We start from the raw sequence: 67,773 nt of genomic DNA on the forward strand, positions 1-67,773 counted from the left end.
TGCAATTCAGTGTGAAGGCTGAGACAATGACTGTGGGATTTGCTCCATAATAATTATACTATGCATACTCTTTTTATATAAAAATCATTAATTGTTTTGGTTAAACACAGTTGTGAGAGAAAAGAGTAAGGGAATTTGTTGCCCTAAATGACTTTGTTAATAAACTTGGAGTATTGCATTTTACTGATATATTAAAATGTTTTTAAAGTTACTTTCATTCTTTCATACTGCAGTAGAGGGCTTTGGGCTGGGGAGGATAGAGGGATGTGAATCCATGATTACATGGATCCACCGTGGATCATTTCGGGCAGGGCGTTACAGCAACAGCCGAGGGTAGTGAAGTCCATGAGCTGCAGCAATGACAGCAGAGTGGGTCCAATGCCTTTTCCGCAGATGAGGTTGGGGGAGGGATTTTAACCACCTCAACCCCCTACAAAAGTCACACATGAAATTCTATTTACTTGGGCTTTGCTCTGGGGAAATAGTTGCAGACTTATGATGAAATACTTGTGTGTGTGTGTCAAACAGGTGATACACAAAATGATATTTTAAGAAAAATACATTTGACTTTGTTTTAACCTGAACCTCCTGTACAGTACTCGGATGGAAGAAAGGAAAAACTGTTAAATTCACATTCTAATATTCTAATAATTGTTTTAGCGAATTCCTACGAAGTGGATAGCACAAATGAGCAATAATGATCTATGTACCACTTCACTTTAGACTAAACCATATTCATCACAATCTATTGCCAATGCCTACAGAGTGCGGACCAAACATAAATGGAGCATTTTCATACCTGTTGCTCTGGACGTGCAGAATACAAGCAGTTTGAAAAATGCGGACATTTGTTCTTTTTAGAGAGCATTTGATATAGTACAGTATATTAGAGGCAGCACATAATGTTTCACCAATCACATTCAGTCGCCTGAAGATTCAAAAATCTCTTTTAGATAAGTGAGCTCATGCAGGGGAATAGTTACTATATCATTCCATTGACCCTGCTGAGAGCAAAGGTAGCTAGAGCTCAACTTGGCATTCAAATTCTATGATGAGCATGTTCAATGGATGTGGTTAAATTACTACTGGTTTAAGAAAGCTTACCAGTTCTCCCAGTGTTCCCATGTTAAAGTACAGTGAATTCATCTCAGATCAGTAACATTCTTCAACACAGAAGAAACTTCTGAAATTAAGCCGCTGTAAAAGGGTGTGTGTGGATGGATAGATGGATGAATAAACTTGACTTTTTTTTAGTAATTCTTGTGAATTCCCCATTGGGTTTGCATGATCAGGGTGCTGGCTTGCATAGGCTGAGAAATCTTCTTACATTTAAGTAGAAAGTAATGTGTTTGTGTGTCATAGAATTGCACAGTGCTTTTTACATAACCATACTTTAAGATCCTTGCATGGAATGCCTATATAAGTGCAAAGAGATTTACAAACAATAACGAACAACTCCATGATGACTCAGGTAGGTACTATCATCTCAGTTTTACAGTTGAGGATACTGCAGCTCACAAAGGCAAAGGGCCTGAATCAAGTCTCAGTTATGCAAGTTTCAATCCAATGACTTCAATGGAATTACTCATAATTTTCACCAATGAAAAAGTCAGAGGAGAATCAGGCCCAGAATTAGTGGCCCACAGTCATATAGAGAGTTTTTGTCTGAGATGGAAATACAACTCAGGCCCCCTTCCTCCAGTCATGTCCTTTAAATGTATAATTATCCTTAAATAGCCTCCAATTACTATATGTATAATTTGATAACTCATTCTACTCTATTAAAAAGGCTGGCGGTGTGTAAGTGCTTTACCCTTAAACATGTCACTTCAATCTCTGTGTGGTGTTTTTTTAATGAAAAATAAAAATGGAAAGCATTTAATCCTAGCAGTTCAGTGTTTTACTAATAATTGAAAATTTAAAGCCTGTATAATCAGAGACTTGGCATCAAAGAATTTTCTTTGTAAACATAGCTTCTTTTATTCTTCTTCTCATGCACGGGCATTGATGTGACTTTGAGTAGCACTTCAACTACAGCTGTGCACACTTGTATCTATAAACTTTTATCTAAAAAAAGCAAAACTGACTTTCCTTTGGATAGCAATGAGAAGGAAAGAAAATGAACGACAATCAAATCATTTTTTAAAATAGCCAAAACACACACTCTCTCTCTGTAGGGATTGCAATCATGATGAATACCTACATTTACTGAGTAGGTCACATTTCTCATACAGTCATATTTCACACAGTGCAGGTGGGAATCCAACTTGCTGATATATCCTGTTCATTTTTTCTGTATTATACATTGTAAAATACTGTATGTGTAACACTGGTGCTTCATACAGCACCTGTATTTCATCACGTTTCAGGTGGCTTATCCCAAATGACTGCCAGAGTTCACTTGGACTTACCCATAGCATACACTTTGTTTGTTTTTTACATTGTGAATAATTTTCCTGCCTTAGTTTATATTACCTCCTTGTTTGCACCTGTGGGAAAGTGCCGCAATAATACTCACATCACTCTGAGACCTGTTACTGGGAGAATGGCTGGTAGCCTCAAAATGAGGCTTTTTTTTTTTTTTTTAAATTGAGCAGATTTTTGTTGCTCCCCATCTGGTACCTGGCATAGTTTATATGCTGCAGACATAGCCTGCCATATATGCTCAGGTAACCAGGGAGGGAGAACGGTCAGAAGATACTAAACAGCCACTGCAGAACTATACTAACAAGCAGTACAAAGAAGGGGTGGGGGAACCTGTTGGTTAAACAGTTTGTCACAAATTTGTGCTTGAATGAAATTTTGGGAGCTAGACTTAACAAGTAGTGCTGGATAAAGCACTGCAGACCAGGCTAGTGCCCAATAAACCCACTTTTGCCCCTCACCCACTGTCACCACACAGGTACAACAATGGTGGATGGGGAATGGGGGAAGAAAGAACATCTACCTGGATGATTTTATTTTTTTAATGAGCATCTTTTCACAGCTGCTAATATGATTGGACTATTAGAAGTAGCTTTGGGGTAGATAGATTAATTGGCAGAGTGCAAGAAGCAGTCAGTGAGGTGCATGATGCATTTATCAGATTGCTCTGCAATTCTGTCATTGAATATAATCACCACATATGTGGGACAGCTTAGGATGCAAGCAGTTTCTTGATCCTGAAGACAAACTCTCCTGTCTTAGTCAAATGGTTCGTGCTGACATTTGTTGAGCCAGTTCAGATGAGGAAAGGAAATGTTCTTTACAAAGAATAACACAAGCAATTGCCGTTATTAACAGGCCAAGAAGCTGGGGAATTTCACAATGTAACACATCCTGTGTTAATATACTAGCTTCCTCAATTGCTCACAGTCTTAATGACCCCACAGTAGCATTAACAAAGGGTATGGAAGAGTCAGCTTCCTCAACTGAGCTGGTATGACAGAATAAAAAAGAATCGGATGCCAGAAAGGAGAGATTATGAGATAGGAACCAAAATCTAATAAAAAGAACTATTGTCTGATGCTGGTCCTAAAGGCCTTTTTTTTTTTTTTTTTTTTTTTTTTGATCTTTTAAAGCAACTTGTTAGGTGAAAGTACTGAAATCTCTGCTCATATTAGAAATGTGCCTGTGTGTGTTTAAGAGAATAGCAAGTTCAACTATGACTCAGAGAAAGGAAAGAAAATAAAATTACCAGAGCTAAAGTCTGTAGGAGCTGTGCAGTAGATCTGTTACTATATTATTTTATTACATTGTGTGTGAGTCAGGCATCAGCCTTTCTCATTTAGCTTATAAATCACATGAATTCTCCTACTTTACAAAATGCAAGCATCTTGCAATCCACCTGGTTTTAAAGATGATTTTTAGATTAAAGGTGGAAGGCTGTGATTAAGCACTTACAGACAAGTTTTCAAATGAAGGTGCATGTGATGTGGCCATAAAAAGGCATGTGCACCTACAAAGTCTGAGTCTTGTAAATTTTCCTCCCTTCCTACTGCCTGCCCTTTGTTGTAATTTTATTGTAGTGCTTTGGATTTTTTCTCCAGACCTAAGGATGAAACTAACATACTAGAAGGAGAATAATCCAAAGGCTACTCCCTTCCTCTGGGAGATACACATTGAGAAACTGTTTTATTACCAGAAAATTATTGTCACGTTTTCAGAAAGGATGAGAAGAGAGATCAGTGTAATACAGGGAGTTGACAGTGGCAGGACCAGTAATATGGCTGAAGGATTCATCCTGCCAACAGTGTTATATAAAGTGTCCAGGCCAATCTGGACACTTTATATAACGCATCCGAGGAAGTGAGCTGTAGCTCACGAAAGCTTATGCTCAAATAAATTTGTTAGTCTCTAAGGTGCCACAAGTACTCCTTTTCTTTTTGCGGATACAGACTAACATGGCTGCTACTCTGAAACCAGGCCAATCTAGTTACCTAAAACTGAGCATGAGGGTCCTAATGCTGCAAAGATTTATGCACCTGTTTAACTTTGCTCATTTATTAATCCCAATTAAACCAATTAATTTCAATGGCACTATGCACTGTGTGTAAAGATAAATATATACGTAAGTCTTTACAGACCAGGGCCTAAAAGCACCCTCCTTATAGTGTCCATGAGTGCATATTACTTTTCCTTAAAAATCAAATTAAAACTACAAGCTGGTTTAATTGAATTTCTAATGTCTTTCTCTCTGGATAACTGAATTAGTACTCCAGGCCCTCAACTCCTCCAACATACAATGATGAGTCATGCACACAGTTTTCAAACTACTTGGCATTCTGGTATTATGGAGATGAGTGTTACAGCAGCAGCAAAGATGGATAGATAGAATTTTAAAAATCTGCCGTTGTAGTAGACACCGCTTATAGGTAGAAGTGAAGACAGTAGCACTTCAGAAATTTCCATATGGACGTGACACTCCTGCATTATCCTGCTTCTATGGTGCCCTGAGGGAAGGGTATAATATTAATGCTAAGTCTGCCTTTCACTCATTTTGCTCATGCAAATTAAAGGCTGGGTCCTGTGCTATGTGCCTCTTGGGAAGTGGAAAGCATCCTCAACAGCCATTGAAGTCAATGGGAGCTGAGGGTGCTCAGAACCTTGCAGGACCAGGCCTTTAATTTACATGTGTATTACATATGGGGAGGAGGGAAGCAATGTAAATATTCCCAAAGGAAGGTTTGCAGGAATCTGTGCAATTTCTTCAGCTGTCAGTCTTCACCACTCTCTGTTTTCACTGTGGTGCATAATGGATTACTACATTCTAAATGTGAAATCAAAGGATATGATATCTTAAATTTAACGTTAATAGCTACCCATAAAACTAATCAGAGCACATTTCCAGGTACAGCATGTGCTAGTTCTCCCATGACTTTCTCCATCACATAGCAGGAGTTGTGTGGCCACTCCTGGATGCACACTTAGAAACTGAACTTTAGGTACCCCCCCCCTTTTTTTTTAAAATAATCTTGGCCAATTTTTGCTGGGATTAGTCCCTTTCAAATTGGATTTGGCTTTCCCCTTTTCAGACATTGTATGCAAGTATTTTATCTTCTTAACTGTACAATGGAGTGTTCTAAGCAAAAATCTGAAGAAATGGGGAAATTACAGTTTAAAGTAAAGTGGGTCTTAAGTGCCCAATCCTGATCCCACTGAAGCAAGCAGTAGCTCTAAATCAATATGTAAGGTGTTCGAAAATTGAAAGCTGCAACTAGACTATTTTATATTGTTTCTAACAAATCTGAACTGAATTTGGGGTTTCTGCAGTTTGCAAGCATAATGGAAATACCTATGTAGGATATGCATTTTAAAAACTTTATCCTAACTTGCAAAAACAGAATTGCTGTTTCTACTGTACACCTTAGAATCATAAAATATTAGGGTTGGAAGAGACGTCAGGATCTCATCTCGTCCAATCCCCTGCTCAAAGCAGCACCAACACCAACTAAATCATCCCAGCCAGGGCTTTGTCAAGCCAGGCCTTAAAACCTCTAAGGATGGAGACTCCACCACCTCCTTAGGTAACCCAGTCCAGTGCTTCACCACCCTCCTAGTGAAATAGTGTTTCCTAATATCCAACCTAGACCTCCCCCACTGCAACTTGAGACCATTGCTTCTTGTTCTGTCATCTGCCACCACCGAGAACAGCCTAGCTCCATCTTCTTTGGAACCCCCCTTCAGGTAGTTGAAGGCTGCTATCACATCCCTCCTCACTCTTCTGAAGACTAAATAACCCCAGTTCCCTCAGCCTCTCCTCATAAATCATGTGCCCCAGCCCCCTAATCATTTTTGTTGCCCTCTGCTGGACTCCCTCCAATATGTCCACATCCCGTCTGTAGCGGGGGGACCAAAACTGGATGCAATACTCCAGGTGCGGCCTCACCAGTGCCGAATAGAGGGGAATAATCACTTCCCTCGATCTGCTGACAATGCTCCTACTAATACAACCCAATATGCCGTTGGCCTTCTGGGCAACAAGAGCACACTGCTGACGCATATCCAGCTTCGCGTCCACTGTAATCCCTAGGTCCTTTTCTGCAGAACTGCTGCTTAGCCAGTCGGTCCCCAGCCTGTAGCAGTGCATGGGATTCTTCCTTCCTAAGTGCAGTGTCCTTGTTGAACCTCATCAAATTTCTTTTGGTCCAATCCTCCAATTTGTCTAGGTAACTCTGGAACCTATCCCTACACTCCAGCATATCAACCTCTCCCCCTCAGCTTAGTGTCATCTGCGAACTTGCTGAGGGTGCAATTCATCCCATCATTCAGATCATTAATAAAGATATTAAACAAAACTGGCCCCAATACCGACCCCTGGGGCACTCCGCTTCATACCAGCTGCCAACTAGACATCAAGGCCTTTGATCACTACCCATTGATCCCAACAATCTAGCCAGCTTTCTATCCACCTTATATTCCATTCATTCAATCCATACTTCTTTAACTTGCTGGCAAGAATACTGTGGGAGACCGTATCAAAAGCTTTGCTAGAGTCAAGATATATCACATCCACCACTTTCCCCATATCCACAGAGCCAGTTATCTCATCATAGAAGGCAATCAGGTGGGTCAGGAATGACTTGCCCTTGGTGAATCCATGTTGACTGTTCCTGATCACCTTCCTTTCCTCCAAGTGCTTCAAAATAGATTCCTTGAGAACCTGCTCCATGATTTTGCCGGGGACTGAATTGAGGCTGACGGGTCTGTAGTTCCCCAGGGTCTCTTTCTTCCCATTTTTAAATATGGGCACTATATTTGCCTTTTTCCAGTCATCTGGGACCTCCCCCGATCACCATGAATTTTCAAAGATAATGGCCAATGGCTCTGCAATCACCTCAGCCAACTCCCTCAGCACCCTTGGATGCATTAGATCTGGACCCATGGACTTGTGCATATCCAGCTTTTTTAAATAATCCTTAATTTGTTCTTTCACCACTGGGGTCTGCTCACCTCCTCCCCATGCTGTGTTGCCCAGTGCAGCTGTCTGGGAGCTGACCTTGTCTGTGAAGACCAAGGCAAAAAAAGTATTCAGTACTTCTGACAACATTGCTATAAAGCAAAGTAAAATAATTCCATACATTTCTGGAAAGCATTGTTTCAATGTACCGTAAATCTGCAAAGATTGCTCAGCAGTTTAAAAAATTAAACTTTGAGCTATAGAATATCTGTAGAAAACCTGTATTGATTCAGTACCTTTGTTATTTAGTGAGGGCTGTACAATGAGTCAAAGACGTGAATTCTAGTCCAAAGATCTTGTAATCTTGATAATTTTTGGCAAAACTTAACCTTCAAGTGGCAAGTCTACCCACAGGATTGGGAACTGGTAGGTTTCAGTAACAGTGCTTCTTTTGGGGTAGAGGAATAGAATTTACCCCTCCACAGAAGTATGAATATCTTCATGGCTCCACTGAGATGAAAGATAAATCTGTTTTAACAATGTTGTGTTTGGAATGGCTACCTTATACCTATACAACCCCACTGCTCTTTATTGGACCTAAATGGGCTGCTATTTCGATTCTTAAATTTTAAAGGCTAGAAGGAACCATTACATCATCCAGTAGGACCTTTTGTATATCACAGGTCATTACATTTCACCCAGTTTACCCCTCTATAAAAGTCCAATAACTTGTTTGACTAAAGCACATCTTCTAGAAAGGCATCAGTGTTGAGGTGAAGACATCAAGAGATGGAAATTCCACCACTTGCCTTGGTGGCTTATTCCAAGGGTTAATCAACCTCATCATTTCTTGTCTTGTCTTCCTTGGACCATAAGTTGAAAACAGTGAGGTTGCACAGGTGTAATTGCGGACATCATTTGGCCTAAAGAGTTTGTATCATCAGCACTATCGTAAAAGAATCCAGCTTGACTTTCAGATCCCAAGTAGAGTTTACAAACTCAGCAGTTCAGGAAAAAACCCCAAAAACAAACAAACAAAAAAAATCAAACCACCCTCTTTACTTATAAACTTAGCACATTTCACCTATAACTTACTGATATGCCATGAACTTGGAACCCCATGATGCCATTTTGTGGGTGAAATTCTGCCATTCAATGCAGGTGAATGGGTGTGGATGGAGTGGTTAGGCAGAGCATAGAGGTATTGGTCATGCTTTGGTACAATAATCAGATGGTCGGGACAGGATTAGGTGGATCAGGTCAGTAAGCCATAACACAGACAAGCACATTTTTCTTCCCCTTTGAAAACCAGTAGGATGCCCTGCTGGTACATGTGTACTGATGATTACAGCATACCTTCTACATGATTACTGGACTGGACAGTTTGAGGAGGGACTGTCCAGTCTCCTAGTCATGTAGCAAATATGGGGTTTGCAACACATCAGTATGAAATAAGACATTATGAATAGGTTTGGCTGAATTCAATTTAGTTTTTAAAATTATGATGGATAATATTTTATTTTTTAATATTTTTCTCTATTTTTATCAATTTAAATTTTAAGTTGTGGGAAATTATAGGGAATCAGACAATAATTCAGTGACAGTAGATGTTGAGATTGAAAAATTTAAATCTTTTTAACCATTGAAACACAAATTGCCAACCTCATGTGTCAAAGTATATAAAGCTTGTATCCTTAAATCAAATTAAGTTCTCAACCAGCATTTTTCTTACATTGATGATACAAAATATTTTTGTTGGTTTGTCAGTGCATGGTGAAATAGTTTTCCCATAAAAATCTAATCAAGGGCCAAGTTCATCCCTGCTGTAGTTCCACTGAAACCAACGGAGTTATACAAGGGGAGAATTTGAGCCTATGTTGTTAAATATCCATTCAAAATCCAGTTACCTAATGGCAACAACTGTCAATTACATCTAAATTAAATGTACATTTGATGACCTTAATGTAACGTGCTTCTTAGTTTTAACTCATCTTGTTATGTATTTGTACAGCACCTAGCACAACAGACTCCTGATCCATGACTCTGGCTCCAAGGGGCCACAATAATGCACAAATAAAGCTCACAAAAGCTTATGCTCAAATAAATTGGTTAGTCTCCAAGGTGCCACAAGTACTCCTTTTCTTTTTGCGAATACAGACTAACACAGCTGCTACCCTGAAACCAATAAATATTCATTTTTTTATGACAGGATAAAATGAATGAAGAGGATAATATTACATGGGTTAACCTTGCAATGAAATAAAAAGTGTAATCAGTAAACATTGTAATGTAGTTCCCTGAATTTGAACAAATCCAAAATATTTAGGTTCTGTTAGAATAGCAATGTCTGGATTTGGAATTATTACAATTGGTCAATAAACTCACACAAATATTCATTAGAGCTGTAGGTTGTTGTTTCAATACAGGGTGGAAGATATATAAATACTAATGCAGACAGCTTGTGAAATTGCTTTTCTAAAAAATAAAGTGATTGTCAAAAATATATCACAAGTTGACCAAGAAATGTTACATTTCCTATCATATTTCATGACTAAATAATGGAAAGTCTAATAGTTTCCTACCTGCAAGTTATTGCTTTAATGGCACTGATGCTTTGTAAGTGGTAAAGGTATCTTGTAGAAGAAAGTTTTAACTATTAATTTACAAAGCAAGGTTTTTTTTTTAAATTGCAGATAAATTCCATCAATTCCAGCCCCAAGAGTCATGTGACCCACTATAGTCTGTCAAAGGTCCTCCAGAAGAGCACACATCACCAGGCAAGCTGAAGTCTCTCTCTTTCATTTTAAATAGAGATGGCTACTGTTTCAGCTGAGCTACAAATTCAATTCCCTGCAGTAATTTGAAATAAATTTGTTAGAGCTCCTCATATATATTTTGTTAGTGCTCCTGTTAGGTCAATTTATCTTTTAGTAACAGTTTGTAGAGACAAATGCCTGGGCACATTTAAGGAGGTTATCCCTTAAAGATTGTTATCCCATGTGGTTATCCCTCTAAAGATAGTTAAACATCAATATTTTTTGCTCCAGAGAAGAAAATGGGGGCGGGGACCCAAAGCATCCTGTTCCGTATGGAAAGCCATTTTCTACTCCTGGATCACTATGACTAACGAATCGAATGTCCATAATATAATAGGCTGTACATAACAGCTGTACATAAGAAATCCCTATGTCTTGCTGGAGATCAGCTAAACCAAATCCTTGCTTGCTTAAAGCTTCACTGTACGCATTGAAACAACACCAGCAAAACATGTTACTGTCTATTAGTGTTGTGCAGTAAAGATACAAATATGTACAGAGAAGATACTACAGGACAATTTTTGTTGCCCTTACAAGCTATTCCAGTGTATTATTAAAATTTTAAAAATGTAAATTGTGGTGATATTTGTTTCTTTTTATATTGATTCAGGGCTCCTGATAGATTTTTCTCTGAGTTTTCATACTAGATGAAATTTACCGCATGAATAGCAGCAGTGTAAGTTTTCTCACATTATTTGCCAATGTGCCTCAACCCTAACTTGGATAGAACTTCTCCTCTCAGAGGTGAAGTAATTCAAGCTCCATATCCCTACTTTCCTGGAGCGATCTATTGAGAACATAGGGGCCAACTAGTGCTAGGAGTGTTGGTGGTTTTTGTGACATGGACCCTGTCCTATGAGAAATGTACAGAAAGCACCTGTTCATTTAACACAGGTCACTAAAAAGCCATCAGAAGGTAATTGTTGGTAACTATTGAGTTGGGCTGGATTTGAACCAGATATACAGGTGAAAGCTGTTGGATGCCATCTGGAATCCTTGAGTTATCCTAATTTGTTTTCTTCAATATAACTCTTCCGACTCCCAAACAAAAAACCTCCTGTGATTAGAAAGGGAAAAGTGGATTGTGCCTGTGCTGTGTCTTTTGATCTTTACACAACAAACATAATATGAAGAGACTACATGCGCACAGTGGGGTCAGAAATTCTGCTATGGAATGGTTACCCATCAGAGAATGCAGATTCATCAAAACTGAAATATTTTACAGAGAGAGTTCAATGTCAATGAATGTCTGACAGAACCCAACCTGAGCTCCCACAGAACCCTGCCCATTCTTCAGTTTTCAGACACCTATCTGGAGGGCTGACTCTAGAAGTCCTGGGAACAGGCCAGCCCTCAAGTTCCTAGCTCAGCCTACTCTCAGGGAGACTAGGGGGGATTTGGGAGGCTGGAAATCCTGGCTGAGATAGGAACCCTGGATCTTGAGATCCTGGGCTTCCAGGCTCATGGCTTCCCAAAAGACCCCCAGGTGTAATTTTGTTTTTGGTGGGGGGGAAAATAAATCTGATTTTGTGAAACTTTTTTTAAATTCTATTTTGAAGAGAATTTCAAGTTTGTTTTTCTAAATTGGGAAAGGGGGAGAAAGAAAAGAAGGAAAAAGTGTGTGCGAGGGAGGAAACACTACCAAACTTAGGCATCATTCATTCTATTACAAGCAATGGCACAAAAGAAAAAAAAATGAGGAGGGGGGATTTTTTTAATCATTTAAAAATTCTGAAAATTTCAGTTTTTGAAATGAATTGAAACAAAATCTCCTTCAAATCAACTTGAAAATGTTGACCACAAAGAAATGAAAAATTTGCCTTTGTTTAGACATTTTAACATAAAAAATAAAAGAAATTTTTGATAGATTTTTCATGGGGAAACTGGCTATTGACCAGCTCTATGGACTAACAGTGTTGCAGTAACTACAATCCACACAGGAGCCTTGAGACCTAGAGACCAGTCTTTTTAAAATTAGTATTAACTTCTTGGTAATAGTGTTTTTGAAGATCTTGCTAATCAATATAGAGGCATTTTGCAAACATGGGCCTAGACAATCCTCTCTGGTTCCAGGATTAGAGAGGGCTCTAATCCAAAGTACTTCTCCTCATGGGCACAGTGAACTCTCTGTGCTGTCCTGTGCTTGAGACCAAATGGAACTTTGTTGTCTGCAGCATAACGGGATTGATGATCTGTGGCTTTTGTTGGTAGGGGCAGAATGGAAAAGAGCAGAGCAGAGATCTCTCTCTAGTGGCATATCTTAATGGGTCTTCAGATTTCTGGTCAGAACTCAGATTGCGAGTTAATGTCTGATTAGGACAATTAACCCTCCTGGGTTTCATAACCAGCCGCTATGAAAAGACTGCCAAGAAGGAGATGTGCAAGCAGAGCAATATGGAGGAAGCAATCCCTCCTGCAGAACTTTCTGTTTCTGTGTTCTTGGCTTTCCTTTCCCTGTGGAGCCACAAGGTTGGGAAATTGCACCACATATGTTCCCCAGATAATCTGTGAGGATATTTCCATCCCCCAACTCTGCAAAGACAATCTGATGGAGTTTTCTGTCCCCTCCAGCAGGTTTTCTCCATGGAAATGGGTGATCTGGACTATACTCTGCCTCAGAAAATCCCATTTCCTATCATCAAAGCGGGGAAACAGCATGTTACAATGGATAGAGCATTGGAGTAGGATTCAGGAGCACTGTGACCCTTGGTCAAGTCATCTATCCCCTCTGTGCCTGTTTTCCTAATGTAAACTGAGAACAATTACACTCACCCACCACTGTGAAACACTTTGGGTTCTGTGAATGGAAAATGCTAAGTATTATTAGTAGTATTTATTTATTGCATTAATGGCATTACAGGGAGCTGGAAGCCCATCCCCACAAAACAAAACTACTTTCTGCCACTGTGTTCCCTGTGCAGATATCTCCCCATTCTCCTAGACATCACAAGAGCACCACTGAAAGACTTTGATATTAATGTTATTGTGAGATTTTTTTTAATTCACTTTTAAACACAGTGGCACATTTTACCATCCGTCACGCTAGAAACAGTTTTGAAGTATCAAAAGGTCCTGCAGTCACAAAACAACAACTAAGTTTTCCCCTTGTGTCCCATCCTAACCCAACTGTATTTCTTCCTATGCAGTCTCTTTTCCTTCTTACTTTGAGACAGGTAGTTTATTACACTCCATTTATTAGAATTCCTATTAAAGTATATATAATGAAATGGAAAATGTTGACATTCCAGTAGAGCCCTACAGCTAATTGTTTTTTCTTTGGTGCACAGAGTACCTCAGCGACTGTCCCAGTCTGAAGACTAAAGGTTGTTTAGGGAGAAATTGTTAGTCTTCAGTTATGCCCTTCTGTGTCATATGAAAAGCTGCTACAGCTCAGCTTTTTAGCTATTTTTCTATCAGATAAAGAAACTAGTATCCAAAGTAGAGTAACATTAAATCTTCTCTATACTAGAGGACTGACTGGAAGGCTAAATACCACTACAGCAACTAATTTTCTAAGAAGAGATAAGAAAAGTGTACCAAAGTTAATTGAGAACAATAGTAGGACAAGGTACCCCCTCACCGTACCCACATATAGTGTATATTATGCTAAGAAACTAGCCTCACTCTCTACCTACTTAGGTTGGAAACAACTGTAACTTGCCATTATAAGCTTATCCCTAGATGTTTGACCTTTAGGGCATCCTGCAAAGATGAGCTATTTGCTAGGGCTTTGGGAAGAGGGGAAAGGATTTGGATGAGATTTTTGGGGGGTGGGGATTTGTATATTTTGTGGTTTTAATCACCTGCTCTTTAACTTAATTTACTTTTGTTCTATGTAGATTTTCTATAGTTTGGATTTAATCATGGTATAGATTTTTTAACTAATTTCTAGGTAGTATAAATCTTTTTCCTGTAATAAAGAATTATAGGCCAACATTTTCCAAATCAGGTGGTGTAAAGTCAGGCAGTCAAATCCATAATAAAGCACCTAAACAAGTGTGACACTCCCCAGTGGGACTCAGGGTTTTGAGGCACCAGATCACCACCTGGCCTTAGCATGAAGGAGTCTTGCCTCCTATAACTCAACTCCTTGAAACCAGCCGTCTCTGATAACAGACTAGCACAGGTTCTCCACAGACCTCACCCTCTCTATGCAGGCTAGTGACAGATACACATCAATCCCCAAGTCCCTCTGCCAGCTTCTCCCTCTGTAGTCTCCAGCCCATCATTGAACACCCACAGAAATACCCAGGTAAGCTGTCTCTGAAGAGACACTGTCATAAATATAAAGGGAAGGGTAAACCCCTTTGAAATCCCTCCTGGCCAGGGGAAAGCTCCTCTCACCTGTAAAGGGTTAAGAAGCTAAAGGTAACCTCGCTGGCACCTGACCAAAATGATCAATGAGGAGACAAGATACTTTCAAAAGCTGGGAGGAGGGAGAGAAACAAAGGGTCTGTCTTTGCCGGGGATAGACCAGGGATGGAGTCTTAGAACTTTTAGTAAGTAATCTAGCTAGGTAAGTGTTAGATTATGATTTCTTTAAATGGCTGAGAAAAGAACTGTGCTGAATAGAATAACTATTTCTGTCTGTGTATCTTTTTTGTAACTTAAGGTTTTGCCTAGAGGGGTTCTCTATGTTTTGAATCTAATTACCCTGTAAGGTATCTACCATCCTGATTTTACAGGGGGGATTTCTTTATTTCTATTTACTTCTATTTTTATTAAAAGTCTTCTTGTAAGAAAACTGAATGCTTTTTCATTGTTCTCAGATCCAAGGGTTTGGGTCTGTGGTCACCTATGCAAATTGGTGAGGCTTTTTATCCAACATTTCCCAGGAAAGGGGGGGGTGCAAGTGTTGGGAGGATTGTTCATTGTTCTTAAGACCCAAGGGTCTGGGTCTGTAGTCACCTAGGCAAATTGGTGAGGCTTTTTACCAAACCTTGTCCAGGAAGTGGGGTGCAAGGTTTTGGGAAGTATTTTGGAGGGAAAGACGTGTCCAAACAGCTCTTCCCCAGTAACCAGTATTAGTTTGGTGGTGGTAGCGGCCAATCCAAGGACAAAGGGTGGAATATTTTGTACCTTGGGGAAGTTTTGACCTAAGCTGGTAAAGATAAGCTTAGGAGGTTTTTCATGCAGGTCCCCACATCTGTACCCTAGAGTTCAGAGTGGGGGAGGAACCTTGACAGACACTGTAAACATAAAGGACTGATCCTGAGTTGTGCAAATCAAGTTATTACAACACAGCACTGGAATATACTTATAGTGAAAACAAATAAATCTACATCTTTGTAAATAAACAGAGATAATAAGCAAGGATGAGAACAACAACAAAAACAGAAGCAGAACATGCTTCTTAGTCTAAACTTAATTCTAACAGGCTAAAATCCTTGTGTGAAGCAATTTCTCACCTAACGCAGTCACCGAGCTTCACTAGCCCACATGGCCATGATCCAGCTTTCATGAATGCAAAAAGTGCTGTCCTTTTTGCTTCCTCTTAAACCACAAAGGGTGTTGTCTTTGCACCCCAGAGACAGGACAATCCTCTGTGGTTTTAGTCTCTGGTGTCTTCCATGTTGACTTCACATTCCCTGTTGGTTTGGAATCCAGATGTAGCTCCCATTGTGTTTGGCTTACAATGTTTAATTTCCCTATGAACTGAGGCAGGTGAATAAACATTCTCTGTCTGACAGAAGACTTTTGTCAACTCTGTCTCTAAATCATATTTTAGGAACATATCTTCAGTACACATACATAACTACTGAAATAGCCACCTGTACATTTACATCGCATGGTGATTGAGGCTCAGAAATGACAAACTTCCATTAGATACCTGAGAACCACCTTTATAGGTAAATACTATGACAGCAAAGTGTTAGCTGTAGTGAGTTTGTCACGCCTGAGAGGAGTTGCTGTTACAGAACAGTGAACCCTTTGCTAGCTGGCATCAAGGGGTCCTTAGGGTCACAACGTGTCACCTAATTTTCAGAGGTGTGAGAACCCACTGCTCCCATTGACTCCAATGGATGGTGTAGGTGTTTGCCATCTATGAAATTCAGGCCACTTTAAAGTTAGAGTGCTAAATCCACATTTAACACCCAGATTTGTAAATATTGTCTGAGAATTTGTTGCTAGGCGTAGCAATCTTCTAGACACTGAGGTCCTGTAATGTAAAGCGTCATAGATCTACAATGGAGCCATGACAGTTTTTACCAGCACAGGATCTGCTGCCTCGGCTCCTATTTTTCCCATGTAGATGGAAATGTGAAAAAAGGTTGCTTATTAAGAGCAGGGCCAGCTCCAGCATTTTTGCCGCCTCAAGTGGCAAAAAAACAAAAACAAAACTTGCCACTGAACGGGGAGGCGGAATCCTGACCACCGAACCCGGAGTCGGAGTGATGGTGTGGCTGCCTAATTGCTGCCGGCGACCAAAGAAGAGTTGCATCCTCACCGCCGAATTCCCACCGCCGCCAAGGGCAGATTGCCGCCCCAGAGCCCGACGTCCTGCTGCCCCTTGACATTTGCCGCCCCAGGCACCTGCTTGGTTCGCTGGTGCCGGCCCTGATTAGGAGTCATTGAAAAGCAGAGCTCCAATTATCACTGGAATTGTCTTCCAAATCACGGTACTCCGTTTACACAGCCTCTCAATGGAAAACCACATATTGCTCTCAATTTAAACAAGGGGAGGTCCTGTTCAGTAGGTCAGTCAATTAGTATGGCAAACTTGTGCTGCATGATATAGGGTTCCGAAACAGATGTAAGGTCTGTGCTTGGCATTTTGGGTCTTTTCTTTCTCAATGTGACCTTCAGCAGGAAGAGGGAAAAAATATTCTACAAGGTAGAGTCAAGTAATAGGATGGGAAAGCATCATGCAGTGCACACAGTGTGGTGGAGTACAGTAGATCTAGTTTTCTTTTTCTTTCCCCTGCCCTTTCAGTGCTCACTGCACTGAAAGGTATTTTTCTATTTTATACAATAAACAGTAGTTTGAATCAATGCACAATTATGCAGCAGTAAGCCAGCCTTCTAACTGATTGCAACATATATGAACAAAGACACAGGTTCTGTTAGCATACAACTAGTTTGTTATCCACTGCATGAACATTTTTCAAGACCACATGCCAGGAAAATATGTCACAGTTGACAATATATTTATCTTTTGCAAATGATGAAGTAAACTGGAATTTCTCGTCCACTACAAGGATAAATGGTACAAACCTTTGTGTCAGAAAAAGGCACTACATTGCAGACTCAGACAGAATCTCGAGTGTCTGTCTTATACGGCTGGAGAGTTTTTAATTCTGCTCCCTTGACCTTGCTTTGATACATATGGAGTCTCTGCTTAAGAAGTTCAAACCCAAGTGTGGGATAGGAGAAGGGGTGAAAAAATACATAATGCAGCAGACCTTTGCACTAGAAAGTGCTTTTAAAAAGTTATTTCCAAGTAGAGATGAGCTGAAATTGTTCCAAAAGCCCCAATGACCTACATACAGAAAAAGCTACCCACTAGTCACTACTAAGAGAACACAGACAGACATGTGTGATGAATCTTGACATTGAACAAGGATTCTAGGGCATTCAGATCCTAGGACAGCCACAATTATGGTAAAGGTGGATGGACTTTTCCTCTTAGCATCATTACACAGGTGCCTGGGCTACATTTTGGCTTTAAGCCATGAGCCATATTGGGAGCATGTGAGGGGCTTTGTACTAATATCAGCTCAGTGAGAAATTGTGCCTGACTATTGTCCTGGAGAACTGAAGGAGCATTGGTATGCTCTACATGAAGCAACTGTGGTGTTCTTCTCAAAGAAGGAAGGAGTCACTGTGTTCAATAACTAAATTATATGTATTTTAAGGTGAAGACATGAATCACAAAAGGAAACCTTCTGCTGAACTGCATGTTTCATGCAATACAAAGTGGAGGATAATTACAAAGGCTGCAGTTGTGTCAATCAGTGATGGGTTAAAAACAGAGAACAAAACTAAATTTTGAAAGTTGTGTGCAGATAGACAAGAGGAAAAGACCTCAGGCTCCTGATGCAGGAGGGGGATGTGGATGTTGCTGTAGAGAGGAAAACAGGCGGAGTAGCAAGGACTGTGAGGAAGGCTGAAAAACATGACAAGTTCAGATAAGCTTGAGCTAAGACGCTTATCCAAACTGAGCCTTTGGAGGTTCACTCATCACCATTCATTGTCCCCTTCATCATTCTGAAAACATATATCCTTCTGTTCATATTTTCTCCAGTTAGTAAAGTTCCAGTTGATCCAGACAGTTTGCATCAATCCTACAAGTGGAGTGACAGCAATGCTGTTCTCTTAACCTTTTTCTGAACCTTTTGCATCTCTGCAGCATACTTTCTATAACTGAGTATCGTCGTCATCTAACTGTGATCTGACAAAATCCATAGCTGTCCTATACGGAGTCTAGTGGCAATATTACTGTGGAAATAGGACTATTTCTTTAGTTTTTTATATGAGCTGTCAGAACAACATTTATACAAAATCTCAGGGGAACAGAGTTAAAGTGAACAAAACAGGCTCACTGTGCCTTTCCAGTTCTTGCTGGTTTGCAGCTGAATATCCTATATCAAGCTGTGATGATATTTCTGCTTCCTGCTGTAGGGCTGGCTGAGCTGACATGAGCAGGCCCCAGTTAAGACAAGATACAACTGAACAAGCCCAAAGAAGTAATTGTTGAAACAACTATTGTGAATATATAGTAAATAAGGGAGGCAAAACTAACTATTGTGGGTATGTTTATAACAAATACCCTGAACAGATAAGCTTGCCTTATGCAATCTGCAAAGCAATATGTCTTGCCATGCAAGAACTATCAATATTAGTAGCTAGGAAGGATGTATATAAACTGAGTGGTGTGTTACACAAATTGAAATCGTGGCGTCACCCTGTACCTGGCCAGTGTGGGCAAAGAGCTGTTACATGCCCAGTGAGGTAACCTGAGTGATAAGCTGGAGTCAAACTGAGCCTTTTGGATCCCGGAGAACTGGATGAAGCATTCTTCCAGAACTGGATGAGGTGTTGTGGATAAGCCGAGTGGAAAGGTCTTGGAGGGAATCCCAACATTACTGGTGCTGTGACTCAGATCTGTGTCTGGATTAGGTGAGCCGAATCTACCTGTCTGGAGCAGGTAATGTATAGATTTTATTATATCTCTTTCCTGGTCAGGCTCAAAACCTAACAGTTCAGCAATAGCATTATTAGAAGGGTTTAAATTTGAGCAGGTTTCTAATGCATTAGAGAAGAAGGTTAAGTCCAAGGGAGGGCCCTATGGCTTCCCCAGGGAAGTCTCAGGGAGACACTGGGCCCAGAAAACCATGTTGTTACAGAGGCTAATTTTGGGAATAGGGACCCTGAGTCAGGACACTAGAGATTTGACCCTTAAAGTAAGTAAACTGGAGTGAGAGAAATGTGAATTGAAAGAAAAAAAAGATTTTTATAAGGTGCATGCTATGCAATTCAATGAGACTTTTAGAAACAAAGTGAGTTGTGAAAAAATCAGGAAGGAACAGGATCAGCTTATAGATCAGGTCGTACATCTACAAGACTAGCTTTGGAGATGCCAGAATGATGGGAGGCAGGATTTTGGAGGGTTTTCCCTAGTTTGCAATACAGCTGTGGGGTGCAACTATGCATCAGGGCCTGTTCAGGTTCCTACAGTCCCTCCTGTTTCTAGGACTACTAAGAGAACTCACTGAGTTGATAAATGAGTCCTGGGAATCAGGATTTGTACACCAGCCTCCTGTTGTTGGTAAGGTGGAAGGAAGTGGGGAGGACAACAAGATGATCATTACTGAGATTTGCTCCCTTCATATTTTGGAAGTGGACATCCTTGTTAAAGACTGGGGACGCTTGCCCAGGGATGACAGAAACAGGTTCACCCAGTGAATGTTGAAGGGAGTAACTCCAAAGCGATAAACCAGTTAACTATGCAGGATTGGGACAAGGTATTGCAGAGAACCTTGGGGAGTGTGTGATCACAGATCATAGGGCACACCTTTACTGACTCAGATGTAGGGGCACAATTGACAAAAGTGTTTTATGGTTTAATAACTCAGGTGGAAGTGTTTGCCTTAAAGCTCCTCCCGGAGGAGGGTCTAAGTGAATAGGCAGATTGCTTTCTTCAGTGGTACGATTTGAGAGAGAATAATGTTCTCAATATACTAACAAGGGGAGGGTGGTACCTAGCTCATACTGAATTGTTGCTGGTTGTGTTGCCCTCCAAATGTAAGGAGAACATTTTACAGTTTGCACCTAATCCTGATGATTTGTTAACAAGAGCAGATTACTGGTGGGGAATAACTAAGAGAACAGCATCAGTAGCAGAGGCCAAGATTTTTAAAGTAGAGTCCAGCCCTAAAAGCAGGTGTAGCCCATAGAGCTAGCTTAGCCTTTCCTTATATTCAGCAGTAATGCAAAGAACATATGCAAGGCCTGTATCCTGTAATACGTTAGCTTAAGGAAGTTAGCATATGTATAGCCAAGTATGGCGGGCCTGTGACCCCTGGCATAGATAAATAGCCTGACAGTTACATTTAGATTTTGAGGAACTAGGAATAGCTTGTTCAATAGTAGGAGTTGGGGAACCGGGACCACTGGACTCACTTGTCATGTCAGAGGCAGTGCTGGTACTTTCTCTCTCACCATCAGGTCTTCAAGGAAGGGTTAAGCATATAAATTGAAGAGCATAGGCAAGGAATGATAACACTGATATCCCCAATCATATATTATTCCTATCTGTTTATCTGGTTTGGAGCTTTTCTGTCTTAATCACCTGTTTTAATAAAAATCACTAAGGCTTTTCTTTGCCCTCACTGTGAGTGTGCTTGCAATACACTCCAAGTTCCCCACAAGATATTGAACTAGTTGGTTTTAGTTCTTTGTAGCCTGATTCTGGGACAAGAACCCTACTACCTCCAGCCGATTAATCAGGACCAATTGGCAATCAGTATAATTATTTTTAACCATTAAAAAGGATCAGGCAAGACAGGGAAATTTGGGGAAGAGAAGGATTCGGGGGCAGAGGACAAGGAGCAGGAGGGTACAGAGGAGATCAGGAATATGAGAGGCCCTGGATACCGTTCTGGCAGCTCAAGAAAGAGGAGAAATTTGAGGAGGAAGTGAAAAGGTTAAGGGTTCAGAAGGAGGGTCAGCCCAGTGGGGGAACTCACTCAATGTACGGCTACAAGACCCCTGCACCACAGCTGTCCTTCTTAGCATCCCACTCTTAGGATATTTGGGGACTGCCCATAGTAAAAACCTCTATAGCATGGGAGGAAGAAGACATGTTATTAGAAAATGGACCAGCAATACTGACGACAGGGAGAGAAACGGCAGAATTCAGCAAGTTACTGGGAATTATTGGGGTTAGAAATAAAAGAAGACCAGTAATACCGATAGGGGAATGGGCAAGCCAGTGTGATGGGGTAGCATGGTTGTCTAAGGAAGAGATTTGGGGAATTCAAGTGTTGGCAATGTGTCTGGTAGAGGACTTGGCAAACATGGCTCTTTGGAGTGCTGAACAAGGGGGGTTATCCCCATGGCAGCAGCAGTATGGTCAGTAAAGGAAAAACAGGCTGTGTCTATTCAATATACTGTGGACACACCAGAGGTAGAAGAAGCATACCCGGCTTCTCTAAACTGGACTGGTGAAACGAATACCCAGATATTACTAGAAGGGGGGAACCACCCCCACGCCAAAAACAGTACCCCGTAGCTAAAAAACCTACAGGTCCAATACAGGAGGTAGTGGAGGCATTGTTGGAATGAGGAGGGATAAAGTCAATGTCCTTGGTATTTAATTTCTCCAGCATAGCCAGTGAAAAAACCAGCAGGTGGGTAGAGATTAGCTATAGCAGGGCAAATGACTAGGGAAAAATCTATGGCTCCTATAGTAACTGTCTATCTGAAATAATTACAAAAATCTCTCCTAAAATGAAGTGGGTTTTGGTGTTAGACATTAGTAATGGTTTCTGGCCCTAGAATGTCACTAAAGAACAGCTTTCACATGGAGAGGAGTGCAGCATTCATGGACTGGTGGTACAAAGACTCCCCTCCAGCTGCTTTTCTTGCACATATGAATCAGGGTTTTAAGGACTTTTCTCAGCCTGACAGGCTCATTTAGAATGTGGTTGATGTATTGGTGCAGTCCCAGCACTGAGGAGGAAAACAGACAGGCTCTGTCTGAGGCACTCCAGTGCCTGCAGCAGGCAGGGTTAAAAATTAACATCAGGAAAGCACATCTGGCTCCGAGAAAGCTTACATTCTTGGGACTAACTGTAGGTGAGGAGGGATGGAGTTATGATAGTCATCTGAGCTGAATTAATTTCTAAAGTACCAATCCCTACTGATAAGTGGGCATTACAGTCCTTTGTGGGGATCAACAGATTGTGTAGGGAATTCCCCCTGCTTTATGCGAAGCCGCTAGTCCTTCTGTATGCGTGAGTTAGGGCCCCCCAGTAGGATAAGGCAGAACGAGCGCTCAGAAGCAGTGGTTAAGCTGAAACAGCATTTGGGGAATGCTCCGGTATTGGCATGCCCAGATGAAAGTAAATCATTTTTATGTACCTTACAGTAATGCCAAGTAACATAGGGGTGGTATTCACACAGAAAGATAGAAATCAGGATTGGCTGGTTGCAATAGTCGGGAAGCAAATGCTAAGTATATAACTTAAGTACAACTGGTGTGAGAGAATTGTGTTAACTGCATACTGGGCAATTAAACACAAATATTTTGTGGGAGGACAGAGCGTGTTCATTGGCAGTCACCATACTCCACTCAAGATACTGCTAGAGGGAAAAGCATCAGCTGGACAAATTAGCAATAAAATAATTCAAAAATGGACTCTGGCATTGCAGGGAGAAAATGTGGAGGCAGTACAGCTAAATGAATTAAGAAATGGGTTTCAGGTATCTGAATACAGGGGATGCCCCACAAATGTGAAGTTAGTCTAGCTCCCTCTCAACATCCAATCTTTAAAGAACTAAATGGTAACAAGATTAGGGAGGAGATGGAGATGTGGTATACGAACGGCAGTAGCCATTACGCACAGGGACAAAGGAAAGGAGGCTTGGCAGCAGTGAAGCTGAGAGATGGAGTGATTATAGATACTCTCATAGTTATACTGCAAAGTAAGTCAGCTCAGTATGCAGAACTAGCAACAGTTACTAGTGTACTGATGGAAGAAAAAAGATCCTGCTCTAAGCTTACCATAGTCTTGGGTTCAGATTGGATGTTCAGGGGAGCAGTGTTGATGCTGGACTGGTGGGCTCAGCATAAGTATCAGGCTATAGATGGAGGAGAAATCTAGTTTGTACTTTATGCAAATACTGCATGATATGATTAAACATTTTGAAAGGGTAGGTAATGGCAAAACACCTCTGTCATCTGAAGGCCAGACACACAGAAGCAAGTGGTGCTAAAATTAAAAGGAGAATTTACTCAACTTTTTCAAATATCTAAAAGTACGGATTTTGGTTAGGAACAGATTTATTCCAAGCCTATTGGCTCTGTCCCAGTTAGAGTGTGGTAAAACTCAGGGAAAAATCCAAAAGTAAATAAGCAGCTCTATTTATTAAGGCTTCAAAAATATTAAAAGGCACAATACAAAATAATCGATTGGTGATGGTCTCTTGAGACAGAGTCATTTCATCTTTTTCATCTGCAAAGCTGCAGGGAACTTGTAAATTGCCTACACACAAATTATCTTCAAATAGACCATCGAAGTGACCATTGAAGTCTATCAAAAAAGATCATGGAGAATTATGTATCTTACCTGTTGGAAGGGAGATGAATGTGTTCAGAGCAATTGGCATTTTTACCAAGGTTTCATCAATTCTATATAATGCATCTCAGGAGGAAGATGAAAGCTGTGTGCCTCAAATAAATCTTATAATGCAGAGAGATTCAAAGGTCAAGGAGACCAGAATACGAGCCTCCCCCTACCAATATATAATATGGTCAGTGAGTTTGAGACAAAAAAATCAGGCTTACCGAAATGATCAAATGAAACCTGAAAAAGAAACATGACTAGTGAAAATCCAAAAGAAAATAGTGGCTTATTACAGGATTTATAAAAATGTTTGTGGACGTTTAAGAGCAAGGTACCTACAGCAATGAGAAACTCTGGAAATTGATCCAAAAGGCAAATAATCATTCAGTGGTCAATAAAGTGCATCAGAGATATAACAAATGCTTTTCTGACAGAACAATTTTAGTAATAATATTATTCAAAGGTAATTTTTGTCCTTTGGTGTTTAGACAGACCAAGTAAGCTTTTAACAGAAATCTATTCTCTGTCAAGGTAATCTATCTGAATTCTTTCCTGGAACATAAGCTTGATTCACTCACCATTATGTAAGTCTGATAATGTCACATTTACACAAAATTTTAGGATTATATTAGCCAGATCATCTCGGGTAAAAATGCATTTAAATCAACAGTTCCATGGTGAACTTTCACTTGGTAAATACTTCTGCTCAAGCCTTTGACAAGCTCTAATTTCTATAATTTTTTGTCCGACACAAATGGTTTACATCACCCTCATGAGGCAATTGTAGGTGACTTAACCACTTGCAACATGTTGGTTATTAAAAAATAGTTAAGAATGCTGGGGGTACCCACAGGCTAATGTAGTGTCCTGACATTCTGGCTGTCTGGTGCTAGAGTTCTGACCTTGTTCCAATATTGGATTTGTTAACACACTTGTGACTATTTTTACTTACAAGTATATAACTATTATTGTAATATCTTATAAATAACCGCAAATAGTCCTCACCAACATCCTTGCATATATTCATAGAATTTAAGGCCAGACGGGACCATTTGATCACCTAGTCTGACCTCCTGTATACCACAGGCCTTTAAATTACACCCAGTTACTCCTGTACTGAGCCTTATAACTTGAGTTTGACTAAAGGAGATCTGCCAGAAATGTCTTCCAAGACTAGATGCCTCAAAAGACAGAGAATCCTCTTCTTCCTTTGAGAGTTGATTCCAGTGGTTAATCACCCTCACAGTTAAAAATGTGTCTAATTTTTCATTTGACTATAGCTGGCTTAAGGTTCCAGCCATGGGTTGCACAGTTGTAAACGAGGGACTAATTTGGTCAGTAGAACGTGTATTACTAGTGATAGTGTGTAAGATTTAAAAAAAACCCAGTGTTGACGCTGAGTTCAGATGGAGTTCTTGGACCAGAAATTAGCAGTTGTCTCTCTCTCACTCACTCACACACAACCTGGTAGAGCGCCTCCTCTGGTTAGGCTCTCCCCAGGCTACTGTGTTTGGGGTCCACCTCACTGGACTCCATGTGCTCTTTAAGCTTTCTGACGGAAAAGTCCAGGCACTGCCCCCCGGGTGGATTCTCTAGGCATGCACTCAGGGTCAGATCAACCATCTAGTATCCTCTTATGAGAGCTGAGATCCTATCTTAGCCCCTGTACTGATGCCTCACACTATCCTGTATCTTAAGCACAACCCCTCCCAGAACTCCAGGAGCATGAGACAGTGAGAGCAAACACCCCAATTTTGCACAGAATTTTAAACACCATTACTCTAACACTCAGCTCTAAACAAAATAATAAACACACCTGCATGCATTTCTCTGCCTCAGTTTCCTTACCAGTCTGGAGAGTTCTTTGGGCTTGGGCAGAGTCTTCTTGGATGCCCAGAGTCCTCCTGTGGCTTCTCTTCAGAATCATGTAGCCGAATTCAGTTAGCTTTCCCTGACTGTGGCTAGTCCCACAGTTAAACAGTACACACCTGGTACAAAAGCATGCTCATCTCTCCAAACCAAAGCTCCAGGGTCTTTTTTTCCTGATAGGTTTCAGAGTAGTAGCCATGTTAGTCTGTAGCCGCAAAAAGAAAAGGAGGACTTGTGGCACCTTAGAGACGAACACATTTATTTGGGCTCAGTCTCTAAGGTGCCACAAGTACTCCTCTTTTTTTCTCCCCCTGATAGTCCCTCAAATTTATATGTCCCCCTGACAACACCTGGTTTTCTTTGGTCTGCTGCTGGGGATTTTTCCACTCCCTGTCCTTTCAGAGCAATTAGAGAGACAAACTTCTCCTAGCTTCAGCCAATCCATTATTCCAAAGTGTTTCCATCTGAATAGGTGACCATTAAGATTTAACAAACAACTATTGTCCCTGGTCTGCAGAAATGTGCTACAGTTCCTGTCAATAAATGGTGGATTCCACATGACCTCTACAGGCACCCCATGATACAACAAATTCAAAATGTCAACCAAGATTTGTACAAAGTCATATTTCCTCAAATTGTCACAGGAGGAAAAAATATTAATTTTAACCTGTAATTAGAGCGCATCGGATGCAGGAGGCACTCAGAGCCATGAAATGTGGAGTCCATATTTACAAAGTAACTTTTGTGAGTAGTACTGCACTACAAATTGAATTACTTTTTTAAGACACAGTCAGTCCAGGCATTGCAGCATCTGCATACATCAGCTGTACTGTGCTTAGCTCTAGCCATACTGGAGAACTAATTTGGATATTCTAAAAAGCAATCTGAGCATTTATCCCAAAGGAACCTCAGATTTAGTGAAGGTTTCTCTGAGATACTTTTATACAGTTTTATGTTTAAATCCTGACATTTAAAAATTAATCATCTATGTCTCTTATAGGCAAGGGTGGGGGGCAGGGGATGTAGTCTATCCCTCCCCAACCGCAATCCACCAGCAGCTTATGGGGAAGAAATGTGCCACAAAGGTTCCAGGGAGAATTCCCTGACACATGCACAGGATCAGACCACTGTAAGAGGCCCTATCCTGTTCCCTGGAACAGGGGCATACCAGGTGTGGGAGGGTGTATTTCCATAGCACTGAGCACTATAAAGATTCTGGGATGCTCCAAACCCTAGCAAAGCCTATAGGCAGCTCTGTAGTGGTTCCATAAATTAATGAATATATCTCAGGGCTACTCTAATCTGCACCAGGGTGTTTCAGCCCTCAGAGCAGCTCAGAATCCTGAGGACTGAAAGCCACCTTTGCCCTTCTCCTCCAGGGCTACGCTTTCTTTGTTACAGCTCCTGAAGGTACAACAGAGAATCTCAGCCAAGCAATTTAGAAAATCATGTTCCTGCTGTAGTGCTGTTACCTAGATGAGCCTGGCAGCGGGGGGGAAAAGTTGCTTTGTTGCAACCTTGCTCCTGAATTAATCAATTAGTCTTGTGATGGCGCTATGCAGAAGAGCTTCTAATGACAGTACTGCTCTGCTGAGAAGCCGCTAGAGTACAGCTGGTTAGAATGCAGTTTTGATCTTTATCTACTTGGAACTTTCTTTTCTAAGTTATGAGAGAGATTTCAAGCGGGAGTTTTGTAGTTCTTCAAAACACACCTCAAAAAATTACAATTCATTTTTGGCCAACATGTTCTTGCCTACTTCTGTCAGGAATTACCACAATATCTTGGATTTATGAGCCCCAGTTTAATCCAGGGATTGAACTAATTTATGGCTCCCTGTACCAGCTGATGTAGATGTTTATGGGCTGTTCAGAAGCAAGCAAGCATCTGAATGAGAAAAACTGATCTTGAAAGATTTTCAGTCCAAATGTGCAGACCCAAAAGACTGGATAGTTCACATAAGCTTTCATATGTTTGGGTGCTTGTCTAGGCTGACCGAAACCTCTGAACTTTCTAATGTTTCTCCATCATTAGCTGTTAGCTTGTCAAAGGTGTCAGTCTCTATGATCAGTCCTACGTATATAGATTTTCCATGCTTTGCAAGTGGCTTGAACTTATTCATCAATTCTTTCATGATAAGAAGGATAGATAAATATGAGCAACACCTTTCTTCTGCCTGATATAGGCACTCACTAGCAGAAGGAAATTCTCCTAAACAAAGAGCTGTAGGCCATGTCATTATCTTCCTCTTCCTAGGCAAATTTACAAGACATTTATTTTTCTGTTTTTCTTTATCTTCTTTACTTATTTTTAAAGTAATTGTTCACTACAGTGAAAAGTACCATATTGATAGATATAGAGGTGTAGCCCTCCGCTTACCCTCGACCAGGTACAACAGTCAGGAGCACTAGCAATGAAAGCTGTCTCCCAGTACACCAATGTGCCCCAAAGAGGACTGGTTCCAGAAAAGTCAGTTATTCAGCCTCAGTTCATATTAAATCCCTGGCTAGCTCATGAAGAGTGCCACTTAGTGTCACTTGTGAGGGAGTTTTTGTGATTATGTACCTGCCCCTACAAACTTGACTGAGGTCACCTTCTTTTTGCACAGCCATCAACTGGTAAGTTTTCACACACTGCTGCTCTAGACTAGGTTCAGACTAGTTCAAACCTCCACATTTCATTCCCTACCATCTTTGGTCTTCATACTGGTTTTCATTCATTAAATATGTTTAGTACCGTAGTACCCAAGGCCCCAGTCCTGATTGGGGCCCTATTGTAGTAAGTATTGTACAAACTTATATGAGGAAATGTCCCTTGCTCTGAAGAGCTGACAATGTAAGAAAAAATAGTTGACATTTTGTGTGGGGATGGGGACGGGCGAGGACGGAGAGGGGAGGAAGAGGGTTATAATAAAATATGCTGCACATATCTTAAAAACAATTACTTATTATAGCCATGCCAAAACAAGACAAAACTCCCCATTCCTTCCTGAAACTGAGTCCTCTTACTCCAGGCAACTGGATGGCAATGAAACAAGATAAGACATTGTTCATAAAAGCTATGATGAGCCTTGACATTTTGAAGTCCTTGGAATCAGGGTAGACGATGGCCGTTGTCTTCACAGGCCCCAACACCCAGGTCTGCAAGTGACTAAAAATGTTTGGAAAGTTTTGAAGGCATCTGGCAGATAGAAGCCTGGACGTATGGAAAGGAGAGGGCATAAATGAGAGAGAGAGAGAGATCGATCTTACTGGAATGGACATTGACTAACAAAAATAACCAGGAACTCAGAAGACATAAGTAAGAGAGAGAAACAGCAAGGTACTGTGCCAGTGCTGGTATCTGAGAACTGTAACTGTAATTAAGAAGCAGTAATTCCAAAAACTGTGTCTTAGATTCTAAAACCAGTGGAAGGATGTGATCCATATTTATTACAGTACAGAAGTAGGTCTCATCAAGATGAGTAAAAACATTTATTTCACTAAGTTTGAATAGATCTTAAAATCTTTCACTGTACACTAGATGCACAAAAAAGAAAATATACTGTCACAAACACTTCTATGATGTGCCTGGACATGAGGCTTGTTGAAACAATTTTTTTTATTGTTTGAGAAGACTTAATGTTAAGAAAATACCTTACTTTTCCATCATGAAATTGTCAGTGGTATTTTCCTTCCAAAGGTTTAGTCAGTTTGAGACACCAGTACTGGTCTGACAACGTTGAATTCGATTGCTTCTGACTCCAGTTAATATCCATGTCTGTGAGCATGGCTTATTTGCATGAAAAGAACAAAACTGTCAGGAATCCCAAACAGGCACTAGGCAGAGACAGACCGCACCGTTTAATAGTGTTATTAGTTAATTTTTTTCTATGTACTTAATAAGTGGTTGAAAGTTGAAGGATTTTGAAACCTCTGCCAAGGTGGCGAGTAGGAAGTGGTACTATGAGATATATGGCAAATCTCAGGGGGACAGGGGGCGAGGGGAAATAGGTGTGAGATTCTTTTCTATTTAGAAGCAGGTGGAAAAACAGGCTAGCAGACCAGAATAGACAGGGCTAACATGTTTAAAACTTCAAGTTTAAATTTTTTGTTATGTACTAGAAATAGTAATTTCACACTCTTTTTACTATTCTGAACTATTTTTGACAAAAAATCCTTTTAGAGACCACTTCCCCTCCCAATCCCTGATTCCAGACTTTCCTTTGTCAGTTATAGTGCTTGTTTACCTGAAAGAAAATAGGGCAGCATACAGGAGACAAGTTGAAAACAAATTCATTTTAATGTAATGAGTGCTACAACTTGGTTATATCCATTTTTATTTTTACTGTTTAGTAGGATGAAATTTCTCTTTTATCTCTTAATACTGTAGACTGTTTGTGCATGCTGTTCATTGCACATATAAAATATTCACAATTTGAGTAGAAATATTTAACTTAGACAAAAACATTACATGCTATTGGTTCTGTTCCCTGCGTGGCTGTGTGTAAATTCTAGAATCTGGTTTTTCTTTGCACTTGCCCTTTCATGATGTTGTGTGACTGTTCATTTACTAAAATGCTTGTGTAAGGCAAACTTGTCTAAGACACTAATTTGTTTCGACTGTGTTTGGACCCATTTTGTGTAAGGCAAACACAAAATGGGTACAAACATCGTCCAAACAAATTAGTGGCTTAGCTCTTAGCTGGTCAGCTAGTTCTATTAATAAAACAGTTCCACTTTGCCTGCAGTAGTCAAGTTCAGTCTGAATACCTTGAAGAATCATGTTTAAAGACGGATGGTTCTCATTAGCACAACTTCAGCTGTTGTGTAGACAGGGTCTATAGATCAAAAAACTCCCCAGATTTGATTTTTTTCCCCTTCTTCAGCTCTATGCACTGCACAATCTGGTTTGGATAAAAGCAATGAGAGATGACGAATACATTTGATACAGCCACATAACAGGCTTTTTAAAATGAGATCTGATATTCTCTAACAATTGAGACAGCTATTTAGTTGATGAATTTCCAACAGGAACTTCTAGCACATGAACATGCATGGTTGGCAAAAGTTTAAAATGGTTCTTGATAGATTTTTGACTGAGACTTTTCTTTCATGAGTCTTGTGTGTAGAAAAATAAATAAAGCACTTTACATTTTTTGTACTTACTTAAAGTAAAACATTCCAGTCATGATGGAAACATTTAAATGATGAAGAACCCAAAATCTATGTGCTTCAAAAACATGGATGTACAATACAGCAGTATATTTATTACTCTGCAGATCACAGCTACATAATAAGATTCCATCAGAATCAAAATGTGATATAATTATTAGCCTTACAGTACTCAGAAGTGGTTTACGAATTATTACCTATAACCAGGAAATTGTTAACTAGATCATATTCCTGTAATTTGCAACTCCTCTTTCAGGCACAAATTAAATGTATAGAACGACGTCATTTCTGTAGGAGAATTCTACAACAGTGGCTCCAGGGAGAGAGAGGAATTTCCTATGTCAAGTACAGATGCAAATTGTGGATCAGTAAAGTTGTTTGAAATGGATTTTAATTAGGTTGGATATGCGAATGTAATATTATGATATATTGGTGGTGCCCCCACAGTCATACTAGACAACAACAAAGGGAGGAATCTAAACGTAAATGCAGATATTCTACATGTAGAAAGCTTTAAAGCTGTGATACCATTCATTTTGTTTAGAGATGAAAGTCTTCACTTTAGTGTCTTCCTTCCCCTCAAAAAGAAAAGGAGTACTTGTGGCACCTTAGAGACTAACCAATTTATTTGAGCATAACCTTTCGTGAGCTACAGCTCACTTCAAAGCTTATGCTCAAATAAATTGGTTAGTCTCTAAGGTGTCACAAGTACTCCTTTTCTTTTTGCGAATACAGACTAACACAGCTGTTACTCTGATTCCTTCCTCTCATGAGGGATCCCAAGTATCAAGTCTACCAGAAAAAGGCCGAGGCTCAAGTTCAAATCCCAGGGGTTAAGATTCCATTAATTCAGAAACTAGCTCCTTTTTCTCATTCTTCTTTTTCTACTACCAGCAGCCTGCCCCACTCTACTCTTTTTGCTAACTTGCCATCCAGAACTAGGAAGTAACCAGCACGAGGTTCCTGCTTCAGATGCCATATGGTGTATTATGAAACAGGAAGCTCACAGAGCTGGAAACCTTCAGGGTTGGCTGGAGGATTCAAAATCACACAACTAGAGTACATTGATCAGATGACAATCTAGCAAGTATACTAAATTTGTCTTCAGAATTAATTAAGTGAGAGGAATTAAACAGGTGAGAAAAAATTTTCTACCCGATTTGACCCCATTATTTTATTACTTACATCATGTCATTGACTTGATGCTTTTTAAACAGAGTCTCTGCCCCAAAGACTAAATTAAAAGAACAATAGGAAGAGATTACAAACACATAAGGAGACATTTATGAACAAGAGCTGGATAGTTGGCCTATTTATCAAGTCAACAATTTCATAGTCTTTTCACTGATTTCTCACACTTAAACATACTGAGTAAATCTTTCAAAAGTATCCCAGTGACTTAGGAGCACAAGTACCATTCATTTTCAAATGAGAGTGGGATACTTAATTCTGTGAGGCCCTTTTGAAAATATTGCCCTTAACAGAGACTTACGTAATACTAACTATAACAGAACACTATTCACTTCTTCTAAATCAACTTGAGAAAACTACAATCGTCACAACACTATAAAGCAGCATTAATGTTGTTGTGGAACATTATATGTCATTCTATGGGCTTACTGTGGAAATGCAAACTTAGCTCTGGATTTCCTTTGTTTCTAATTTTTCTTTTAACATTAGCATTCTTATTTTCATACACTCAAAATGCTGATACTTGTAGTTGCTCACATTTTAAACTTCATTGTCATGAAATTTTGTGCATGGTAATGCAGAGGCAACTATTACAATTTTCTTTGTGACTGATCTTACAAAAAGCAGATATTTAATGCAACAAAAATCTCAAAGGGTTAGGGCCAGGGTTTTTGGAAATTTTGAGACCCAAAACTCTAAGGTTGAACTGTCCTTAGTTACGGTGTACCCATTCCTACTTGGGGTTGCTGTTGAGTGAATTTATCTATCATACACCATATATTCCCCAAATCGACCATACAAAATACCATATAATTTTTCTGAGTTGGATAAAGTGTGTCACATGAGGAAATTCTTTGATAGACTTGTGATTCTTTAGTGTAGTAAAAAAGGAACATAGCCACTGAAAGTCAAGGATAAAATAAGCTCATTCCTGCAGTATAAAATTCACTTTCCCAAAAAGAACTCTAATTGTTACGCCTAAAGAAATATTAAAAGGTCAATTGTAGCTGTAATACAAGGTGAGGATTCTGCAAGTGAAAGCGGTGCTAATGAACTTCAAAAAGCCTCAAAGAACTTCAGATCTATAGTTTGGGATAGGTACATTATATAAGACTAACTAAATAAGCAGTACAATGTCACAAAAAACTGCTGCAAAGACAAGTTCAGCTTTTACACTCTTCCTTTATCAACCAAATAATCTCCACGATTGTGCTTCCTATATATGTTCACCACTACCCATGACGCTAACTGACAGTGAATTTATACTCTGGCCACTTATGCTGTTGATTTTAACCCTCTTTGACACCTCCACCATCAGAGGATAAGGCAGCACTAACAAGATACTGTACAGTAACCGAATGTACTGTAATTATCAGTGTTTTTATAGAAGTTGCCATGTCTCTCATACTATCAATGTGCTCTCAAGCTTCCAAGACTTTTTTGGAAACCTTCCTGTACCTTATTTTGTGGCTCCAGATCCAAATATAATTCTAAAACAACACCTTCTGCCTATAATTGCTAAATAAATATTTGCTTCCATTTCTTATTTATTCTTTGCTGTCTTACTGGTCTCTCTCTTTTCCCCATTTCTTTTCCCTCCCCACCCCCACCCCCGTCCTTGCCTATTACCACATTCCCTTCTCCCTCCAAGCATCCTATGTTCTTTTCTTTTTATATTCTTTATTTATTCACGTTTCCTTCTTTGTCTCTTTCTTCCTGGGAGGCAACATGGTCTATTATAGTGGTTCCCAGCTTTTTTCCTGTTTGTAACATGAGGTCATAGTATGGAAAAGAAAATCAGAATCTCCCCCTTAGCTACCCATAAAGAAAGAGACATATTCATGACCCCATGCAGCTTGTTTGTAAAACTGTTGGAGTCATGACTGCTTGGCCAAGAACCCATAGTTTAATGGATAGCGGAAGGCATAAGGAGACGAGAGCGGGCTTTTATTCCTGATTCACTCACTGACACGCTGTATGACTTCAGTCATTTTAGCCTTTTTTGTGGGTCCCTTTCTCCTGTGGTAAGAATGAGACACTTACACAGAGTTATAAAATATATTAAGGTTCTCAGAGAAAATATGCTCTATAAGTATAAATTACGGTCATTTACATTAATCACTGTTGCCTTTTATGCCCACTTTCTTTTTGCTGCTGTTATCCTGCATATGCCACTTGCTGCCTGTCTCTCCCCACTTTGCATTTTTCTTTCCCCATTTCTGGCCCACTGTCTTTGTCTTTCCTCTGCTTAGTTCCAGTTTCTCCCCACTCTTCAGACTTCACATTCTTTCTCTGCCAGCTTGGCTCTCATCCAAAGTACCAAGGAAACATTTTATTGAAAATACAGTTTTGCATCTAAATGCTTACACTGAAGGCCAGCCTGATCCAGTGCAATATCAACCTACAGCAGGGACCCCAGAGATTCAGATTCTGATCAGCACCATTCACCCTGCTTTCAGCTAAGTAGAGATATAACAATTAACAATGCCAAAATTTAGAAGAGAAAGCAGAAGAGGGAAAGCTGGTGCAATAACCAGCACCATACTGAACGAGTAGAGTAAAGAATTGTGTTTCTTTTCTAGAGCTAACATAAAAAGCTTTGAGTCCCCAGAAGAGGAACAAAAGAAAAAACATGAGAATAGAATGTTGCCAACTTAGCTACTTTGTCATTAGATTTAGCGACTTTTTGGTTTCCCTAGGGAGAAAATAAGTGTCAAAGTGACCAGTGACAAATCTAATGACTTTCATTGCCACTTACAGTGACATTCAGAAACAGAAGTCACCAACATGTATAGTCACAAAATCATTGACAAGCAGCTCAATAGGGTTAATCAAATCCATTCCATGATCTTCTTACTACATTCTGTTGCACACCAAGTCAATGTCATTGTGTCTCAATTGAGCATGTCCTTGAGAGGAATTGCATTCCAGGGCTTCTTGGGGTGAGATCACTATAATCTGCAGGCATGGAAAAGAAGTTTTTGGAGGCTAATTAAATACTTTGCTAAGCCAGGAGCACTTTGGAGAGAGCAGCACATTAGCCAGGGCTTGTTTTTAGCCAAATATGTTCTTTCTTGCTGCTCCATAGTAGGTAGCACACCCTATCATACAGGGAAAGATGGCTAATGAAGCAGACTGGATGAGTGATGAAGGTTAGCGAGCAAGGAGAGCTGCGTGGATGGAAGGTGGGGTGGGATGGGACAGGGCCCTACCAAATTCACAGACATGAAAAACGTGCCATGGACTTTGAAATCTGGAGTTTTGTGTGCTTTTTCTCTATACAATATAGATTTCACGGGGGAGACCAGCATTTCTCAAATTGGAGGTCCTGACCCAAAAAGGAGTTGCAGGGGGGTTGCAAGGTTATTTTAGGGGGGGGGGTCACAGTATTGCCACCTTTACTTCTGCGCTGCCTTCGGAGCTGGGTGGCCGGAGAGAGGTGGCTGTTGGCCAGGTGCCCAGCTCGGAAGGCAGTGCCCCACCAGCAGCAGCGTAGAAGGGTGGCAATACCATACCCTGCCATCCTTACTTCTGCGCGACTGCTGACGGTGGCTCTGCCTTCAGAGCTGGGCTCCCGGCCAGCTGCTGCCAGCAGCAGTGCAAAAGTAAGGGTAGTAGTACCACAACCCCCCCTTACAATAATCTCGCAACCCCTCCCCCGCCACAACTCCTTGTTGGATCAGGAACCTTACAATTACAGCACTGTGAAATCTCAAATTTAAATGTCTGAAATCATGAAATTTACTATGACCGTAAAATTGACCAAAATGGACCGTGAATTTGGTAGTGCCCTATCTATAACACCTGTTGACTCAATATGCATGCTCACTAACTTTATTTCTGAGAAAGGGTCCTCACTGTTTATGCGGTTGACTGTGAAGCTCTACTTGCTATTTCATAACTGGTATATTATGTTGTTAACCCCCCTGTTAAAAGTCACTACATATGGGATTGTCATAGAGATCCAATGGCTTTTGGCTCTGCATGCTGCCATGTTACAGTTATGAGCTGGGGACCCAAAAGTGATCTTTTCTTAATGGACTAACAGGAGCTAGATTCACTCATCTCTTAATATAAAGGGTCACTCTTATATCCTATTCTGGTGAACATTAATGGGATTAGCACTCAGTAGGAAGTCACGTCTAGTACTTCGCACAGGGCATAGGAAAGGGAAGCCAGGAGCATAAAGCAAGCATAAATACAGCTGCAGTGCTGTGTGTATCTCTCTCTCTTCTTCCCACGCACACGCCACCACCTCCAGTCTTCAAGAGGGTTTTAGAACCCTGATTTCCTAATCTTGGAAAAAAGAAATATCTGTAGATATTCAAAATGATAGGTGATATGGAAATCATCCTTCCTGGACTTTTATCTAGTGTCAGTGCACAGCAATCAAACAGAACAAGACAAAAAGATCCCACATATTGAATAGATTCAGATGAAACAACTGAGCAGGGAGTCGGAACAAGCTTTTTTTCTTTTTCTTTTTAAACTGCAGTCAGCCAAAGCTGGGCTCTTTGCACTTGTAGCAGCATGGAGTCATGCTATTAAAGAGCAGCTTCAGCACCTTGAGGTTCATCACAGTGGAAATAATAGCTCTGATGCAAATAGATCTAATGGAGTCATGTCCCTAGAGGAGATAAAAGAAGATTTACTTTTGGATCCTAAAGGAAAGAGATTAGGTAGTTACGGTTGTAATGACTTGTGATGAGGGGGAACTGCAATGATCATTAATAACCCCCCAGTGCTTTACCAAAGCAAAGACAAATCCATTTCCTTCTCCAAGATTTAAGGCAGCTACAGGTGTGGGTGCATGCGTGTCCCCACAAATGCATGTTCAAGCCTGGGTACCTCTCTCACACTAAAATCCTATTCACTTCAATTAAGGTTCTGACTGAACTGTGGATTGGATTTACATCTAAAGATGCACACACTTAGGCCCAGATCCTGTGGACCCTCGCACTCATGACTAAGATGAGTAATCCCATGGAGCTCAGTGTAAAGTTACTTAGCTGTGTAAGTGTTTGTAGGATCAAAGCCAGAGTCAATTTTGAAATGCTGATCTTTTTATTTTCATATCTGCTTGCATAACAGAGTAGCAGACTTCATGAACTAATTCTGTTGCTAAGTAAGCCTTGAACAGCGTGATACAAGAGCATAAGTGTGCCCCAGAAAACTCAGAAGCAAGGAGCTTTTCTCCCCTCTCAACCACATGAAATGGTCTGCCTTAGAAGCAAGGAAGAAAGATTAGGTAGTCACGCAGTTCTTAAAGGGCCAACATCTAGAGTGGCAGGTGCATTATGAAGAGGCACAGTGGATTAATGCTCTGACACATTGGAAATGTATTTACTTTATCATGTTATGTCTTAATCTCAGCTGACTGGAGAGTTCTTAAGAGTATTTATTGTTAGAAGTATTTATTTGTTATTCCTCATCTGAGGAACCAAATATCCTGTCAGTTTCTTCAGACAGAATGCAGTCTGTCACAGATGAGTCATGTAATAAAAAGAGATTGCCCTATAGGAGCAGCTGTCCAGTACAGGAGATCCTTTGCACCAGGTCACAAGTGGAAACAAAACAAACAGTTTTTTCTGCATACATTAAATCATGTCACAGAATCACCACCCAAGTCTTCATGGCTGGCAGTTTCTATGCCAACTACAATCACTGCAGTTTAAAGCTCAAAAAATGTAAAAGCTTGTCTACACAGGGGAAATTGGCCAGAATAGCTATGGATTATTTCTAATCTAATAATAGCAAGTATTTCTGGGTGGAAAGTGACTTTTATTCTGGAATAGCATGTTGATATGTGGAGCTATTCTGGAATAGATATTTTGGTCAGTTTCCTTCTGCTGTGTGCACTCAGCAGAAAGAGAGAAGATCTGAGCAAATCAGTAGTATAAGCATTCTATTGGACATTAAGCGTGCAATCTTTTTTGCAATTTCCTTACCTAACAGGGGACTCACAGTAAAGAGAATTATCAGTGAGGTCTATGAATCTGTTAGGACAAATGTAGGGAAGAAAATGAGATCTGCATTCTAGGCCAGATTTTCTAAATTGTGTGGACACATTTGTGCACTTCCATGTAAATACATATGATGCACACAACACTCTTTTCAGAAATAGATGCCTGATTGTCTAAATGGGCAATGAATACGGAGATACAAAGGGATTGCAATAAGAGACATTTTTCATGCACAAGATGCACATTGGGAACACAAATGTGCGTCGATAATGGTTTGAGGTTCTCATGAATATTAGATATGGCCAAGGGGAACCCTGAGGCACAAAGTTCAAACAAAAGCTGGACTGCGGAGGAAACTTGGCTGCGCTGGTTTCCATTATATATTCCAAGGTTGGGCATGACAAAGGAATATAAGCATACTGAACTATGCCTCCTCCATGTTTCATTAGAAGCTTCAATCCATCTTAAGAAAACACAGCAAAACCTTTCTTCTTGAAAATACCTTTCCACTATAGCAGAAATGACAATCGCAATATTGACACCTCCTTCTCTCCAAACTGCCGCCCCCTCAAAAATAAAATAAAATAAAATAAACCTATAGCAAGCCAACACACAAACTGGTCCACCAATCAACTAAAAGAAAAAGAAAAAAGAAAGAAAGGCCAAAATTCCAACCAATCAAAGCAAAAATGCCTCAAGCAGAGTTTTAGTCCCAAAAGGAGAACCACCAGAGACTACATGAAGGCTACTGGGCACTTGCTATTGTTTTTACCTCAAGGGTGCTCAGATTCTGCAATGATGGGCAGCATTTATAAAATCCTAAAATAGATAGATTCTCCTCGTGGCACAGTGTAGTGTAGTACATGAACATTCTCTTGCAACAAAGTTGCTTTACTCCTATCATGTAGGAATCTATCTTTGAACAGGTGAACACAGGGAAATGGAGCAATCATAATTTTTCATGTGGGGTAAATCCTACCAGCCTTACCATGCCTGGATAGCCAAGCTTGCGATAGGGGAATAATAATTTGGGGCTGGGAGGAAACTATCTTCCATCACTCTAGGCAGCAGACCTGCATGGTGGCCATGACTGCAGATCCGGTGCTTCAATAGTCCTTGTATTCTCACTGTGTGTGGCCGGATGAGTGGAATTGTGAGAAATGGTAGCTGATGTAGCTCTGGCCCCATCAGCCTCACCACAGCTTCTCTCCTATCCCATCTTCCAGATGCATTGGCACAGGCTCGTGTAGAGCTGCTGCTATCCCTCAGACGCAGCCACACAAGTTGTGCTACAAGAATGAAGTAGAGGGCCAGATTTGCTTCAGAATATGTAACTTTCCCAGAATCTCCATGTTTCTTTCTAATGGATCAAATATCAATGAAATTAAAACATTCATTCATTACTAGATAATCAGCTAGACAGAGTGATAACCATGGAAGAAGCACCCAGGCAGTAAAGCTGTTTGTTCCTGATAGGCACTGGCAATTGACTCTTATATGGAATGCACTGGTATTATCAAAACTATAATGGAATTATTTTTTATCTCTCAACACAGCTGGAGATTCAGGGACCTCCTTGTTATCTGCAGCTTCTTTAGATTTCACAAATTGTATTGCATCTTCTAGGTAGCCAAAAATATGTCTGATTAAGGAAGGAAATCATAAGTTTAGCAGGATATAGGAAATCCTTCTCATTTTTTTTTAAACAGACTCATTTCCTTACATCTCTGTTGAAGATATGTTATAGATCAAAAAAAAAAAAAAAAGGAAGGTAGTTGGGGAGAATTTTAATTTTGTTGAATTAAACCTCTTTAGTTAGTGCCGTCATCATGATTTCTGCCTCTAAGGAACTCTTCTCTGCCTGAGATTCTTGCGTAAGTCCAGTGAGTCAAATTCTGTTTTCATTTAACAGCTGTAAATTCAGATGGTAAAATCCTTACTAGAGTGAAGTTAATTGAAAGTGTCTGACTCCAACAGAGTGAGGATTTCACTTCAACGTTTCTCCTCTGACTTCATTGGCATTACTCTGGATTGATTCCAAGCTACCTGAAAGCAACATAGGGCCCAGTAATTTCAATAGGAGTTATGGGTGCACATAGACAGGAGCATAGAACCTGTAAGTGTTTCTATCTTTGTAACAATTTTTAGTTTACTTGTATCTCTGATTAAACTATAATTTTCTAAAAATTAAACTGCATAGACATAGAAAATCATCTTGCAAAACTCAAAAAGAAATGAATCATTTAAATAATTAACAACATTTAATTTTCACATGCTTTCTGGTAGACCCTGCATCCACATTCTTCTTACTCTTCATTATCACAAATCATCAGTTTAGGCTTTGTCTACACTAGCACTTTTGTTGGTAAAACTTTTGTTGGTCAAGGTGAAAAAAACTACACCCTTGACCGACAAAAGTTTCACTGAAAAAAGCATTGGTGTGGACAGCTCTGTGTTGGCGGGAGACACTCTCCTGCCAACATAGCGACAAGCCACTCCTGCTGTTCCTAACAGTCTTGAGTGAAGAGTGCCAATTATACCAGATTGTGTACTGGTTTTGAGACATGCCCTGAATGGGGACTAGATGAAATTCCCAAACTGAAATTCACTTGTGTCTTAAAGTGTGGTTCTTCAACAAATAATGGCTGTAAAACTGGCATTGTGAGATTCCTTGTTAATTGTTTCAGTGACTCTCAGATCATGTTTGCTCAGATTGTAAGTAAAATTATGTAGGTTTTTTTCCCCCACAAACTGCCAGCACTGCAAACTCAGCCTGGAATCTAAAAATTATTTCTGGTTCACACACCATCATTGGTACTAGCCAAATTCTGCCTTCAGTTATTGGGGCTGCACCAATGTATCTGAGGAAATAGTGCGAACCTGCAATGGAACTTAAGAATTCTGATGGCACATAACTCAGAGCAGATTCTAGCTCAGTCTCCCATAACCATGCTGGTTCTACAGGACTAATGGGGTAGAATGCAATTAAAATTTTTTGTTAATAAAGGACTATAGATACAAGGGTGGCTCCTAAAAGGTCAACAGATACTACACAATACTGCAACTATTTACTGTTGAATGTCTGTGGTGTCTAAAATACTTGCGTGTGATCTCATTTGGAAAATATTCACTATTAAAAAGTGATGATGGCACAACAGAAAATAAACTCACACAAGATCTAGTCCTTTTTCAGTTTTAACTCGGGGAGTGTGGAACTCACTGTTGAATGTGTGTTATATGCCCTCCTCTTTACCTGAACTACAGATAAAATGATTCAGCTACAGCTGAGAGTAAGGCAGAGGCATCATTTCAGAAAATGTTGTGGGTGGGGAGGGGCAAAGTTGTCTCAGCATATAGAACATGATTTGTGCAAAGTCAGGCCATGGGGTAGGCCATACAGACCTATGAAAACTCAGGATGGGAGGGAGAGCAAACCAAAGTTTGAAGGGTGCCATAACAGTTCAGGGCAAATGCATCCGTAGTCCTCCTCCATGTTACATCAAGGACACCCACTCTAGGCTACCAGCTCCTCAGCCATCACCTCTCTTGGGCAGAGGCCCACGTCTCTCTCTCTGACCAGCATTTTTTCCAGGCTACACAGTTCCCTGCCTACACTGTGATATCTCCAGCAAGCCAGACTGCCTAAAATAGGCCAGCGTTTGCACTTTGCTTTCTCTCCCAAGGTTAAGAACATCATAATTACCCACAGTTACAAGTTACTAAGAAAGCTTTCTAAGAAAGCATATTTATTTGTAAGGTGGAAGCATTACAGAGAAAACATATTAAAACCAATAGAAAAACTTACACAAAATGCTACAAAGTTTACCATAGGTCACCCCAACTCCAACCTTGCACTCTATGTGTGTCGGTTCTTTAAAACCCACAACTGGGTTCTCTCTGTAATTACAAGTTCATAACTGTTTCAGATTTAGAACCAAAATGACCATGAATAGTTCAGTTTTTTCCTTTATACAGCTTATGCCTCCCTCTAGATATTCCCCAGGAAAATCTGCGCTTTTTGTTCCAAAAGTCCATTCTTGTCTGGTACAGTGCTCAACATAGTTCTTTGAATTTCAGCTCTCACATCTGTCATATCTGCCCCCTCCAAAGGGCTACATACAATCCCAGGCCACAATAATATATAATTTGCAGCAAGGAATATTTAAGTTAGATATTATGAAAAACTTTCTAACTATGAGGGTAGTTCTGTTCTGTAACAGGCTTCCAAGGGATGTTTAGGAATCCCCACCATTGGAGGTTTTGAAGAACAGTCTGGACAAATACCTTCCATGGATGGTCTAGGTTTACTTTGTCCTGCAATAGCTCAGGAGGCTGGACTTAATGACTTCTTGAGGTCCCTTCCAGCCCTACATTTCTATGATAAACCATTCATTTAATATAATGGACCTCTAAGATTCTTAAATTTAATTCAGTGAGGTCTCCAAGGATATTGCAGGAAATTGCCATATCTACCACAGGGTAGATTGTAATTGTACCTCTTGTCCCATAGCAAATGCCCCAGCAGCTAGGAGATTTAGTTCTTCAAGCTGTCTCATCCACTTTGCTCTGGAAGTCTTAACTGTTAGGCATACTCAGACAAAACCTCATTGAAGTTGATGTGTTTTCTTCTGAGTAAAAACTGAGGGTCGCATTCTGCCGTCCAGAGACAACCTGTAGGAGAGGAAACTCTTTTGCGGAGGCAGAGATGCGCACTGGGCCCTGAATAAGAACTTCAAGATTTGGCTCAAAGAGAAGTGCTACCTACTGAGAATGAAGGTGTCATTTTCTTATAGTCACCGCACCTGAACAGGATTTGATGTCAAAAGGAGAAAAGCTAATTCTTCTACCACTGCAAAACCTACCATACACCCCTCAGTTTATTTTTTAGCGTGTTTTTCCCCAAAATTAATGATCAACCCTAGCATATTGGGCTTCCTTTCCCCATTTTTTCAGAGCAAAATATAAAAATGTGTGTCCTTTGGGAAGAAAAATAGCCTTTGTTTCTTCTTCTTTTAGTTATCAGATATTAAAAATTATTAACCAAACAAAAACAAACTTTATGAGTTCAGCATATTTTTCCCCACTTGTTCTACTTGACCCAGCATGGCTCATACCGATATGTTTTTTTTTTTCAGTTAGGGTTTATTATTTTCATAGCACCCACATGTGCTCTTAAGCGTCTATGAGTCACCTATCAAAAAGGAAAAGCTGCAAGATGGTCCCTAATTATTCCAAATTCCCACAACCAAGAAACCTCTGACACAGCCAGGGCTTTGTGCTGGTGTGGCTTTGACATCCAATAATGGGTTCATTCAGGAAAGGCAGCTTTCAGAAGCAGCAAAAAATTCCCAATAGTATCAAACCTGTAAGAACTGATCAGTGCAGGTAGACCATTTGAGTAACAGTCCTGTTCAGCAAGATGAACAAAGAGGATTAATATTGGATAATATCTGGATGCCCGTCCAATGTCAGTCTTCTTGGCCACAGGGAGAATTAAGCACCTCATTGCCAGTCAGAAGAGATCCAGGCCTGTACCTAGCCAAGTTAAAGTGGGGAGGCTGTGAAGTATTGGCAGGGGAGGACAATTAAAAGAAAATCAAGCGGGGAGTAAGGAGTCCACCCTGAAAAGCCAATTTAAAACATCAGGTAAAATTAGCTGCATTCTAAAAGGAGGACGTTTCTAGTGAAAAAAATATGCAAATAAATAAACAAACACCTGCCTGACATTTACGGAGAGCTTGTTCCAGATAATTTGTTGCTTGCAAATTATGTTGTGCTAAAATACCAATAAATACTGAACACCAAAACCAACAAACCCACAGAGACCCTAAATGCCCTGACATTTTACCAACATATGTAAACACATTAAAATTCTCAGCAGCACGAAAACCCAAAGTCATCTCCTTCCTGTACCTACAAACACAGGGCTCCTGTCACTACTTATACACAAACTCATTGTCCCAGTCCCCTTTGTGCCTGCAGAGGACTGAACCTATCCTTGCAACAAAGCCCGATGCCAACTCTGTCCACATATTTATCCAAGTGACACCATCATGGGACCTAAACACATAAGCCACGCCATCAAGGGCTCGTTCATCTGCACATATACCAATGTGATATATGCCATCATGTGCCAGCAATGCCCCTCTGCCATGTACATTGGCCAAACTCGACAGTCTCTATGCAAAAGAATAAATGGACACAAATCCGACATCAGGAATCATAACATTCAAAAACCGGTAGGAGAACACTTCAACCTCTCTGGCCACTCAGTAAAAGATTTAAGGGTGGCAATTTTGTAACAGGAAAGCTTCAAAAACAGACTCCAGTGAGAAACTGCTGAGCTTGGATTAATATGCAAACTAGATACCATTAACTTGGGTTTGAATAGAGACTGGGAGTGGCTGGGTCATTACACATATTGAATCTATTTCCCTAAGTTAAGTATCCTCACACCTTCTTGTCAACTATCTAAATGGGCCATCTTGATTATCACTACAAAAGTTTTTTTCTCCTGCTGATAATAGCTCATCTTAATTAATTAGCCTCTTACAGTTTGTATGGCAACTTCCACCTTCTCTGAATGTATATATATATCTTCTGACTATATGTTCCATTCAATGCATCCGATGAAGTGGGCTGTAGCCCATGAAAGCTTATGCTCGAATAAAGTTGTTAGTCTTTAAGGTGCCACAAGTACTCCTGTTCTTTTTGCGGATACAGACTAACATGGCTGCTACTCTGAAACCCTTGGATTTAGGATCTTAGGGACCCCTGAGAGAAATGGGTAGCTGTTGCCTGACAAAGCATCAGCATTATAAAAATGTGTAGTGTTGTTGTAGCCATTTTGGTCCCCGGATATTAGAGCGAGAAGCTAGGTGCAGTAATATCTTTTATTGGACCAACTTCTGCTGATGAGAGAGACAAGCTTTTAAGCTACACTGAGCTCTTCGGGCTAGAGAAATGTTTCCCAGCCCTGAAGAAGAGCTCTGTGTAAGCTTACAGTAGTAGGTGAGGTAATATCACAGAAAGCGATCCAATAAAAGATATTACCTCACCTACTTTGTCTCTAAAATAATATTTGTTATTTCATTATGAATTATCAGGGTAAAGGGCAGGCACATAGATTTTGTTATGGGCTGATAACTTTCTGTAGTATTTTTGCATAGCTGAGTTGTTCACATTTTTGAGGTTTGAGCTGCTCTGCAAGAGTAATTTATGCAAATTTCTGCAATGCTCGCTTTCCGAGTTCTTGCATTGTTCAGCACAAGTCATACTAATTGGAATTTTTGCAGTTTCTACTGCAGGCAAGAGCATGTCATTGGGTAGATATGTAATTAATTACTCAGAAGACCTGTGAGCCAGTCAATTATGTCATCTTGCTGTATCATCAAGAAAGGTTGGCTCAGAAAACTAATTTTGCACCACTCTACCAAAGTTTCCACATTAAAATAAATCAAAACTCTTAACTAATTATAAATAAATCACATACTAAAGAAATATAATGATCCTGAAAGATTAAGTTTATTGGTGCATCATCTAATAAATCCATTCAGTAAGCCAATCCTTCCAAAACACTGAATAATCCCAGAAAAACTGCAAAAGGCAAAAACAATAAATCATCAAGGATTACAAAACACCAGCTAATTAGTTTAATGTGTTTAAATGAAATCTAAACACAAATATTTAAGACCAAAGTTTCAAGCAGGTTTGTTTCTATGCGCATTTACAAATGCCCAACTTTGATGCAGAAATGCCTCGAGATGCATTCACAAGACAGATTGCAAATATTCTTAACTTTCTGTGGGAGTGAAACCTTAAATTGTGTCATGCTTTGGGAAATTTGTGAGCATAAATTGGGTATGTGCATTTAGGCACACATGTATTTGAGGATGTGGTATTTAATCTCTTATTCCACTAGTACAAATGGAAAAATATTCTTCAGCCAAATTCCAAAAGAACACTTTGCTGCAACAATAACCCTTTTTTCCCTCTTCACTTGGACTGTGGTCACACCTCCCCCCCTCCCGCCGCACACTTCTGCAAAAAATATTCTAACAAATGAGTTTACTGGAAGGAATGTTCACCAAACCAGTGAATACTGAACAATATTTGCAGAAAAATTTCTAATCATGAAACCTGATTCTAAGAGTTATGGTCATCAAATCAGGAAAAAAATGCACCATAAGATCTACATATCCAATCAAAGCAGCTCAGGTGCAAGATTTGAGGGGTTTATTTGAAAAACTCTTAATTCTGCTCAGCATCAGTCTGGTCTTCTCCCCCTAAACCTTCCTTCTTTGAAACAGCATCATTCTCTTCCACCTTGAAAATATAGGAAAGGCCCAGAAGATTTCCCTCCCTTTCTCTACAATAGCACTATCTCTGCTCATATACAGCAGTGCATCCTCTTTGGCGAGGCACTGAATACAGATACCAGCTTTTAGTTTCATTTCACTGACCTAAATTCTGAACTCAGTAAACCACCAGACCTGTGGAGCAGTTTCCTCTCCTGTGCTCTCCAGGCACCCCTTCCTCCCCAATAGTATGGGTGGCTCCCAATGGAATCTATACCATAGCCACACGTTCTCATGGCAGAGATTTAATGCTGTAGTGGTGCAACAAGCTATAACTATTACTTGACTTTCCATTTAGAAATCTGCTGATAGTTATGGGGAACATAGCATGTCATGTCTACTCCCTGGAGCTGTTCCCCTTGTGCCTCAGAATGAACTCTGAACCTGACTGTGTAGAGTGCAGATAGAAGAGCTTCTACAGATTGGAGGAGTTTGGACCAACATCTGCTTCCCTTTCTTCTCACCTTATTGTTACATGGGCTTGCCCCCTTCTTCTCATAAAGAGGAGAGTGAAAATAACGGTCAGCAGTAAAGGCTGGAATTATGGGGCCTCTCCCCAGCTCTGGCTGACTCTCCATGTCCATCTCATGTTGTACCCGTTCACTGTACTATAATGGCTAAAAAGGAATGCTGCAGTATCATTTAGATTTATGATTTCTGCATTCCTAGAGCATTGAATCACTTTTGCCCCAATGTCATGTACATTCAAGTTCCAAATACCATTATTCTGGTGCCATGTCTACTTTGTCTGTTTTCTTCTACTTTGGCCCTTGGTGGCTACTACAGCACCATAGATGTTTCCTTTAATGAATAAACCTTGCAATTTGTATATTACATATGGAATTAAGGTACTCTGAACATTGTTGAAAGTTAAAGAGAGGCATCCACATTTAAAATAAAGGAAACAATCAGGAACTTTAAAATACAAACAAAAGAACAATAAATCTCAATAAAGCCTTTGAAAAATCAGAGAGTTGGTCATCTTTATCTAGATTTTCCTCCCAGCTACACAAGGAGACCACATGCGAAACAATTAGACAGTTATCTAAAAGGCCAAATACAGAAATAAATATCTACATGTCAAATGGGTTGTTTCGTACTGACTGCTTTTAACATAGTTATTAGTAACAAGATTCGTTTATTACCAGTGTGAGTAATCAGAATCTAAACTACGCACACAACCAAAGGTTTCTAGCTTTTGTTTTGCAATTTTTTGGTCCATGCTATGATCCAAGGAACCAAGGTCATTGCTAGGACCAAATTGTTTGCTCAGGATATATTGTGAAAACAAAAGTCAGATTCACTGAAATGATCCAAAAATAATTCTGTGTTTGTTTCCTGAATGATAATTTAGTTCATGGGCCAATATGTAGAATTTAGAGATTTTCAAATGAGGTATCAGAGTAACAGCCGTGTTAGTCTGTATTCGCAAAAAGAAAAGGAGTTCTTGTGGCACCTTAGAGACTAACCAATTTATTTGAGCATGAGCTTTCGTGAGCTACAGCTCACTTCATCGGATGCATACTGTGGAAACTGCAGAAGACATTATATACACAGAGACCATGAAACAATACCTCCTCCTACCCCACTCTCCTGCTGGTAATAGCTTATCTAAAGTGATCATCAAGTTGGGCCATTTCCAGCACAAATCCAGGTTTTCTCACCCTCCGCCCCCCCCCACACAAACTCACTGTCCTGCTGGTAATAGCCTATCCAAAGTGACCACTCTCCTTACAACGTGCATGATAATCAAGGTGGGCCATTTCCAGCACAAATCCAGGTTTTCTCACCCCCCCCCCACCCCCATACACACACAAACTCACTCTCCTGCTGGCAATAGCTCATCCAAACTGACCACTCTCCCCACAATGTGCATGACAATCAAGGTGGGCCATTTCCAGCATAAATCCAAGTTTAACCAGAAGTCTGGGGGGAGGGGGGATAGGAAAAAAACAAGTGGAAATAGGCTACCTTACATAATGACTTAGCCACTCCCAGTCTCTATTTAAGCCTAAATTAATAGTATCCAATTTGCAAATGAATTCCAATTCAGCAGTTTCTCGCTGGAGTCTGGATTTGAAGTTTTTTTGTTGTAAGATAGCGACCTTCATGTCTGTGATTGCGTGACCAGAGAGATTGAAGTGTTCTCCGACTGGTTTATGAATGTTATAATTCTTGACATCTGATTTGTGTCCATTTATTCTTTTACGTAGAGACTGTCCAGTTTGACCAATGTACATGGCAGAGTGGCATTGCTGGCACATGATGGCATATATCACATTGGTGGATGTGCAGGTGAAAGAGCCTCTGATAGTGTGGCTGATGTTATTAGGCCCTGTGATGGTGTCCCCTGAATAGATATGTGGGCACAGTTGGCAACGGGCTTTGTTGCAAGGATAGGTTCCTGGGTTAGTGGTTCTGTTGTGTGGTATGTGGTTGTTGGTGAGTATTTGCTTCAGGTTGGGGGGCTGTCTGTAGGCAAGGACTGGCCTGTCTCCCAAGATTTGTGAGAGTGTTGGGTCATCCTTCAGGATAGGTTGTAGACCCTTAATAATGCGTTGGAGGGGTTTTAGTTGGGGGCTGAAGGTGACGGCTAGTGGCGTTCTGTTATTTTCTTTGTTAGGCCTGTCCTGTAGTAGGTGACTTCTGGGAACTCTTCTGGCTCTATCAATCTGTTTCTTCACTTCCGCAGGTGGGTATTGTAGTTGTAAGAATGCTTGAGAGAGATCTTGTAGGTGTTTGTCTCTGTCTGAGGGGTTGGAGCAAATGCGGTTGTATCTCAGAGATTGGCTGTAGACGATGGATCGTGTGGTGTGGTCAGGGTGAAAGCTGGAGGCATGTAGGTAGGAATAGCGGTCAGTAGGTTTCTGGTATAGGGTGGTGTTTATGTGACCATTGTTTATTAGCACTGTAGTGTCCAGGAAGTGGATCTCTTGTGTGGACTGGACCAGGCTGAGGTTGATGGTGGGATGGAAATTGTTGAAATCACAGTGGAATTCCTCAAGGGCTTCTTTTCCATGGGTCCAGATGATGAAGATGTCATCAATATAGCGCAAGTAGAGTAGGGGCGTTAGGGGACGAGAGCTGAGGAAGCGTTGTTCTAAATCAGCCATAAAAATGTTGGCATTCTGTGGGGCCATGCGGGTACCCATAGCAGTGCCGCTGATCTGAAGGTATACATTGTCCCCAAATGTAGAATAGTTATGGGTAAGGACAAAGTCACAAAGTTCAGCCACCAGGTTAGCCGTGACATTATCGGGGATAGTGTTCTTGACGGCTTGTAGTCCATCTTTGTGTGGAATGTTGGTGTAGAGGGTTTCTACATCCATAGTGGCCAGGATGGTATTATCAGGAAGATCACCGATGGATTGTAGTTTCCTCAGGAAGTCAGTGGTGTCTCGAAGGTAGCTGGGAGTGCTGGTAGCGTAGGGCCTGAGGAGGGAGTCTACATAGCCAGACAATCCTGCTGTCAGGGTGCCAATGCCTGAGATGATGGGGCGCCCAGGATTTCCAGGTTTATGGATCTTGGGTAGTAGATAGAATATCCCAGGTCGGGGTTCCAGGGGTGTGTCTGTGCGGATTTGATCTTGTGCTTTTTCAGGAAGTTTCTTGAGCAAATGCTGTAGTTGCTTTTGGTAACTCTCAGTGGGATCATAGGGTAATGGCTTGTAGAAAGTGGTGTTGGAGAGCTGCCGAGCAGCCTCTTGTTCATATTCCGACCTATTCATGATGACAACAGCACCTCCTTTGTCAGCCTTTTTGATTATGATGTCAGAGTTGTTTCTGAGGCTGTGGATGGCATTGTGTTCCGCACGGCTGAGGTTATGGGGCAAGTGATGCTGCTTTTCCACAATTTCAGCCCGTGCACGTCGGCGGAAGCACTCTATGTAGAAGTCCAGTCTGCTGTTTCGACCTTCAGGAGGAGTCCACCTAGAATCCTTCTTTTTGTAATGTTGGTAGGGAGGCCTCTGTGGATTAGTATGTTGTTCAGAGGTATTTGGAAATATTCCTTGAGTCGGAGACGTCGAAAATAGGATTCTAGGTCATCTCAGAACTGTATCATGTTCGTGGGGGTGGAGGGGCAGAAGGAGAGGCCCCGAGATAGGACAGCTGCTTCTGCTGGGCTGAGAGTATAGGTGCTGGAAATGGCCCACCTTGATTATCATGCACATTGTAGGGAGAGTGGTCACTTTGGATAAGCTATTACCAGCAGGAGAGTGAGTTTGTGTGTGTGTGTTTTTTGGAAAAGGGGAGGGGGGTGAGAAAACCTGTATTTGTGCTGGAAATGGCCCACCTTGATTTTCATGCACGTTGTAAGGAGAGTGGTCACTTTGGATAGGCTATTACCAGCAGGAGAGTGAGTTTGTGTGTGTGGTTTTTGGAGGGGGGGTGAGAGAACCTGGATTTGTGCAGGAAATGGCCCACCTTGATTATCATACACATTGTGAAGAGAGTGGTCACTTTGAATGGGCTATTACCAGCAGGAGAGTGAGTTTGTGTGTGGGGGGGCGGAGGGTGAGAAAACCTGGATTTGTGCTGGAAATGGCCCAACTTGATGATCACTTTAGATAAGCTATTACCAGCAGGAGAGTGGGGTGGGAGGAGGTATTGTTTCATGGTCTCTGTGTATATAATGTCTTCTGCAGTTTCCACAGTATGCATCCGATGAAGTGAGCTGTAGCTCACGAAAGCTCATGCTCAAATAAATTGGTTAGTCTCTAAGGTGCCACAAGTACTCCTTTTCTTTTTTCAAATGAGGTAATTCCCCAGCTAAAAAAGAGGGACAGATCTTCTGACCCCAGTCCAGCCCTTTTGTGTTGCAATGCAGGTGTTCTAGCTAAGCAGCTTGGGATTTCCTCCAGTATGGGATATCTTTGGATGGCAAAGAGCCAGCATAACTAGCTCTATGACAAATGCTTCTCTTCCCTCCCATCCACCCAATGTAGGACGTGAGTCAAGAGCAGGTTGGGAGAGTGCATAAGATGAGTGCTTTGCACTCTGGTGTTCTTCAGCTGTGTAATGAACTGTTTTGGGCTGTTACACAGCTAGTATAACTTAGATCATCCCAGAGGCTGAACTTTCATTGGGGATTCAGGTCTTGGCCTGACCTGAGGATCTGACACAGAGAATCCAATAATCCTTCTATGTCTTTATTCAAAACGTATCTTTTTCTCTCCCCCATCTTCCTTTTAACCAACTGTTCTGTCTGGTTTTTATTATAACTAAACTGAGGAGCTGGCTTTTAGTTTTAGGAACTTTACTCCTCTGGCACAATATAATTATGATAGTGACTTACACACAAAAATTAGGAAGCTAGTTAAACGGAAATTAAAAAGACCAGAAACAAGGGTGAAATGCCTGCAAACTGCATTAAGACTATTTAAAAACACCGTAACAGAGGTTCAAACTAAATATATATCCCAAATAAAAATAAAACAGTAAGAGGACCAAAAAGTGCCACCATGACTAAACAGCAGACTAAAAGAGTCAGTTAGAAGCAAAAATACATCCTTTAAAAAGTGGATGTCAAATCCTAGTGAGGAAAATAGAAAGGAACATGAACTCGGGCATGTCAAGCATAAAAGTATAAGGTAGGTCAAGAAAAAATTTGAAGATCAACTAGCTAAAGACACAAAAACTAACAGCAAAAAACAATTGTAAGTACGTAATAAGCAGGAAAGGTGCAAAACAATCAGTGGGGCTACTAGATGATTGAGATGCTAAAGGAGCACTCAAGACAGATAATGCCATCATGGAGAAGCTAAATTAATTCTGTTGCATCTGTCTTCACTGCAGATGATATGGGGGGAAATCACCACACTCAAAGCGTTCTTTTTGTGTGACAGGTGTGAGGAACTGTCCTAGGTTGAGGTGTCAGTAGAGGAGGGTTTGGAACAAATTGATAAATTAAACAGTAAGTCCTCAGAACCAGATGGGATTCACCCAAGAGTTTTGAAGGAACTCGCATATAAAATTGTAGAACTAACTGTACTAACTGTGGTCTGTAACCTATCACTTAAATCAGCCTCTGTACAAGATGATTAGCTATCCACCAATGTGACACTGATTTTTAAAAAAGGCTCAAGAGGCAATCTTGGCAATTACAGGCCAGTAAGCCAAACTACAGTACCAGGCAAATTGGATGAAACTATAGTAAAGAACAGAATTATCAGACATATGTGTAAACACAATATGTTGGGGAAGAGTCAACATGGCTTTTCTAAAGGTAAATCACACCTCACTAATCTATTAAAATTCTTTGAGGGGGGGTGTCAACAAATAAGTGAACAAGAGTCCACTTGACAACGTTGATCATCAGAGGCTCTTAAGCAAAGTAAGCAATAATGGAATAAGAGGGAAGGTCCACTCATGGATCAGTAACTGGTTAAAAGACAGGAACCAACGGATAAGAATAAATGGTCAGGTTTCACAATGGAGAGAGGTAAAGAGTGGGGTCCCCCAGGGGTCTGTACTAGTGCCAGTGCTGTTCAACATACTCATAAATGATCTGGGAAAAGGGGTGAACAATGAGGGGGCAAAATTTACAGATGACACAGAATTACTCAAGATAGGTAAATTGAAAGCTGACTGCAAAGCTGACTGCAAAGAATTAAAAAGGGATCTCACAAAACTGGGTGACTCAGAAAAAAATGGCAGATGAAATTCAATGTTGATAAGTTCAAAGTAATGCACATTGGAAAAAATAATCTCACTAATTATACAAAATGACAGGGTCTAAATTACCTGTTACCACTGAAGAAAGTGATCCTGGAGTCATCATAGATAGTTCTCTGAAAACATCCACTCATTGTGCAGCAGCATTCCAGAAGCTAACAGAACTTTAGGAACCAAAAGGAAAGAGATAGATAATAAAACAGGAAAGATCATACTTCCACTATATAAATCCATGGTACGCCTACACCTTGAATACTGCATGCACACCATTTCAAAAAATATACCTTTTCCAATTCTGATATATAGAGAAGGACAACAAAAATTATTAGGGGGAGGAACAGCTTCCATATGGGGAGATTAAAAAGACTGGGACTGTTCATTTTAGAAAAGAGATGACTAAGGGAGGATATGATAGAGGTCTATAAAATCATGAATGGTGTGGAGAAAGTGAATAAGGAAGTGTTATTTACCCCTTCACATGACACAAGAACTAGGGGTCAGCCAATGAAACTATTAGGCAGCAGGTTTAAAAGAAACAAGAGAAAATATGTTTTCTCACAACACGCAGTCAATCTGTGGAACTCATTGTCATGGGGTATTGTGAAGGCCAAAATTGGGTTCAGAAAAGAATTAGGTAATTCATGGAGGATAGGTCCATCAATGGCTATTAGCCAAGATGGCCAGGAACATGACACCATATCATAGAATCATAGAATATCAGGGTTGGAAGGGACCTCAGGAGGTCATCTAGTCCAACCCCCTGCTCAAAGCAGGACCAATCCCCAACTAAATCATCCCAGCCAGGGCTTTGTCAAGCCTGACCGTAAAACCTTCTAAGGAAGGAGTTCCACCACCTCACTAGGTAACGCATTCCAGTGTTTCACCACCCTCCTAGTGAAAAAGTTTTTCCCAATATCCAACCTAAACCTCCCCCACTGCAACTTGAGACCATTACTCCTTGTTCTGTCATCTGCAACCACTGAGAACAATCTAGATCCATCCTCTTTGGAACCCCCTTTCAGGTAGTTGAAAGCAGCTATCAAATCCCCCTTCATTCTTCTCTTCCGCAGACTAAACAATCAGTTCCCTCAGCCTCTCCTCATAAGTCATGTGTTCCAGTCCCCTAATCATTTTTGTTGCCCTCCGCTGGACATTTTCCAATTTTTCCACATCCTTCTTGTAGTGTGGGGCCCAAAACTGGACAAAGTACTCCAGATGAGGCCTCACCAATGTCAAATAAAGGGGAACAATCACGTCCCTTGATCTGCTGGCAATGCCCCTACTTATACAGCCCAAAATGCCATTGGCCTTCTTGGCAACAAAGTCACACTGTTGACTCATATCCAGCTTCTCGTCCACTGTAACCCCTAGGTCCTTTTCTGCAGAACTGCTGCCTAGCCATTCGGTCCCTAGTCTGTAGCGGTGCATGGGATTCTTCTGTCCTAAGTGCAGGACTCTGCACTTGTCTTTGTTGAACCTCATCAGATTTCTTTTGGCCCAATCCTCTAATTTGTCTAGGGCCCTCTGTATCCTATCCCTGCCCTCCAGCGTATCTACCTCTCCTCCCAGTTTAGTGTCATCTGCAAACTTGCTGAGGGTGCAATCCACACCATCCTCCAGATCATTTATGAAGATATTGAACAAAACCGGCCCGAGGACCGACCCTTGGGGCACTCCACTTGATCCCAGCTGCCAACTAGACATGGAGCCATTGATCACTACCCGTTGAGCCCGACAATCTAGCCAACTTTCTATCCACCTTATAGTCCATTCATCCAGCCCATACTTCTTTAACTTGCTGGCAAGAATACTGTGGGAGACCGTGTCAAAAGCTTTGCTAAAGTCAAGGAACAACATGTCCACTGCTTTACCCTCATCCACAGAGCCAGTTATCTCGTCATAGAAGGCAATTAGATTAGTCAGGCATGACTTGCCCTTGGTGAATCCATGCTGACTGTTCCTGATCACTGTTCTCTCCTCTAAGTGCTTCAGAATTGATTCTTTGAGGATCTGCTCCATGATTTTTCCAGGGACTGAGGTGAGGCTGACTGGCCTGTAGTTCCCAGGATCCTCCTCCTTCCCTTTTTTAAAGATGGGCACTACATTAGCCTTTTTCCAGTTATCCGGGACTTCCCCCGATCGCCATGAGTTTTCAAAGATAATGGCCAATGGCTCTGCAATCACATCCGCCAACTCCTTTAGCACTCTCGGATGCAGCGCATCCAGCCCCATGGACTTGTGCTCATCCAGCTTTTCTAAATACTCCCGAACCTCTTCTTTCTCCACAGAGGGCTGGTCACCTCCTCCCAATGCTGTGCTGCCCAGTGCAGTAGTCTGGGAGCTGACCTTGTTCGTGAAGACAGAGGCAAAAAAAGCATTGAATACATTAGCTTTTTCCACATCCTCTGTCACTAGGTTGCCTCCCTCATTCAGTAAGGGACCCACACTTTCCTTGACTTTCTTTTTGTTGCTAACATACCTGAAGAAACCCTTCTTGTTACTCTTAACATCTCTTGCTAGCTGCAACTCCAGGTGTGATTTGACCTTCCTGATTTCACTCCTGCATGCCCGAACAACATTTTTATACTCTTCCCTGGTCATTTGTCCAATCTTCCACTTCTTGTAAGCTTCTTTTTTGTCTTTAAGATCAGCAAGGATTTCACTGATAAGCCAAGCTGGTCGCCTGCCATATTTACCATTCTTTCTACACATCGGAATGGTTTGTCCCTGTAACCTCAATAAGGATTCTTTAAAATACAGCGTGCTCTCCTGGACTCCTTTCCCCCTCATGTTATTCTCCCAGGGGATCCTGCCCATCAGTTCCCTGAGGGAGTCAAAGTCTGCTTTTCTGAAGTCCAGGGTCCATATTCTGCTGCTCTCCTTTCTTCCCTGTGTCAGGATCCTGAACTTGACCATCTCATGGTCACTGCCTCCCAGGTTCCCATCCACTTTTGCTTCCCCTCCTAATTCTTCATGGTTTGTGAGCAGCAGGTGAGGAAGAGCTCTGCCGCTAGTTGGTTCCTCCAGCACTTGCACCAGAAAACTGTCCCCTACACTTTCCAAAAACTTCCTGGATTGTCTGTGCACTGCTGTATTGCTCTCTCAGCAGATATCATAGAATCATAGAATCATAGAATATCAGGGTTGGAAGGGACCCCAGAAGGTCATCTAGTCCAACCCCCTGCTCGAAGCAGGACCAAGTCCCAGTTAAATCATCCCAGCCAGGGCTTTGTCAAGCCTGACCTTAAAAACCTCTAAGGAAGGAGATTCTACCACCTCCCTAGGTAACGCATTCCAGTGTTTCACCACCCTCTTAGTGAAAAAGTTTTTCCTAATATCCAATCTAAACCTCCCCCATTGCAACTTGAGACCATTACTCCTCGTTCTGTCATCTGCTACCATTGAGAACAGTCTAGAGCCATCCTCTTTGGAACCCCCTTTCAGGTAGTTGAAAGCAGCTATCAAATCCCCCCTCATTCTTCTCTTCTGCAGACTAAACAATCCCAGCTCCCTCAGCCTCTCCTCATAAGTCATGTGCTCTAGACCCCTAATCATTTTTGTTGCCCTTCGCTGGACTCTCTCCAATTTATCCACATCCTTCTTGTAGTGTGGGGCCCAAAACTGGACACAGTACTCCAGATGAGGCCTCACCAGTGTCGAATAGAGGGGAACGATCACGTCCCTCGATCAGCTCGCTATGCCCCTACTTATACATCCCAAAATGCCATTGGCCTTCTTGGCAACAAGGGCACACTGCTGACTCATATCCAGCTTCTCGTCCACTGTCACCCCTAGGTCCTTTTCTGCAGAACTGCTGCCTAGCCATTCGGTCCCTAGTCTGTAGCGGTGCATTGGATTCTTCCATCCTAAGTGCAGGACCCTGCACTTATCCTTATTGAACCTCATCAGATTTCTTTTGGCCCAAACCTCCAATTTGTCTAGGTCCTTCTGTATCCTATCCCTCCCCTCCAGCGTATCTACCACTCCTCCCAGTTTAGTATCATCCGCAAATTTGCTGAGAGTGCAATCCACACCATCCTCCAGATCATTTATGAAGATATTGAACAAAACCGGCCCCAGGACCGACCCCTGGGGCACTCCACTTGACACCGGCTGCCAACTAGACATGGAGCCATTGATCACTACCCGTTGAGCCCGACAATCTAGCCAGCTTTCTACCCACCTTATAGTGCATTCATCCAGCCCATACTTCCTTAACTTGCTGACAAGAATACTGTGGGAGACCGTGTCAAAAGCTTTGCTAAAGTCAAGAAACAATACATCCACTGCTTTCCCTTCATCCACAGAACCAGTAATCTCATCATAAAAGGCGATTAGATTAGTCAGGCATGACCTTCCCTTGGTGAATCCATGCTGACTGTTCCTGATCACTTTCCTCTCATGTAAGTGCTTCAGGATTGATTCTTTGAGGACCTGCTCCATGATTTTTCCAGGGACTGAGGTGAGGCTGACTGGCCTGTAGTTCCCAGGATCCTCCTTCTTCCCTTTTTTAAAGATTGGCACTACATTAGCCTTTTTCCAGTCATCCGGGACTTCCCCCGTTCGCCACGAGTTTTCAAAGATAATGGCCAAGGGCTCTGCAATCACAGCAGCCAATTCCTTCAGCACTCTCGGATGCAACTCGTCCGGCCCCATGGACTTGTGCACGTCCAGCTTTTCTAAATAGTCCCTAACCACCTCTATCTCCACAGAGGGCTGGCCATCTCTTCCCCATTTTGTGATGCCCAGCGCAGCAGTCTGGGAGCTGACCTTGTTAGTGAAAACAGAGGCAAAAAAAGCATTGAGTACATTAGCTTTTTCCACATCCTCTGTCACTAGGTTGCCTCCCTCATTCAGTAAGGGGCCCACACTTTCCTTGGCTTTCTTCTTGTTGCCAACATACCTGAAGAAACCCTTCTTGTTACTCTTGACATCTCTTGCTAGCTGCAGCTCCAGGTGCGATTTGGCCCTCCTGATATCTTTCCTACATGCCCGAGCAATATTTTTATACTCTTCCCTGGTCATATGTCCAACCTTCCACTTCTTGTAAGCTTCTTTTTTATGTTTAAGATCCGCTAGGATTTCACCATTAAGCCAAGCTGGTCGCCTGCCATATTTACTATTCTTTCGACTCATCGGGATGGTTTGTCCCTGTAACCTCAACAGGGATTCCTTGAAATACAGCCAGCTCTCCTGGACTCCCTTCCCCTTCATGTTAGTCCCCCAGGGGATCCTGGCCATCTGTTCCCTGAGGGAGTCGAAGTCTGCTTTCCTGAAGTCCAGGGTCCGTATCCTGCTGCTTACCTTTCTTCCCTGCGTCAGGATCCTGAACTCAACCAACTCATGGTCACTGCCTCCCAGATTCCCATCCACTTTTGCTTCCCCCACTAATTCTACCCGGTTTGTGAGCAGCAGGTCAAGAAAAGCGCCCCCCCTTTTGCTCTGGGTATCCCTAAACCTCCAACTGCCAGAAACGGGGACTGCTTGACAGGGGATGGATTGGTCAAAAATTGCCCTGTTCTATTCATTCCCTTTGAAACCCTGGTACTGGCCACAGTCAGAAGACAGGGCTAAACAGACTGTTGGTCTGACCCAGTATAGCTGTTCTTACGTTCCTTTAGTGGAAGAATAGCGTGATTTGGATTCAAATAACATTTAAACTAGGGCTTGGCATTCAAGCTCAAGGCCACATCAGGGCAAGGATTTGAGGTCAGGTTCAATTATGATGAAATACTGTGAGCTATTTTTATGACAGTTTGCAGAACAGTAAGAACATTTCACAAGATCAGTAAATCTCACAAGACTCAAATACTACAGGAATGACTTTTCTCATGGTGCATATCTGAACTGGAACAAGAAAATAAGATGCTTTGATTTTATTTTTTATCCCAGATGGAACAAAAAAATATAGCAGAGAGCTAAGATCTGGGAATCTGAATCCAATACCCTCAAAAATCCAAAGTTTGGTTATCAAGTTTTGATTTTCGCCTCTCCCCTTTTATTACACTTCTTCCCCAATCTAACATTCCTGTCTGTAGCTGAAATATTATGGCAACATGAAACACACCATTAAATCAAATAATTTAATTTAAGATCTTCCGACTGTGGATTAACTTGATTTAGAATAAGAGTTTCCATTTGAAGTTCTTTAAACTTCTTGAAGCAAAGAAAAAATTTCAAGAAAACAAACTGAATACGTCTCAACATATGGAGTCAAATCTCCCACAAAACAAGCAAAACTAAAGAACTCCTATATACTATACTACATAGTGTAGCTAATTAAGATAATTAACAACTTTCTGCCTCTGCAGCCGCCTGTATTACAGATTACATTAATTTGGTTGTGAGACTTCTGTAGCAAATGAATACCAACACAACAGGATATAATATAGTGATTCACTTGGGTTTCTACCATTGCTATAATTCTTATTTTGGTTTAAAATGATGGGCCACTGGGTAGCTGTTTGTCCCTGGGGCTGGATTTAGGGGCAGGGGACCTAGGCGACTGCCTGGTGTGCCGGGCTCAGGGTGCTGTTTTTGTTGTTAGTGACAAAAGGGAAAATAGAATGTTTGAAGTAAAAAATTTCAGGTATTCTGCATGTAGATTCATTTTTCGCTAATCTCCTAGAATGTTTTGGACCTTTGTAGAATCTTGTAGAACCTTCCAGACTTTCTGAGAACTACATTTTCCTTGAACCTCTTAGAATGTTGTCAGCCATGCCCTCACAGGTATAGAAGGGGTGGGACGTTGCCCATCAGTCAGTGAGATGCACGAACAAAGTGAAGTGAGAGCCCAGTTGCGATATTGTGATCCTTGTTTTAGTGTGTAAATGTGAAAGTGTACTTTGTTTTACGATTTGACAAGTGTAAGAGTTAACATTCTAAGGCTGTTACCTACTGTAACACTATTTAATCCTGGTCCACAATGTTGGTGCACAGTTCAATTTATTGATGTTAGTACTTTTCAGTTATTCTTAAAATTAAAAAGTTTCTATAAGTTTATATATAGCATGAATAAATTTTATTTGCTTATATATAGCATGAATAAACAGCAATTTACAGATCCTAGTGTGCAAATTTATTGTCTTATATGATAGGGATACATCATGCATCAAAGTCTTGAAATGAATTGCAAATGCAATAAGAAATAAGGTATTCAAATGTATAACAATTGGAGGGGGGGCGCCAAAGATGCTGCTCACCCTGGGTACCATTTGGTCTACAGCCGGCCTTGCTTATCTCCTTTCATCTGGCTGGTGTGTCTTGTAACTCATGGTGTCATTTCCCATTCCATTCATCAACATGCTGGAACCATTTTTGAACAAACTCATTGGCAGTGGAAAAGATACCTATAAAATTCATCAGAATCACTACTAGCAGATAATTTCTGTCTGAGGCTCTGTTGCACATAGTTGTTGACAAGTACTCCAGATCTGAACATTGGTTTCACTCATTTAATATGCTTTGTCAGCTTACTCCTGTGTACAGTCTTTGGCTCATTTTCACATTGGGTAATTTTGGAATATAGAAGCTGTTGAGTGGTCTCATACTGAGTGGGAGAGACCATGTTTATGTATCAATTAGAAGCACCGGCTAAAATGAATACATGAAAATGACACACTCGAGAATACTATTACTGTGGAAAACACCCAAAACAATACTTCAAAATCTTGTATCATCTCCATGGATTAGATCCAGACCTACTTTCTGAAAAGTTGCCATCTTCTCAAGACACTTCAGGTCATATTCTTGAGCAGCATTTTATTTCATTTTGTTTTATTTTATGGCCATTTATAAAGTGCTGCACAGATGTTATCAGAAAGCTAATAACTCTTAACTGAAGAAATTAAATAGAGTCAAAATCACTTTGGTAAATACGGCCAACTTTAACACTTACCCGAATAGCTCTTGACTAACGAATTACTTACCCCTGGCCTTTGAAGAACAAGGCAGGCTGTGACTTGCCATTTACTTGATGTTTTGGAAATGTGAACAAATGACTTACTGAATGGTGTGAGCTATTAATGACATGTTGCTTTAGATGTATGTTGTATTGGCTAATCTACTGTCCTGATTATGTTCTGAAACTTAACCAGCATGTCTTTCTTCCACCAAGGAATATTATATTACATTATTCAGTGATATGTCTCATTACTCACTGGAAACTGCGCTTGCTTAAAATAAAAAGTACATTTTGGACAGACTAATTTAATAATGGAAATACCAGTGCAGTAAGTATTTGAAACCTATAGGTTAAAATATAATTCCTACTTCCCATAAAACATGCATTTAACAAAGATAATGGCATGAATTATATTAAAGACTCCATAAAATGTGCAACACAGGTTCTCTGAAATGATGGGTATTGATAGCTCACTTAAAAGAATTTCTATTGTAAACCTAGCAAATTCCAAGCTTATGGGAAGCCATTAATTCAGAATTCATCTCTGCAAAGATTAAAATACTTCTAGAACGTATATGAGGCTGAGAGAAACATATGCAAACTGCAGCTGAATGCAGAGTAACAAAGCAAATTTCCCACATATCTTCTGAATTTGGTTAATCAGGGCCACCGGCGAGGGGGAAAATGGGTAATTTTACCATAATAGTTGCTGACTCCAACATCTTGTATCTCCTAAAAACAGACACTGCTGCAGTTATCCAGATCAGAAACCATGTTGCTGCTTATGAGGCAGGAGATTTCTTCCTTTTAGCACATATGCTAACTAAAATCGAAGACAACAATGAGCTCAAAGATAAAGAAGATACAGAAGAAGCACTTTGCTGTGGATATGGGGATGTTACTGGTGACCTTAATGGGAGCAACTTCAGTGGAGGGGAGAGATCAGTAAGCAAGGAAAGGATCTAATAAAACCAAGCTGGAGTGTTTATAATAATCAGCTTGCTCAAGAAGCTTGTATGTAAACCACAGGCAAAAGATAGGGGAATGAAAAGGAAATAAAAATTTACCTGTATGGGGACAATAGAGTTGGGTCCATTTTGTGCACCATTTGAACCACAATTTTACATCTAGTGATGGTCATTAACAGAAACAATTCATCCTGTCTTAAGTCCCAGTCAGACAAAACTCCCAGGTCTTCACAAATTGGCCCTTAGTGCTTAGCAGTATTTAGCAATGTGCACTTCCCCCTTGAATCTGTCACTGGTTCATTTTTAATTTTAAGTCCAAAGTCTAATTTGAGTTTGATTTGAGTTTTCTTTAGAGGACTTATATAATGAATATAACGAGAATCACTCCCTTATTCAATCAGTATGAAAGTTACTCCATTTTTTATGTTGGTAACATAATTTGTATAAACCAGATCAACATTTCATTACTTGCTATTTTCCAGACTGAAAAAGAAAAGAAAGAAAGACAGAAAGAAAGACCTGGAGGAATGTTCTAGAGCTTTAATAGCATCAGAAATGTGCCAAACAAAACAAAACAAAATTGCACTTTTCTTAAATGAAAAGATTTACATTTTAGAAACTAAGTAAAAATAACATATCCATGGAATAGCCACAAAACATTAGTAAATTATGAAAATTAGTAATCCAGGAGCCCTCCCTTTCCATTGTCTGTCTGGTAGAATATAATCTCCTGACTTCCATGCAATTTAAGTGAAGTGAACTTTCAATGCATCACCTCAGAATAAGCCATCTTTAAAGAGTCCTTTTATCTTTCCTGTGAATAGTACTTCTGTGTTCACTTTCCCTGACCTGAACACAATATGTTTTGTCTCCCTCACTAAGTTGAGTTTACTGAGGCATCTCAGTAGACAACATGAAGCCTATTAATATGCTAAACTTGTACACAGCGAAAATCTATTAACAATGAAATAGAATGAATGCAAGTCCACAATTATTGCAATGCTTTGCAAATAGACAAATTACAATTGTGTTCTTAGAGTCACAGAAGGTAGAGATGGAGGTGTAAATTATGCAAAGGGTATAATTCCCCCAAAGCCCCATGCCTTTAATTACTCAGGCCTGTTGTTTGCAGGATGTGTTGAGATGAAAAGCACTATGGGCTCAATTTTCCATTGCGCCTGAGCTTTGCTGACAGTTGGATCCAATAGCAGTTCACAGATTCTACTCTGCATAACCCCAGCATAATTTAAAGCTGCAGGAGGGCAGATTTATGTTACGTTCAACTGACAGTCAAGAATCTCACTCTGCTACACCCCCTTCTCTGTCCTCATCTCCATCCCCTAAATGCAGCCTCCCTTTTACTTCAAGCATAATAGTTGCATCAAGGAAGGGGGTTGTAGTGGAGGTGGTGCAGGAAACAGCATAGCCTCCTCCTCCAGCTTTACACTTGCTAGAGATTCCCCCTCCACAGGGAGAATTCTCCAAGGGGTTTAAGCACACAGTGCAAAGTGAACTTAGCAAACCAGGGCATCTGGCCTTACCCATTCAAAACATTTTTATTACTGTTATAAAATCTATTGTCACATTTTTGCTACATAGTGATTTTTTATCGTCAGTTATTTGTTAAATCTGAACCTAAAACCAGAAACCTGAACAATACTTTTGTAGCACTTTTTAGCTAAGGAACTTTCTACATTTTAATTAATTTATCTGCACATTCCTCTCATGATGTGATGGAAGACATGGTGGAATATTTGATATGATTACATAAGAATAGGATAAATATCCAATTCTTTTTTTCAGCTGGGTAGACCAGCTGACTAGAAAGATATTTTCCCTCGACATCAGGATCTGATGGATACAGGATTTGACAAACCAAAGCAGTCCACAAAGGCTGGAGCCATCAAATCTGGATTTGAATGATGGAAACAGAAAGAGATAAAGAAAAACTGGGGGAAAAAGTTAGCCTTCAAATAGTATAAAGTGAGTAGTGTCTTGGGTTTGTGCCTGGAAGACCGTGTGGACTTTTTAAAAGAGAAAAAACCTATAAAAGATAAGTTTTCTTCCTACCTTGCTTAAACAGATGAAAAAGGAAGATCCTGATTGCAATGCAAACGGGATGTAATTATCGGAAAACCTAGAAAAAGAGATGGTCTTACACTTTTCCCTGAAAGTGGTCTGCCTTGGACTTAAATATTTTTCTAGTGGGACTAAATTCCAAAGGTGAAGGCCCAATGTTAAGCATGATTTCCCCCAGATTCCTTGAAGTTCACCTTAGGGGTATCAAGAGGGAATGTTCCCTACAAGCATATTTGTTGTGGTAGGACAATGAGGAGAAGGCTGTCTCCTTTTATTGCTTTGGTGACCTTTGTGGGAGCAACTTCAGTAGAGGGGAGAGATCAGTAATTAGATTGACACAACTCAAGAAAAGGATCTAATAAAAAACAAGCTGAAGTGTTTGAAATAACCAGCTTGTTCAACGAGCTTGTAGGTAAGCATCAGGCAGAAGATAGGGAAAGGAGAGGAAGTGAAAAATGGAGAGAAGTGCATGGGTACTCCTGAGGGCTATTGAGTGAAGAAAACTAAGCATGTTATCCTTTCAGTGACACCAGCAGAGGGGTTAGGAGATCTAAAAGCATACTGGTGGTAAAAAGTGGAGTTGAGAGGATCTAGGGTTGGATAATTTTCTGCATGACAAGTAATTACACCAAAGGGAAAGCAGTTTGGATTGGTTCTCTAATCGAATACTGCAATCAGTTGTAGTTCCTGCTTTTGGCTAATTTGCAAAAGATAGAGTCAGGTACTTTATTTCTGCACTTCACTGCTGAAATGTCATTAACGAGAGTTTTCAAATTGCTGTGATGTACTATGAACTTTTTTAGTGTTAAGCCAGAGTAAACAGATGCAGGAAAACCTGCTGACATTATGTGGATTTATTGCTTAAGAACTTTAACTTCTGAAAGTAATATGGAAATTGTTTCAAGTGTGTTTCACCTGGGTTTCTTTCTGCACCAGTGAAAACAGGTTGCTGCAACAGCAGCACATTTCCCTGCCTCTGGTAATACAACAGCATCCAAGAAGGGATTAGAGAGAGTTGTTAAATGCCTAGCAATATCAGAACAGGACAATTTTAAAAGACTTTGTTCTGCTCTATTGAAGCTCCTTTTGCTGTATAGATTAATTTCAGACAATGTATTAAAGATTTTGCAAGGTCTGATGTTACATGAAGCTCCAAAACTCAGATTGGCATCTTCTCTCTTTTAACAGAGCCATTTCATGCACTCCACTGCACTTTCCGAAGCTGGTGAAATGTGAATCTTTATAGCTATAAACTATACCAGGGATTCATTCATTGAAAATAAGAGGCCACTGTTTTTATAGAAACATTTGTCGAGATAGATGTGTATGAAAAAGCGTACACCATTAAATTTAAAAATAAAAAGGTGACTAACAGTTTTCCTAGAAATTTCAACTTTTGTTTGTAGGGCTCTTACTAACTTCTGGAAATAGATATATTCATAATCATCTCCTCTGCAATCTGAACTTGAATTCCAGCTACCACCCTAGATACACTTTACCCTGGATTTGATAACTCCAAAGGCTGAATTAAACCCTCTGCCTCCTTAAACCAACCTTCGCTCCTGAGTTCTAATCTTCTTTCCCACTTTATTTTCTGAGCAGCCTTTTCTCCCGACTCTAGCCCTGGCTTCTTCTCCTCCGGAGTGGTGTTTTCAGTCTACCCAGGGATCTTTAACTCTTATCTTTATGGTTCGTGTATCCAAGGAAATTGACTGAAAATAGCTATTGCTTATTCCACAATAGCTATTCAATTAATTTCCATGTGAAGTTGGATTTGGGGAGGGTAAACTGTAGGGTTATCAATGAGAACACAGAAGAAAGGAGATAAATGATTTGTTCTCTATCTCAGATTATCTGCTTCTAGGCATTAAGTACATTTTAATTTGTTTTTTATAGTGTTAACTCCAAAAAGAGAGAGAGAGCCAATACTAAAGTTTCTGTTACAATCAAGAATAAGGAACTTTTAAATGGACACAGATTTATTTTAAAGTAGTAACTAGAGCTTGTAGAACTGAGTTATTCTGAGGAGGCAGGGTTTACAGTTTTGATGTTGGGATGAAAAAATAGAAATTTTATCAATTAATAGAAATAAAAAGTCAAGCTTTTTGAATTTTGTTTCTTAGATTTAGTTACACGTAGTTGACTGCGGACTCATGATGACGACTACAAACGATTATGGTTGCAACTCATTTTCTACTTTAAGTCCAACTTTACCACAATTTCCTAATAAATACAAGAAAAATTCCTACATCAAAATTAGCATATATGATCTCTAGATAAATAATTTAATGTATGGGGAGAGGGTGGATAAAAGGTTGCTGGAAAGGAGAGTTTCCAGATAGTGAGCAAAAATATTTTTGAGAAGCTTGTATGAAATTGGAAATGTAGGTCAAATATAGAAGATTTTTTTGGTACACCATAATTTAAATATGGTTTGGTTCTAGAAACTGCACCTTGGTTTTATCTTTTAGTCCTAGACAAGTTTACTATACTGCTTAGAACTGCTTATTTTTTATTAATTTGGGAGTAAAATTTAGGAATTATTTGATTTTGTTTTGGGAAATGTTGTATGCTTGGGCATTTCATGGTAGTTTATAAATTTAATAAAAGATCTGTTGGAGACCTAAGCTTTCACTTTTAAAAAAAGGCATACCAGGAAATATTAAGCAGTTCTGACTCATAATCTTTCAGTAATAGAATCTTTTATTAATAGCCATACAACAAAAACAGCAATTTCCCTATACAGAGAACATTAAGTTCTCTAGACACTGACAGTACAGAGACATGGGCAGCAGATTGTTTCCTTTTCTGGAAGTTCAATCTATGTGCACTGTCATCAGAGAAAATTATTAAAGATAATATCGATTATTATTACATTAAAGATCACATCTCACTCCAGTGGTACTGTTGACTTTTGCCATCAAACTTGTCTGATTTCTCCTGTTACATATTTAGTTGCATATTGCTGTTCTACAATTCTGCCTTGAGATAATGATGATATGGTATTGCAGCTCTTTGCTCTCAGTGTAATAATTGTTCTTTATTATGTACCATTTTTCTGGACAAAACTTGTGAACTGTGAATTCTGTGTAAATTACCTTGAAAAACTGTCTGTTCACTTAAAGTTTTAAAATACATCTATACATGCATATTTAATATTGTGACCCATTTGGACCTGAGCAGCTAGCTAAAAATTTGGAATCTTGTAGGTGTGACAGGGCAACTTCCTGACATATCTTTGGGACAACATAGTGTACATAAATGATTTATGCATCATTGTGGGCCAAGGACTGTATGCACTTCACATGGGAAGAGTTACCACAGCTCTTACAGAAAATGAAAACAATAGGGGATGATTAAGGCAAATCAGAGAAATTATAACACCCCCAGAGACAGGTGGGGAAGCTTGCATATTCTGGTTCAAACTAGATTCTCCAAAGACCGAACAGGCACAGAAAGAACTTTTGGATAAACAGCCTAAGCTTAAACTGGCTCACAGCCTGTGTTCTGCTTCCTAATCTAAGGACCAGAACAGTATTGGAGTTTGAAAGACTGACACCTTCCAGAGCTTGATGTTGGAGTGAAGGGTGATTTCCGGCAAGTGTGTTGCTAGTGCCTGTGTTGATTCTTTTA

The 67,773-nt window shown here is 40.5% G+C and overlaps 1 long non-coding RNA gene across 1 annotated transcript; it reads left to right on the forward strand.

The window, feature by feature from the left end:
* Window positions 1-21,892: 21,892 nt before the first annotated feature.
* LOC122465853 lies at window positions 21,893-44,227 on the forward strand. Its single transcript, XR_006290964.1, has 2 exons — window positions 21,893-21,924; window positions 44,141-44,227. It is a non-coding gene; the product is annotated as an uncharacterized LOC122465853 (long non-coding RNA).
* Window positions 44,228-67,773: the final 23,546 nt, after the last annotated feature.

The sequence above is a fragment of the Chelonia mydas genome, chromosome 5 (genome assembly GCF_015237465.2).
Source record: "Chelonia mydas isolate rCheMyd1 chromosome 5, rCheMyd1.pri.v2, whole genome shotgun sequence".
Taxonomy (NCBI): domain Eukaryota; kingdom Metazoa; phylum Chordata; order Testudines; family Cheloniidae; genus Chelonia; species Chelonia mydas.